General features: G+C 36.6%; 2 protein-coding genes and 1 long non-coding RNA gene across 5 annotated transcripts in view; 1 reads left to right on the top strand and 2 right to left on the bottom strand.

Annotated features, from left to right (window-relative positions):
* The first annotated feature begins 14,162 nt into the window (after positions 1 to 14,162).
* LOC125670397 (uncharacterized) lies at positions 14,163 to 26,146 on the top strand. The gene is made up of 3 exons (XR_007368192.2): positions 14,163 to 14,274; positions 15,247 to 15,319; positions 24,594 to 26,146. It is a non-coding gene; the product is annotated as an uncharacterized LOC125670397 (long non-coding RNA).
* A 29,160-nt stretch (positions 26,147 to 55,306) lies between these two features.
* On the bottom strand, positions 55,307 to 70,483 carry LOC125670937 (uncharacterized). The gene is made up of 7 exons (XM_048906385.2): positions 68,907 to 70,483; positions 67,475 to 67,580; positions 58,254 to 58,429; positions 57,635 to 57,686; positions 57,496 to 57,526; positions 56,623 to 56,869; positions 55,307 to 56,025 (listed from the first exon to the last, which is right to left on the bottom strand). Exons 1-7 carry the CDS (start codon positions 68,956 to 68,958, stop codon positions 56,012 to 56,014), a joined length of 678 nt encoding a protein of 225 aa, XP_048762342.2. The 5' UTR covers positions 68,959 to 70,483; the 3' UTR covers positions 55,307 to 56,011.
* Positions 70,484 to 71,099: 616 nt separating this feature from the next.
* Positions 71,100 to 72,089, bottom strand: part of LOC125669512 (uncharacterized) — a 1,802-nt gene continuing 812 nt past the window's right edge. For all 3 annotated transcript variants that reach the window (XM_048904058.2, XM_048904059.2, XM_056161919.1), the window contains exon 2: positions 71,100 to 72,089. This exon is cut by the window's right edge and continues 319 nt beyond it. In XM_048904058.2, the coding sequence (XP_048760015.1) occupies positions 71,658 to 72,089 (432 nt within the window). In that variant the 3' untranslated portion in view covers positions 71,100 to 71,657.

Genomic DNA, 72,089 nt, shown 5'->3' with positions numbered 1-72,089 from the left:
AACAGCAATGTAGGCCGTTTCGGAAACTGTCATGACGTCACATTGACCTTATTCAAAGCTATATAGGAAAACGATCGGCTGTGTGAAAGGTGAAGATAACGAAGTGATCAATCTCATAACTCCAATAAGCAATACAAAATAGATAGTTGGGCAAACACGGACCCCTGGACACACCAAAATGTATATTTCTGAGCCGTAGTAGAATAGAAATAATTTTTTTGTTTTCGCGTATGTTACAGGATAACCTTCTTGGTCTTGAAATGTTGTAATGAAATATAAAAGCCGAGGTCATCCTGCAACATACACGAAAACGCGATCATTGTTTCTTTTTAAAATAAATTAGGCCCCTACAAAGCTAAATTTTAAAAATAAATATCTAACATTTCTTTCACAGTCGGTTGATCGAAGAAGGTCGCATGTGACGTCATTGTTCAACATGACTACCTACTTAATTAACGAGACTTTGAAATCGGGGCTTAGATTTAAATCTGCATTGTGGCTAATTATCGCAATATTTCGACGAACAAACTATTGGAATTACACTGTAATTACTATAAGAAAGACAAAATGCACATAATTTCGTATACATTGCAAACATGCGATGTGTCCTTTAAGCTTCTTTCAATATTATTCCATCTACCAGTCTCTACGAGAAGTTGATGGTTACAAGTTCGGAAATTAGTAAACGCGATCCTTAAATTTCTAGACAAATTCAACTGAAATCGAGACCAAAATTTACATTTGGGTGAACCATTGATAATACTTTACCATGCTTGTAAAAACTAGTTTTAACGGTTCTCTAATAAAATACTTTAGCCAGTTAAGACTAAAAAATGTTTGATTTGACCACATATAAGATAATCCAGGAGAATTAAGTATATTTTCTCTATATTTTATCGATGCGTGTATAACTGTTCTATAGAACATCTGTACAAAATAAGAATACATGCATATACGTATTACATTTATTCTCATGGACTATTAAAGCTTTTGCCCAGTACATAACCATTCCTATTTTAACATTAACTGACAATCGGTACGTACCTGCCACTTTCTTCGTAGATAATACCATTTGGAGTACTTGCAATTGATTTAAGGTTCAAGGAAAATTTCAGAAATTTTAGTTGTACCTTTTTAATAATATCCAAATTCTCAAATTTCACGAGAATAAAGTAAGATTGGTTTGATGACTTTGTCAAACAAGTGTAACTGATAATTGATTCGTTAATTAAAATAACGAGTTTTATGTAATACACCACAAAGAGTTTTCAATGCTTTTTGTGTTAAATGTTTCTTTCCACTTCTTGACAGAAATATACCCAAATAACAAAGCCCTTTCACAATTTCAATGGCGATATCATTGTACAAAACTTTTCATTTTGTCCTAGCACCATTTGGAAAAATATAGTTCCTTTGTTTTGGCTATGTTTCCATAAATTGCAATATTTAACAAAAGACATCAACACGTTTTGCACTTGTGTACTCATCTTCACAAGTCAAGGGTTATTAAATCAGCCAATGATATTCCTTGTTTCAGATACAAGCTTGGTTAAGAACATAAGACCGGTCGACAAGGGATGCTTACTCCTCCTAGGCACCTGTTCTCACCTCTGGAATGTCCAGGGTTCCGTGTTTGTTCAACTCTTTATTTTATACACCTTGTGGGATTTATGAGATTGATCACTGTTCGTTATCTTCGCCTTTCACGGACCAATCATATCCGTCTCGAACCCATGTTTTGAATGATGTTAGTGCGAGGTAAAGAATCATTAACCCTTGACTTGTGACGATGTTGTGTACTAAGACATTTAAAACCATCTATTTGATTTCTTATTAATCTTCCTGATCAGTAATATACAATGAAAATAGAAAAGGTGTCAATTTCTCTCTCTATACCCGCTCGTTTCTTTCATTCCATAATTTGTCAAACAAACGAACAAAAATAAATAAATAAAAATATTAAAAAAAAATCCGTCATTTTCTTTTGACTACTAGTTAGATAATTTTAATGAACACTCTTACCTCGGTTTAAATTAAGAGGTTAACGGAACGATAAATGTCAGTTAAATTTAGTACAAGGTGAAGATAACGAACAGTGATCAATCTCATAACTCCTATAAAGGTGAAGATAACGAACAGTGATCAATCTCATAACTCCTATAAAGGTGAAGATAACGAACAGTGATCAATCTCATAACTCCTATAAAGGTGAAGATAACGAACAGTGATCAATCTCATAACTCCTATAAAGGTGAAGATAACGAACAGTGATCAATCTCATAACTCCTATAAAGGTGAAGATAACGAACAGTGATCAATCTCATAACTCCTATAAAGGTGAAGATAACGAACAGTGATCAATCTCATAACTCCTATAAAGGTGAAGATAACGAACAGTGATCAATCTCATAACTCCTATAAAGGTGAAGATAACGAACAGTGATCAATCTCATAACTCCTATAAAGGTGAAGATAACGAACAGTGATCAATCTCATAACTCCTATAAAGGTGAAGATAACGAACAGTGATCAATCCCATAACTCCTATAAAGGTGAAGACAACGAACAGTGATCAATCTCATAACTCCTATAAAGGTGAAGATAACGAACAGTGATCAATCCCATAACTCCTACAAACAAAACAAAATAGATAGTTGGGCAAACACGGACCCCCGGACACACCCGAGGTGGGATCAGGTGCCTAGGAGGAGTAAGCATCCCCTGTTGACCGGTCACACCATATCCTGATCGGGTAAACGGAGTTATCCGCAATCAAAATCAGTGTGCCAAGAACGGCTTAACAATCGGTATGAAACACGTCAGACAGCATTTGACCCAATGATAGGTTGTATTGACGAACTAGATCGTTATAGCGACCATAGAATTTGCGAAATGCTGACTTCAATCGAGACTGTTGAAACCGCTGTACCATCAACTTGTTTGTCAGTAGCTTACCTCGATTTAAAAACTGACTATACGCAGAACAAGCTCTTGCATATCGAATCAGTTGAGATATATAAACACCATATGCAGGTGATAATGGAATATTGCTACATAAATATGGGAAGTTGACGATGGAGAAGCTGAAATCATCCCGTTTGTCATACAGTTGAGTTGTCAGTTTGTCGTTAATGTCTACTTTCAATAAAGTATTTAAGTACTAAGCAGAATTGGACGACTCTGTGGTGTCCTTTATTTCGAGCTCACAAGGATATATCAAATCGACATATGAATGAAAGTTATTATTGTTAATAGACAAAACGTCATCGATATATCAAAATGTCGAATTGAAGGCCACAGCGAGAAATTTTTTCTTCTCATATAGAAGTTTTTGAATAAATTCTGCTTCATATGAATATAGAAACAGGTCAGCTAACAAAGGAGCACAATTCGTGCCCATGGGAATTCCAACAAACTGTTGGAAGACCTGATCACCAAAGACCACGAAGATATTGTCAATGAGGAACTCTAGCATATTTTTTATTTCAACTTCAGAGTACTTGTGCGTGGAATCAGAGTGGTGTTTAACAAAGTAAGTTTTCGAATGACTGATCACTAGATATGAATATTTCTGTTTTCCATTTTTGTTGAAGAAGCAATTGTCTATGATATCAAAAAGTCTAGTCTTTAATTTATCGTGAGGAATGGTCGTGTATAGTGTTGAAAAGTCATAGGTTTTAATGTTATTGATTTGGGAAAAATTCTGCGATTTCAAGTTTACTAAAAGTTCTTTAGAATTTTTTTAGAATCCACATTTGATTAACACCACTTCTGGCATATGTAGTCGCACAGTAAGTTTGAAGTTTCTCCTTCACAGCTGTTAATATTTTCGTGAGGAGCAAAGATAGGGGCTTGGTAGAGCACTTACTGGATCCAGCAATGTATCTTTGTAAGGGGTTTTATGTAGTTTAGGAATCCAGTATAGGTACGGTAACTCATATTCATTCGACCTATTTTACTTGCCGGTGATTTTAACAGCGCGTTAACTCCATGTTAACAGCTAGTTAAACTAACGTCAGTGCAATTGAATCTTGATGCATGCATCAACATGGAAGACAAGGATATAATTCACAAGATTTACTTTTCTAATGTTTTTTCCATTGTTATCTTTACCATTTGAAATGGTAGCCATTTCCTCATGAATGTGAACAATCTGCGTATGGATCTTGATGAATAGAAAAGCTTTTAACGGCTGGGAAAATATTCCAACGGAAATAAAAGTAAAATATAGAATTTATATATAAAAAATAAAATTTCATTTCTAAAAATATATGTAGGTATGAAAAGCAACACTTCACGTCAGCATACTTTTCATAAAGCGCTAACGCGCTTCGTGAAGTATGCTGGCGTAAAAATCTATTTATGAAATTTAATATTTAAGTCAATGTCCTCAAAATAAGTCTCTTATGTAGCTACTAAGCATCATCTGCCAATTGTATATTGTTATAAGTACGCCGGATATTTATTTCTGTTAACAAGATTACATCACGGTTAAAAATTTAATTAATTTTTTTTTTTTTTACCAAAGTTGAACCGAACGACTGACAAAAAGTTATTAGAGTTTGGGAGTGATGTGAATTTCAAATTAATGGGGGTGTGGGGCGCCCTTGCGATCTCCGAACGCCTTAATTGCATTGAGATCAAATTTCTGAAATTAAGGAAACGACAATGACGTTCCAATACGTAATTTCTTGATCTGGCGGTCACCTCATGACGTAGTTTTTCTGGACACCCCACGTCATCAGGAAGCTATCCGTCAGTTGTGACAGCTAATGAGAAACGTCTTTCACCGGGTTCCGATTCTTTGACCATAATGAAATTATCGTCTGACAAAGTATGATATTCACAAGATTCTTAAATATAGATTGCTCTTTACATGCATGTTGTTGGACATGTGATCTTTAAACTTGAGTAGTGATTACAAAGTAAGGAACAAGGAAATAAAATATACGATTTCTTTGAATTATCTTAATGCAAAAGACCTTCACCGCCCAATGATTTGATACACGGTACATTATTCTTCATTACTTCCTGATAGAGTCATTAGTGTATGCACTTACATATATTCTTGGCGACGATAAATAATTCTAGGAATCAATACTTAGTTACATACAAAATCTCTATATCTTGAAAGTGTAATAACATTGCATGCGCCTCTATGAAGCAGACAAATAAATCATGTAGGGTATAGGGTTTGTAAGAGCACACTGATATGCCCCAGTGATGCAGTCGATATCATTAATAGTTATCAAATGCTAGGAAGTTTGGGGAGCATGAGCCAGTTACACGACACGATACTATTAGTTACACAGTTAGTTAGTGACCTGATACGGAAAAATACATGGTGTGAAAAGAAAACCCGTATCGGGCGAGGCGAAGCCGAGCCCGATACGGGTTTTCTTTTCACACCATGTATTTTTCCGTATCAGGTCACTAACTGACTGTGTAACGAATTTATCACGTCGAAGACCTCTAACTGTATATGTGGGAGTCTATATCATACAACTTAGTCAAATGTCTTTCCTTTTGAAACGGCTGCAAGTCGAACCCGACGATAAATAAAATTACTCGCCCAATACGGATTTTACTCGCATGATACGGTTTTTTTCACGGCGTCATGTGACCAAGATCTGACCAATCAGATTTCAACAATTTTGTCTGAGGCGTGATAATATATGAAGCGGTGTAAAATCAGCAAAATGCCAAATTTGTGGAATAACCATTGATAGTCTTGAAAAAGGTTCAATTCCAAATTACTTCCAATATTTGAAAATTTGTTTAATTACACATGTTTCAACTAAACCTTTCCTACCACCCTACACTGACAGCATTATGGTGTATAGCGTACAGAATTAGAAATTGAATATTGGTTACAGGTTTATGGGAAATACTATATAAATTAATCTTAGATTATTAAGAAAGCGGCCGTTTTGACTACCGGCCGAGAGCATGTTATGAATGAAAGGTGAAGATAACGAACAGTGATCAATCTCATAACTCCTACAAGCAATACAAAATAGATGGTTGGGCAAACACGAATCCCCGGACACACCAGAGGTGGGACCAGGTATCTAGGAGGCGTAAGCATCCCCTGTCGACCGGTCACACCCGCCGTGAGCCCTATATTCTGGTCAGGTAAACGGAGTTATCCGTAGTCAAAATCAGTGTGCCAAGAACGGTCTAACAATCGGTATGAAACACGTCAGACAGCATTTGACCCAATGATAGGTTGTATTGGCAAACCAGATCGTTATAACGACCATAGAATTTGCGAAATGCTGACTTTAATCGAGACTGTTGAAACCCCTGTACCATCAACTTGTTTCTCAGTAGAATATTACTAAATAGTTGCTTGGAATTTTCGAGTTATACGTAATAAATAAATGTTCTGAGAAAAAATTCCTAATAATATTACTATTAGATTATGTGTCAATAATCTCGTTAATCAAATTGTGATGTATGTATGTACTACACGAAAAGTTCAATTATTCTCGGCATCACGTGACTAATTACTATTCTGCACAAAAAGATCAGGGTTTCTCGCAATGCGAATATCGAATACATCTCTTTGATTAAATATTTGTTGCGAATCCGCAATTATATTAACATTTTAAATTATTTCCTTCATTTCTAGTTATTCTGGTTTATTATCAGTTTCATTTTATTTGTTATATAGAGAATTTTGATTATTCCGTTTTTGTCTTAGTATGACTTGTCATTAGGTTTTAGTCCGTGTCCGTTTTTATCCGATTGTTTACATTTTAACATTATTAAGATAGGAAGTAAATATAGCAGAAGACAGCTGGACCGACTTGAACGAGTAGAATAGGTAGAGAAGTGAAATAGATTATCTAGCAGGGAGTTTATAGTAAAGTAGAATACAAGTTGAATAGTAAATTAAGAATAGAAACAGGTTTGTGTTTGGATCTTGTCTGTTTATATCAATAGATCTAGCATTTATTCATAGTTCATTAATAGTTGAAGATTATTATTCTGTATCCAATGTGGCGATTTTAGATTTGTCTGATTTAGATATATATTGATCTATATTATTTAATTACCTACTCATTTACATATTTCATAATCATTGAATGTGTTATATTTGTTTTATAATGTATCTGTAGACGTGTATCGCAGTATTGTGTTTTAATGTTTATTAAATGTGTGAACTGTGAATTTGTGATCCGTGTGTGAATTCAAGGAACAAAGCAGCCTTCGCCACAATATTTACGGAAATAGATTTTATAAACAATGTACAGCAGACTCCTGATACTTCATCCCAAACACGGGTGTGACGCAAGTCGTATTTTCGGACCCAATAGAACCTGGATTTATTCTTTAAAAAGGAAATATACCTTTTGATTAATGTTCAAGGACAGTGCTGCTTACGTCAAAGTCATCAGAAAAGGTTTGGGCTACAATCATGAATTAGATGGAGGGGGTTGCGTTAGCTCAGTGGTAGAACGTCGTAACCGGGAGGCCATGCGAGTTCGAGCCCCGCTCGTGTCATGGTGGCGTCAAACCTAAGACGTTAAAATAGGTAGTGAGTGCTCCTTCGCCAAACGATCGGCATTTAGAAGTGAGAATCACGGGTCTTTTGGGTATGACTTTAAAAACGGAGGTAGCATGTTGCGGTAGGCATTGGCACGATATAAAAACCTCACTGCTACGGTCCTTTGTGCTACTTCACCTATCGCGGATGACGTCTCAATATGAATGAAAAATTCTCGATGAGACGTAAAATAATCAATCAATGATGGACGGGGTAGTTTATCAAATTGGCGTCTTCCATAGAACTTTAACATAGTTTGAAGTCGAACTGAAACCTCTCTCTCTCTCTCTCTCTCTCTCTCTCTCTCTCTCTCTCTCTTGCACGTGCGTGTGTGTTACTCAATCATGCTTTTTTAAATACATTCACAGAATCCAGACTTGCAACAACGAATTTGTAGGTATGCTGCGATGTAAATCGACTCGGGGTTTCAGTACAATTTATTTAGAAATGACGAGTTATAATTCTGAACAATGAGATGTTATAAAAAAAGTCCATGTTAGTTCACGTTCACCCTTACATGATGAAATCAAAATTAGACGATGAGTTGTTGGATCTCTCAGGCTTACATGTAGCTCATTCCTATTATTTACTTGAACGAGTACTGCAGTACGCCCTACTGTAACACTGATTGTAAAGAGGCTTGGTTGAATCTGATGCTACACAGGTTTCGAGACACGGGCTTATCTGTGAAGAGGGTTCATTTAAAGGTACTCTGGATGTTTTGAATAACCACGGCTGCAACGTACGAAAACATTTCGGATAAACAATAGATTATTTTGATACCCGTCTGCTGTGTTAGAGGATGAAGACGACCAATACCATAATGAAACAGCTAACATTGATAACTAGCAAATAAAGTTTGTGTCTATGGTTAATTTTACAAAGATATATACTATCATACACGCAAAGAAATTTGTAACTGTGTGTAAATAACTCTGCAAACTAGAACGCGAGAATAGCACAATCAAGTTTTAACAAATCAAAATCTGAAAATAGCGATCACTCACGTCTAGATACTAGTATCAACTCTCTGACATGCCAGGTGATGCAAAACACGCGAACGCCCACCCCCCTCATTGCTTTGGAGTTGGTATACATTGTTGCATGCACATACAATACTAAAATCAACCATCTCACTTGCTATAGCTGCATATTCAAGACCCACAGTTAACGACCCTGATAAGTTATAAAACAATTAAAGCTTGCCATCTTTAGGAACAACCTTATACAGTAAACTAATGTAAATATATCATACAATGTATGCTTATTTTATTTTCTTCTTCAAATGACTACATAATCAAACTTTTATAAAATGGTAATCTCATATAAAAACACCTGCTAGAAACTACTGTATAATACTTTTTCTAGTATGACCTTGAAGTAGACATGACATTAGTACTAAAAATAGAAAGCAGTGAAAAGCAGATGCTCAATGTGTTCAATAAAATTATATTTATTTTTCAAACAGCAAGAAACAAAATATTCTAAATAGCTGAGAATAGCCCAAATTATCTTGAGAAAAATTCTAAGGTTTCCGTGCGTACCAAAGACCATTTCTGTTATCTATTGAATTATAGAAACGTTTTATGGTATGAAAGGCGAAGATAACGAACAGTGATCAATCTCATAACTCCTATAAGCAATATAAAATAGAGAGTTGGGCAAACATGGACCCCTGGATATACCAGAGGTGGGATCAGGTGCCTAGGAGGAATAAGCATTCACTGTTCGTTATCTTCACCTTTCATCTATGAATAAGATTAAAGTGTCGGTTTCATTATATTGCAATTTTCTTCTTTTCGTTTTCTCTTTGAAAAATCCTATAAAAATTGTTAAGTCGTACGTAAATTAGATCACCAGCAAATTATCCCCCTTGCGTTGAACAGAATTTGAAACATTTTCACATCATGCATTTCCTACCAATCACAAAGGAGAGGAAGTGCATTGTCCGTAGACTATAATATACTCCAACTATATAATGTTCCTGAATAGTTGGCCTAAACTATTGGCCTAATGTCCATATTGGGTTAAAGGTACATACGTACTAATAATCTTTTTTTTTTTGCTTCCAAATTACCCAGCTGGTTAGTGTATTTATAACTTATGCAACGCAGGTCGAAAGTTAATTTTTGATTAATTTAACTTCAGGAAATCGTCGGTTGACATTATCAGCCTGGTTCAGGCCTACCCATAATGGTTCACACAATAGGTCTGGCGCCCACCATTTAATGAAAATGCAGTATGGAACAATTCAAGATAGCCACCATTGTAAATTTTCCATGTTTTTGCAATTTTCGATTCATTTGCATTTGGTCTACAATGAATACAGTGACTTTTAAATGACAGCTTATCTATGGATCAATTTAGTCACTAACTTGACAACACGAAGAACATGTGATCTTGCGCAACTTGTCTTCGACTTCGTACAATTTATGTGTCGTATTTTTGTGCTAATCAATTCATAGATGATCATTTACGGTTTTCAATCTTTCATTGCACTTTTAGTCCTGTGTACTGCAGATGGAATGCACCCTTGCAAATCTTTGTAGCAAAATGTCAGTTTAAAGTCTCAATTATTCTGTGTTACATCGTGTAGCTCACACAGAAATATAAATCTGACTAAAATCATTCAGAATGCAGAAAATTTATTACCGATGAAAGAAAGAATGAGCAAGCTCACATACCCCACGCTTCAACATTGCTTGACAATGCCCCACATAATGAATGGTAATGCTATGCATTACTGCTAGAACAGGTCAGATGGGCTCGAAATTTTAAGATTAAAAAAGTGGAATAACTCCCAGAAAAATAATTGAATCAAAATTTCCCGGGAATTTGCACAATTTGTCCTTAATAACTGCATCGTTTCACGAAAATCTGTTGGGTGGTCTCAGAGCAGTTGCGCTGACAAGAACAGGGCAGACGGTCTCGAAATTCTAAATTCAAAAGGGGCATATCTCCCACAAAAATGATTTAATCAGAATTTCCTGGGTGTATGTATATCTACAGTGTGTCCATATTAACAACAAAGTTTCACGAAATTCTGTTGAGCGGTCTCAGAGGAGTTGCGCTGACAAGAAAGGAACTGACGGACCGGTCAAAAACATAGCCTCCGCAACTCGTTGTGTGGGGTATAATTAAATGCCCTTAAGAGCACAGGGTTTTAACACAATCTGAGCAAACTGGTATATATAGTATAATATTGAGAAGGGAGCTAACAAACCTGCCATAAATTCTCGATTGCTCGCTTCAAACTCTCAAAACTTTGGTATTAATCGTGATAAAGCGTAAAAAGTTTTCCCAATGGAAAGCCAGAATATTGTTCTATTTTGTAACACATAAATCGTCTACTTGACTTCACAGAAACTTTGAAAAAATAAGTCCAACTTCTGAGAATTAGGTCGCCCTCGTTAACCTTACACTATTTTCTCCATGCAATTTTTCTTCATTACGTTGAATTTTATGCATCCGTCATCAGTTGCAGACCAACTTAGAATTACCGTTTAAAATATAACCACTTGTGGTCACCATCACAATATTTGTTTCGGCAGATCAGATTCGTTTTCACCAGCTATTAGCCTCCGAGTTCAAACGAGTTAACTATATTGAATCTTTAAATTTCTGGTGAAGATCTGCAGCAAAAGTAGTAATATTGTCCAATCGTTTTGCACCTTTTGAACTTGAGACATTCTGTGCTGAACAACTGTAGTAGGGTGAATTAATATCAATAATTTATTTTATTTTTAGTGTAAATAAAATATGTAAGTTGCAAAACATAAACTTTTATTGGATTCTATAATGGTCTTCCATATTTCTCTATTTAGATATGTAGTAATGTAATTATGACCTTAATGGCTTTCCTTATGATTAAACCATGCATGCAGTTGTTGTTCATGGTCTATTTAATTCATTTTGGTTGGCTAAGCTTAGTGTCAAAGGTTATATGTCATGGGTTTGGTGAGTTCTGTTGGATTTTTAGATAGTCAGTTGTATTCACTAGCAGAGTGTTGAAGGGTGGTTTTCTTTGCATATCTTTTGAATTACATACAGATGCAAGTGGACAAGGTTTAGGAGCAGTGCTTTACCAGGATCATGACGGTTTAAAAAAAGTTATTGCATTTGCAAGCAGAGGATTGTCGAAATCAGAACAGAATTACCCAGCCCATAAACTTGAGTTTTTGGCGTTGAAGTGGGCTGTAGTGGACAAATTTCATGATTATTTATATGGGAATTCTTTTACAGTTTTAACAGACAACAATCCACTAACCTATGTGTTGACATCTGCCACTCTGGACGCAACAGGACATAGATGGCTTGCAGCATTAGGGACTTACAATTTTGACATCAGGTACAGGCCTGGAGCAAACAATCAGGATGCCGATTCCTTGTCTCGGATTCCATTATCTAAAGAATCTGTTAAGTCGATATGCAAGAAACTGGACATTGCTAGCATCGAAAGTTTTGGCAGTCCAAATACAACTGACATAGTGCAGATAGATCTAAACATGGATGTGTGCATGGATGTGGACTGGAAAACACTACAGTTCCAAGATAGTAATATTAGACCCTGGATGGAAAGAGTCCTCACGGGAGATAAACCAAAGAAGGGTCAGATTCCACGCAGTCCTTTATTTAAAATGTTCGATCGTCTGAGTATAGAAGATGGAATATTGTACAGAGAAGTTACTCTTCAAGATCAGATCAAGAAACGATACAGAGGATCTGGAAATAGGAACAGAGACAAAAACTATTACAGGAAAGACAAAGAGGATGATAAATCACAAGAACAGGTTAACGACCAGTATCCAGACATTGTTTGTAGGAGATGTGGCCGTGAAGGACACATAGAGCGAGGTTGTCGTGCAAACAGGGATGTTCACGGTAAACCTTTGACTTTAAACTACAACAAGTCTATGAAAAGAGGTCATCCATAGACTTCAACAGAAAACAAGACCTCATATCATCAGTAAAAAAAATTGAATACTTTACCACCTGGATTATGTGGAGATCCAACTGAATCAAGTATCTTAATAAATGGGATTGAAGCTAAAGCACTCATTGACACAGGTTCCACAGTTTCTACGATTAGTAAACAATTTTATGAAGATCATTTCAAAGAAATTCCTGTTCAAGATTTAGGATCTTTGCTAAAAATCGAATGCGCTGATGGACAACATTTACCCTACGAAGGCTTTATTACACTTGATTTACAAGTGTTAGAAATGAAACCAATAACATCAATTCTACTCGTCATACCAGATAGTCCTTACAACCAGAAAGTACCGATATTATTAGGGACAAATATTTTGAATACCTTAATGAAATTGTTTCAGGAGAAACATGGAGACAAATATTTGGAGAAATCAAAGTTGACAACACCATGGTATTTATCTTTTCGAGCTATTTTACTTAGAGAAAAGCCATTAAGGTCATAATTACATTACTACATATCTAAATAGAGAAATATGGAAGACCATTATAGAATCCAATAAAAGTTTATGTTTTGCAACTTACATATTTTATTTACACTAAAAATAAAATAAATTATTGATATTAATTCACCCTACTACACAACCACAATATAAACAAGAACATGTATATCTTACTCTTAAACCAAATCAATGAAAATTATTATTGAGGAATCTGCTAACAGAGTGTTTAAAATGTTACTGTCATATCAGAGTCCATGCAGTAACCATAGTAATTGCAGGTTGTTGGTTTTTTTGGCAACCCTTTGTTTGTTATCTCTTAGTATAGCATTTAATTTTGTAAATCCTCATTTCTTTAGGGAGATGAATCAATAAAATAAAAGTACCTTGAAATTTATTCAAAAAATTCAACTAGAATATAGAGAAGCATTCAGAATATAGAGAAACATTCAGAATATAGAGAAACATTCAGAATATATAAAGAAGTATTCAGAATATAGAGAAACATTCAGAATGTAGAGAAGCATTCAGAATATAGAGAAACATTCAGAATATAGAGAAACATTCAGAATAGAGAGAAACATTCAGAATATTGAGAAACATTCAGAATATAGAGAAACATTCAGAATATATAAAGAAACATTCAGAATATAGAGAAACATTCAGAATATTGAGAAACGTTCAGAATATAGAGAAACATTCAGAATATTGAGAAACATTCAGAATATAGAGAAACATTCAGAATACAGCGAAGCATTGAGCAAGACGTCATGTGTGTGCTCCCAATATATGGAAAAGGTCTCATACATGAAATTATACCAATGATAGAAAAATATTGCCTCGTTTTAGTTGAGGAACCATTGAATGTAATTAGTCATCAACAACTACTCACACTTGGAAGTTCTGCAACATGCTGTATAGAAAACCTATCAGAAATAGAGCTTGAAAAGTTAAGATGTGGACACTAGAGTACACACGCATTCACACCCTTCAGCAATTGAACAAAATCTATGCTTCATCTACTTTTGATTCTAAAATGTGCATTGTTGCTATTGATGAGGCTGACTGCGTACTTGATTGAAGTGAAGATTACAGACCAATGTTTAGAGAGTTAAACAGCTACGTGTCATCTTACCACTTGTAAAATGTTAGCACCCTGTGCAACATTGACATTAAACGGCCAAAAAGAACTGCGGAGCATTGTGGGTAAACCGGAACCAGGCTACCAACCTTATTGTATGATATATGCATTTCACGCGCCTTCTTCACAAGTAGTCGGGAAAGAAAGCAATGGTAAGTTTTTAAATCGAATTCATCGACTGTATACAGTGTAGATAGAAATAAGAACCTGTCATACTAAATTTTTTCTGCTAGATCATGTGTTAAACACTAAAACGATTACATAGATCTAAGAATTGCTACGAAAATAGCACGTGGTATGCTAATAAGACAGTCTCGTGGTCAGCATTCAGCTAACTTTGGAAAGGATGATGACGTCCCGTCGAGAATTTTTCACTCATATTGAGACGTCACCAGCTGTAGATGAAGTACCACAAATTTAGACCTATGGTTAGCGCTAAGGGCCGTTGCAGTAAGGGTTCTTTAATGTGACAACACCTGCCGCGACACTGGACCTCCGTTTTTAAGGTCATATTCGAAAGACCGATGATTCTCACTTCTAAATGCCGAGCGTTTGGTGAAGGAGCCATTACTACCCATGTTTACGTCTATATAATTTCTGTTATTAAATATGATTTCATTGATTAAAAACTAAATACACGTGTATACGCTACATAAACTTAAATTTACTATTGATAAATTAAAAACTATGTTTTATTGATTTTCGAGAAACTGGTGTGTCAAGGGTATCTTTTAGTGATAAAATGGTGTTACAATTACCTGAATGTGTAGTAATTGTGGCTTTCTTTTACATATATCTATTCCACATACCTAGTCCATTGTTTGAAATTTAGAAATGGAGATAAGTGTAATCTTTATTCCATACCAAATCAGATGTAACCATATGAAAAAAATTCACTATACAACAACAAACCTTTAACGATCTGTTGAGGTTAATTTTAGTTGACAAGGCAATTGTCACACGAGTTAAATATTATTTCTATCAAATCAAATGAATTTATCTTCTCTATATTGGCGGATGGAATTAGAAATTAATCATTAATGATAACAATCACGTTATATGGACGATATCAGTATGAAATTTACCCACGATAATAAAGTATGCCTTTGTATCCTTATTTTCAGGTCCCGCCCACGCCATGATCAACGGACATCATCACTGATGATATTTTGATGACGTGTGCGACGTACAAGTAATGTATGCATTATCTTATAGCATTCCCATGTAGAATGTCAACAAAATCAATTAAAGGACAATCGTATAAATGATATCTATAAGCAAGGGAAACTAATGGTACAAAAACTTCAAATGCCATTCGAATGGCCTTTGGTATGTGCTGACACATACTGGCACGTCGAATATCACCATCTAGATGCGGTCATTAATGAAGCGAGCGGAAGTCCCAGAGAGCCGTAATTGTAGTGTTGGGTGTATTTTAACAAAACTCATCTTCCAAATATGATTATCTTTTACTTTCAAAAAGAACATTGAATATATAAATTTTAGAAAATTATTTGTTGTTCATGCACTTGCATAGTCCTCCGCCATATAAAAAATACTCCCATCCAAATACATGTAATATATGCAGTGCAATACATTTGTAGATCTTAGGAAGGGGGTGAAATTATAAGGTAATGATAATAAAAGTTATAAAAAGAGATTATGATAAACACTTTGAAATTCATAAAAAGTCATCCAGATATTTTGAATACACTTAGTATGGGGATTTTGTTTTACCACCAACAATTACAAAAACACATTAAAAACCTAAAACCATCCTTAATTGAATTGTGACTTTCTGTCACAATCACGAAAACGGCACAATTCTTGATTTGGAATAGTTTTAATCATAATCAATCGTCGTTTAGGGCTGATTATCGTGAATCTCCTTGTGTGATTGCATCCGATAGGAACTTGCAGCACAATTCTGATGAATCGATAGGACGAAAGAGATGTTCCATACAGCAGTCACGACCCTGAGAATGTGGCGTAATATCGCGGAAGGATGTGGAAAGCCGAGCTCTAGAATCGCCATCAGCAGCCATCGGACCAGGAATTGTCATATCAGATTATGATGTCAAGGAAGAACGAGAAACATTTACATCGGTGATAATCATAAAGACAATGAAAAATGGACCAGTTACCAGTTCTCGGTCGGCCGTAGAAAAATGAGCCCGTTTAACTCGGTGCACGCAATATTTCTGCGTTATGACCATTTTCCTAACGGTCGTAAAATGTTTGAACTCTGTGATCTGTAAACACCACCGATAAAGTAATGTTTTAATGAAGGTTCTGTTCATAGTTTGATGTATGTTATTCGAACATGGAATTGTAGGGCTGAATCTGATCGCCATCATGCTATCAGTGTGAAATTTGCATTAAGTTAGTAAAAACAGAGAAATTTCGGTGACTCAGAGATCAACAAAGTGTAACACTTGGGTTTGAGATAAGAAACATCTTTTGTTTTTGATTTTTAGTCACAATCCCGGTTGTTTGGTGGGATGAAGATTTTTCAATAAGTTAAGCAACGACATTTCTGAATTGAAATGTGTTAACTGCTGAAGAACATCTGCTAAATTTTTATATGGAATCTTATCTACATTTTAAACACGTTGACGGGCATATTTGTGTCTATAGACTCTTAAACAATTTGTCATTAATATTTTTACATTTGTATGTTTGTATATCTATAATGCATATAATTTAATTAAATTGTAAAATTTAATTATAGTTACATTTATAACAAGCAGATTTTGACTATTCATTCTAACTTGTATGTTATTATATCATTTTAGTGATAAGTGGAAACATTCACTCAAGTAATGCCATCGTTTCGGTGTTTTATCTTTGGATTCATTCCTTGATAGTATTACAAATACCTTGGCACCATATATCCTAGAAAATATTTTGTAGCGTTTTCTACTATTCATACTTATCAAATACAAATTATCTTGATTTATAATCTTAATTTCAAAGTTTGTTTGAATTTAAGCTGGAATGTCATGGTTTAAAGGGCTACATTAAATAAATTTCAGTTTTTAGCTCACCTGCGCTGAAAGCTCAAGCGAGCTTTTCTGATTACGCCTTGTTTGTCTAAATGTAAACTTGTCACATTTTCGACTTCTTCTCCAAAACCACTGGGTTAATTTCAACCAAACTTGACATAAAGCATCCTTGGGTAAGAGGGATTTCAGTTTGTTCAAATGAAGGGCAACGCCCTTCTCTGGGGGGAGATAATCACAAAAATACGCTGAGAATTTTTTTTAAAATCTTCCCCAGAACCAGCTTGCCAATTTCAACCCAAGTTTACACAAAGCATCCCTAGGTGAAAGGGATTCAAAATAATCACAATAATAGGATGGGTCATTTAAAAAACATTCTTCTCAACAACTACTGGGCTTGAAAAGTTGAAATCTATATAAAAAGCTTCCTGACATAGTGCAGATTCAAGTTTGTTCAAATAATTGTCTCCTGGGGTAGGGTGGGGCCACCATAGCGAATCAAAGTTTCAAATGTGAATATAAAGGGAAAATATTTAAGAATCTTCTCAAAAACCACTGGGCGAGAAAAGTTGAAATATGGACGAAAGCTTCCTGACATATGGCAGATTCAAGTTTGTTCAAATCATGGCCCTGGGGGTAGGGTTGGGCCACAATAGGGGATCAAAGTTTTACATGCGAATACATGTATATAAAGGGAATTTTAAAAAAAAAAAAATCTTCTGAAGAACCGCTGATTCATTTACATCCTCGGGGATCAATTGGGAGTTGAACATCTGAGTCACTCATTGATTTATTGCTATTGATTTCCGTCAAGCCATGAACATTTTTAACTTCTTGATAACTAAACTCCAATTCTTTTCAAATTTGGTATGAAGCATCTCTGGGACAAGGGGGACATGTATTGTAAATTTCAAAATTCCAACAGAAGTCATAGAGCAGGAAAACATTTACCAAAATCGTATTTCATGGATCCTTGGGGTAGAGGTTCTGACAAACTTGGCAAATATTGTCTATGTTTAAAACATTTAAATAAAATCTTTAATGTTATTGATGTTAAATTGAAACTAAATGAATATTTAGAAGGAGCGTAGTCCTTTACCAAAGTTGTACATCGTAAATACCATCTTTTCATGAAGTAAAGGGCGAGGGGTTCCGATTGGGCACTAGGTGTGAATGACAAAGATGACGTCAGAGTAGGTGTGGCACGCTAAAGAACCCTCACTGCTCAATGGCCGTAAGCGCCGAGCATAGGCCTAAATTTGAAGTCTTTCATCGGTCTTGGTGACCTCCCTATGAGTGAAAAATTCTCGAAAGGGACGTTAAACAAGATACAATAATTATCAAAACAGTGGATGGGCACTTTTGGGGAGCAAATGTGTTTTAAGAACACATCTTGTTTTATACTGCTGCTGAATATTCGAATTTAGCTTTGATATGCAGAACAGGAAAATTACCTATTAGCCCTGTGGGCCTCTTGTTCTACAAAAACCTGGGCCAAGGTTTACCAAAGGTCGTAAATTTTGTCGTAGAAACGCAGATGTAGGCTTTACGACTGATTTTACATGTGCGGAAGCTGTATTCTACAAAAGGGCGTAAGTGCGCTCGATTTTTGATTTATTGTATATTGTTTAACGTCCCTCTCGAGAATTTTTCACTCATATGGAGACGTCATTATTGCCGGTGAAGGGCTGCAAAATCTAGACCAACATTGTATGCTCAGTGCTTATGGCCTTTGAGCAGGAAGGGATCTTTATCGTGTCACACATTCTGTAACACGGGGACTCGGTTTTAGCGGTCTCATTCGAAGGACCGCCCCCATATAGTCGCCTGTTACGACAAACAATGGGTACTAAGGATCTATTCTAACCCGGATCCCCACGGGACTCGATAACGTAGTATTAATCGTAGGTTTTGACGTATCTTTAGTACGACTGGAATTTGTTCATATGTTTTTGACAAACGAGAAAAATGGCAGCAGATAAATGACTTGATTACACTTGCTTTTATACACAAACTGTAGGTACCCAAATCTAATGATACACAAACTGTAGGTAACCAAATCTAATTATACACAAACTGTAGGTACCCAAATCTAATTATACACAAACTGTAGGTAACCAAATCTAATGATACACAAACTGTACATAGGTACCCAAATCTAATGATACACAAACTGTACATAGGTACCAAATCTAATTATACACAAACTGTACATAGGTACCAAATCTAATTATACACAAACTGTAGGTACAAATCTAATGATACACAAACTGTAGGTAACCAAATCTAATGATACACAAACTGTAGGTACCCAAATCTAATGATACACAAACTGTACATAGGTACCCAAATCTAATGATACACAAACTGTACATAGGTACAAATCTAATGATACACAAACTGTAGGTACCAAATCTAATGATACACAAACTGTACATAGGTACCCAAATCTAATGATACACAAACTGTAGGTACCAAATCTAATGATACACAAACTGTAGGTACCAAATCTAATTATACACAAACTGTAGGTAACCAAATCTAATGATACACAAACTGTAGGTACCAAATCTAATGATACACAAACTGTAGGTAACCAAATCTAATGATACACAAACTGTAGGTAACCAAATCTAATGATACACAAACTGTAGGTACCCAAATCTAATGATACACAAACTGTACATAGGTACCCAAATCTAATGATACACAAACTGTAGGTAACCAAATCTAATGATACACAAACTGTAGGTACCCAAATCTAATGATACACAAACTGTACATAGGTACCCAAATCTAATGATACACAAACTGTAGGTAACCAAATCTAATGATACACAAACTGTAGGTACCAAATCTAATGATACACAAACTGTAGGTACCAAATCTAATTATACACAAACTGTAGGTTCCCAAATCTAATTATACACACCAAATCTAATTATACACAAACTGTAGGTTCCCAAATCTAATTATACACAAACTGCAGGTTCCCAAATCTAATTATACACAAACTGTAGGTACCCAAATCTAATTATACACAAACTGTAGGTTCCCAAATCTAATTATACACAAACTGTAGGTACCCAAATCTAATGATACACAAACTGTAGGTACCAAATCTAATGATACACAAACTGTAGGTAACCAAATCTAATGATACACAAACTGTAGGTACCAAATCTAATTATACACAAACTGTAGGTAACCAAATCTAATGATACACAAACTATAGGTACCCAAATCTAATGATACACAAACTGTACATAGGTACCCAAATCTAATGATACACAAACTGTAGGTAACCAAATCTAATGATACACAAACTGTAGGTTCCCAAATCTAATGATACACAAACTGTAGGTACCAAATCTAATTATACACAAACTGTAGGTAACCAAATCTAATGATACACAAACTGTAGGTAACCAAATCTAATTATACACAAACTGTAGGTTCCCAAATCTAATTATACACAAACTGCAGGTTCCCAAATCTAATTATACACAAACTGTAGGTACCCAAATCTAATGATACACAAACTGTAGGTTCCCAAATCTAATGATACACACCAAATCTAATTATACACAAACTGTAGGTTCCCAAATCTAATTATACACAAACAGTAGGTTCCCAAATCTAATTATACACAAACTGTAGGTACCCAAATCTAACGATACACAAACTGTAGGTAACCAAATCTAATTGGGAAATGCATTGTTTTCATTTGGGGGGATATATCAATATTATATTAAGATCATCAAAATGTGTTACTCGTTGAGGGACACTGCCATTTTACATGTATGTCGGAATAAGTAGTATTTCTATGCTTTGTGATGTATGGAAAACTCTATGAAATGTATTGTTTTACCCAACTACATATTTATATTATAGATATAGATTACAGAATTTTCTACACAAACCATGTTCCCAGAAGTCCAATTCCATTTTATGATTGGGGGTGACCGGTACATGTGCATTAGACTTTCAGAGTTTTCATTTTCATCCTGGGACCAATTAAGGGCCCATAAAATAAGTTTTTTTCTATAAGAGGTCCATGATCCCGAACGGTCACGTGAGTGTGATGCAACCCTGTGAACACAAAGTCTACCCGTGCTGGCTTCAGATCAACAGAGTGACAATTCAACCATACATTAATAAAACAAAATAAACTTCTGCAATTGGTTTGAAAATTCATATGGCTTAGAAGACTACCCCTCGGTGCACCATGACATTAGTATTAATAAAGTAAGGGTCAGGATCTCCAACATTTTTAAGGATGTTAGCTTCTGAGCTGTTGAGCACAACTGCGCAGGATGCTACAACTAAGCATTTACTGGTTCAATACTGATCCCATTGGTGCAAACATATTACACATCTATTACTGGACCCCATCCAGTTAAAAAATTGTGTGAATTTAAATTTTGAAAGGGTTTTGCGGAGGAAGGATTGATAAACAAAAAGTTCTAAATCTGCGTGATATTACAGTTTCTGTTTCATTCAACATATCTTCTATTTTTATACTCCTATACGTGTATTTCAGTTTTATGATACAAGTAGTTAAGACTTGGAACTAGTTCAAATGTTGTTATGTATTAATTTGGTTGATATATTTTTCCAAACAAAACACCGATTCTTAAAAAAGTTTAATTTACTCGAAATATTCTATAAAAATTCAGTATTTTCACCAATAATTTAATAATGTGTTCTCTAACCCCACTTTTTAAAGTTCCATTTTAGATTTTAAGAGAAGACCTTGAAAATCATGTGAAATTTTAGAAATTGACATTACTCCTAAAATGTTTAAAGTGTTCTTTAATTTTTCCAAAATTGGTAGGCCAAAAATAGCATATTGTAGGTTAAGTTCTTTGATATCATGGAAGTTTTTCGTATATCAAGTGCAAAAAGGTCATTATTTATTTCCATTACTAGTATTAAACTTTTTAAAAATGTATTGATAGAAGACCTGATAATGTATCTATTTATGTAATGATTGATTTGTGTTGCTTATGTGGTGTTGACACTAAAAGACAAATCAAGTTTAATTGAATAAATTTTAAGTGCAAAAAGGTCATGTTTAGAATAACAAGCGTTGTGACCCCAGTTTTTCTTTTTAATTTCCTAATTCTCCTTCAATGTAGAAATCAAAAATACACTTCCCAACAAATTGACATTACTCCAAATCTCAGGTGCAAACGTCTTTAATATAAAAATGTGGAGCTGATGATGACCCCGGGGGTACTTGTCCAACCTATCTTATAGCGAGTTTTTTTTTCGCGTGTAAACTTTAGCGATTTTCAAGAGCATTGGTATACAACTAACTTTTATATTTTGGCAGACATAGAGTTTCAAAACATAATTCTGGATAAGCAGTGTAGTGTTAGTGTCTTATTTATAACACGTTCTACTGTCGTCAGATACAACCGACGTAAAACAAAAAAAATCCCTGTTGTTTATTTACCTCCCAAGCTGAAGAGTGTTACATGTACCCTTGACTTAAAAAACCCCACAAAACTGCTATACAGAATTAATCTTTCTTGCAAAAATATGTAGTATGACTGCAGACATATTTGGGTGCAAATTTAGCTTATTAAATAAACCGACCGCCAAAATATGTCAAAATTATCACCCGATGAAGAAAAAAATCACTAAATGGAATCACTTAATGCATCTTGACATAACTGCGAGAATATATATCGTTTAGGGTTGGGGATCTCAACTATTTTCAAGATATTTGACCAATAATGAATCGGGGTGGGGGAGGATGACCCCTGGGTAGTTGCCAATAGTAATACGCGAGGTATTTTCACATGGTAGGATATCTCAGCCGTTTTCAAGATATTATGACAGAGTATAAAATACAACTAGATGCTGTCATAAGACAGTAATACTTGTACCTAGATGTTTGTCTCTATCGTGTACTCTCCGTACCAAGCGCGACTGTCTTATGATATAGCGTCTAGTTGATTTCATTAAATTATAAGGGTGTTGGTGCATTTGCTATACGTCATAATCAAGATAGTTTTGGTTGAAATAACGTGGAAACTACCGGCAGGGTACGGTCAATCTACCTGCAAAGTCTTAATATTTTATTTTTAGAAAAATTCAAGATATTTTCCAATCCAATACCTCAGTAGTTCAAGGTATGCTCTTTATTTGCTGGTAGCCAATCTCAGTCATTATCGGACAAAAATATAGAAAGCTGAAGTTTTATTTTTACTATTGAATAATTTGATTACGCACACGCACTCCTACATGAACCAGAAATTAAAGCTGCTGTAGAGGGTGAAATGATGCTTTCAAGAAGGATTTAAAACCGATGTTCCATGTAGTATTAGCCTGTTAAATGGTGCAAACTTAACTGCTATACTAGTAGTTATTTACCCACTGATAATCCCGGCACTTACTGACCCAGTGTATCCTGCAGTTTTTTTCCCTATAAAACAAAGAAATAGGAAGAAACAATTTTTCTTGCAATTTAATTTGTTTGCACCTTCCTTGAGGGTATTGGTAGATTTAGATATTTTAAACCTCCGTTCAAATACTTCGTCAAGTGTCGCAGGACTACGATCTGTGTCTCTGGTGTGTTCACAACTTCACGAGCTTCTGTCTGTTGTGTATGAAATAATTTTTCATTAATAACATAAACAAGTGCCCGTGGTGCGTTTAACTGGTTTGACGATGTGTCTGATTACATTAATAGTAACATAAAAGTATTTCTAAAATTGAATACAGATTGAATTCTTTAAAATATAATTCTTATATTTTCAACTTCGTAAGTACGCGTGCATGTACTTTATTTCAATGGGGATTTCTCTTTAGAATATCTTTCACAAGGCCGGCAGCTGAATGTTGTTTTTATTTTAAATCTATTTCTTTTAAATGCTCTGATAACTTGATCCATTTATTCTGATATTTAGCGGAGAAAATTCCTGAAAAACAGTAAGAAATAATCGTTATTTTGTTTTGCACAATTTATTTTTGTTTGCAGATCTATGGGTTTACTGCGGTAGATAAAATACAAGTCAATAAAATATTACTGCGGGTTTAAGTTATATTAAAGTAATGTGCATGAGAGTATTAAAGAAAATCGTTTCATCAGTGTGAAAGATTAATACCCTGCTTGGGTTTTTTCACACCTGTTTGTTAAGATATGTTTTGTTTTTTGTGAATATACGTAACACAGAAGTATATAAAATGATAGGAAAAATTGAATTTTTATTCAAAGTAATGCTATCATCAAAATAAAGATGTTCGCAAATTCTTGTTGATACATTAACAAAATAAGGGTGATGGTTGATTTCTTTAGAAAGGACAACTAGTTTTACTTAATTTTGTTTTCGCATTTTGTGAAATATAGTAGGAGTTTCTACACTAAATGATTGTGTTGTCGTTGTTATGATAAAGGGTTTTCTTTGAAATGATCTACATTGCGAGCGAGTCTAGAGCAATATCAATATTTCTTGTAGGCACCATTCCCAGCCATTTAGGAAGTAGACGTAGCGATAACTATGAAAAATGACCATATCTGGAGAAGACAATCGAATAAAGAATGCGAGTGATTGAAAACTCTCAGAAATGGCCAAGAATCACGTTGGTGTACAATGCGTCAATGCAAAAGAACCAGGTGTTCATTATAATAGACTAATATACTTTTTCGAATTTTTATTTAAAGAATAAATGTCTTGGGGTTTTTTTTGGGGGGGGGGGGTATAAGAATATTGGAAGCCTAGGGGGGATTTGCGTCGGTCCTCCCTGAAGTAGATAAACTAGATATGCATAAATTCCCTATACTTCTGTGTCAACACTTGTATACCACAGAAAATGAAACAGCAAAGGTCAACTCAACTGGTGCCAATATATTACTAAAGTCCATAATTGCGACTGTTCTATATATACATGTTTAATAAATAAAATCCAATTTGAAGGTGACATGATTTTTGTTTAATTTCAAAATTATTGAATTCATGTTTCTTTTCTTCATTTTGCTGATAGTGAAAATTCCATCTGTTTGCATTGCACGGTTCGCGTAGGTGTAAGGAGTCGATGCGTTAACGTTGATTTTACTTCAGATGTAAATTAAAACGAAGCAATACTGCTATTATAGTTTTGACAGAGATTTCCTATTTCGATCTTATATGCATTGATAGTCGAGAAAAAACTGGGGATAGTGAGGTAATAAAGAGAGTCTCGCCATGCCCTACACGTTAATGGTGAGCTGACGCATTTTATAATAGAGAGAGAGGTCTGTCACACGCTTGTCAAATCTACATCCGATAAGAGTTTAATTGATGCTATAAATTATATCTCGCTAATGATCCAGTTTTAATGCGAAAGCTTCGAATCACGACTCTTGTAGTTTCTGATATTGGTAGATATAAAATATACCACATTTTCGTACTCTCACTATGCTTCCAGGCTCAAACGTTAATGCCTTTTTACGACCTGTGGTGCATTTTTTTTCTTTCAGAGAACTACATTGCTCCATTTGAATTATTTAGAATAATCAATATAAACTTCAATTATGTTTTGAAAACCTTTGTATAGGTCAGATGGAAGGGCTGGTTTGCACTTCTCTCACTTGCAAAGCATGGGGTACTACAGTGATTTTCTGTCTTAAAATTCGAAGAGGATTATTTTCATGAAAGAATTAATATACTGAAAAATTATATACATACATACACACACGCATACATATAACCGCCGCGGTGGTCAAGGGGTTAGAGCGTTTATCTCGCATGCGGAAGGTTCGAATCCTGGCCGCGACAGACCTGAGTCGTTAAAACAGGTAGTGACAGTTCCATCGCCAAACGCTTGGCAATAGGTGTGAATGTCACGGATCCTCAGAGATGACCTTAAACACGGATGTCCCGTGTCACAGCAGGTGACACTAAAGAACCCTCACTGCTCAATGGCCGTAAGCGCCGAGCAAAGGCCTAAATTTGAAGCCCTTCACCGGTCTTGGTGACGTCTCCATATGAGTGAAAAATTCTCGAGTGAGACGTTAAACAAGATACAATCACACACACACACACACACACACACATACACACACACAGAGATGTACTACGGATATTTTATTTATCTATCGAATCTTTTGTTCAATTTATTTAAAATAATGCTGATATACTTATAATGTGTTTATGAATTTTTTTTGAAATGATACGTATGAATGATTGATGATTTGGAAATTTAGTGGTCAGTATACGCCTACATAATTATACAGAATCATTTCCGAGATCTACTCCATGGTAGAAGTTAGATAAAGCATTGGCAACCATGTGACAAGTGATTAATTGACCGGGGGACTGTATAGCTAGCTACAAACATTACCAAAGCGGTAGGGATTCGAGGTACGACTAGCCTTAAAATTTGTCTCAGCTTCTCATTCAGCACTGAAATCTGAAGAAGATTCCAGTACATATGCCGAATTTGGAGAGAACAATTTTTTATACATTGACCAGTGTCATCGTCTTGATGAAAAGACTGCACTTATCACAGGCTCGGTAGTTCAGTTGAAAGAGGATCTGCTCCGCTCGGCCTGGTCAGGCCCAAGACCTGGAAATAGGTCGTGACGCTTCCCTTGCCTGATTGTCTGATATCAATGACACTTCACCTAAAACAATGGATTAATACCATAGTAAGAGTGGCAAGTGTGAAACTTAACATTGTTATTGATATCAATTAATACCACGCAATGATAAACCCGTTTCAACACATGCATATCCATAGCCGCTTTGTTTTATTTGTATGTGTACCGTTCGTTCTGTCTAGTCGTAGAGATGTCCTGGCCGCTTTGTTTTATTTGTATATGTACCGTTCGTTCTGTCTAGTCGTAGAGATGTCCATGGCCGCTTTGTTTTATTTGTATATGTACCGTTCGTTCTGTCTAGTCGTAGAGATGTCCATGGCCGCTTTGTTTGATTTGTATATGTACCGTTCGTTCTGTCTAGTCGTAGAGATGTCCATGGCCGCTTTGTTTGATTTGTATATGTACCGTTCGTTCTGTCTAGTCGTAGAGATGTCCATGGCCGCTTTGTTTTATTTGTATATGTACCGTTCGTTCTGTCTAGTCGTAGTGATGGGTCGTACCACGCATTCCCCTCTCACACTTATTTAATCAAAGGTGCCTGAGTACGTAAGCGTGCTAAATATTCCGAAGATTCCTATCTACAAGAGTTTGTTTCAATTATCACGGCAATTAGTTGTTTCGATAAAGGCTGAACAGGCAAATACAACTTTTTTGCCAAATTCATACTGTGTATGCCAAATTAAACGGTGCATTATCATGATACGTAGAAATCCAAGACTTTCATTGATTAAATTACAGAGACGTTAGTAAAATAATTATTTTGTACTTTCGTCATACAGAAAATCATTTTCGCCGAGATCACGAACTTTTCACTTGCAGCGTATGTTAATTCAATTTATAAGCTCTACTATATTTAATGTTTATGGGTACATTTAATACAGGATATGAAGCAACTAACTCTGGATGAGAGGCACACCATACCTACATCTATACTTTCATATATTTCAAAGTTACCACACACGATATGTAGAAAAGCTTAAAGTTTACTATTCTGTCTATTCTGATAGTAATCTATTCCATACCGTCAAACTTTAAAGAATATTGATTGTGCATACATTTTATGAGATATAACCTACATACAGCTTGATTTCAAAGTGATAATGAAACAAGATTAAACGTGGTATAGAATTTATCTGGAATACAAATCGGTAGATGCAAGTTGCTAGGTTTTTTTTTAACTACATACATCTGATTATCGAATGAGTAGCATGAGGCACGTGACATGATGGCCTGTTCTCAATAAATTGAAGAAAAAACTTAGCTCACAGAGATAGTGATATCCTGTTTATGATCTTTAATTTTCACTTGGGTTACGTAACGAAACAAATCAAGTAATTTCCTCCAGTTTATTTCCAGAATTGACATGAACATGTCCGCCGTCATAACTTGACCTTCCCCTGAGAGGCCAAGCTTCCGGTTTCTAACATCTGGTTGCGTGAAATCTGTACACGGCAACAAACCGTTGTTATTTATACAACGTTGGAACACTATCCATTCTTGATTTATACATTGAAATAAAAAAAAGTTCCGATGTTGAGTTGAATCTCAAATGTTTATCCCCAATCAACATATCTAATTGGTACTTAAGTTATGTCATAAGTAAAAAATATTAACTCAATATATCTCTATGTCTCTCAACTGATTCGTTACGCGAGAGCATGTTCTGCGTATAATAAATTTTTAATCGAGACAAGCTATTGACAAATAAGTTGATGTTGCATGGGTTACAACAGTCTCATTTAAAGTCAGCATTTCGCAAATAATTCTATGATCGTTACAATGATTTTACTATCACTGGGTCGAATGCTGTCTTTTGTGTTTCAAACCAATTGTTAGGCCGTTTTTTACATACTGATTTTGACTACAGATGACTCCGCTTACCTAATCAAGATACGTAGGGCTCACGACTAGACAGGGGATGCTTACTCCACCTAGGCACCTGATCACACTTCTGGTATATCCAGCGGTCCGTGTTTGCCCTTTTCTTAAATTTGTATTCTTTATAGGATTTATGGTCCTGTGGGGATCCGGGTTAGAATAGGTCCTCAGTACCCCTTGCTTGACGTAAGACTAAATGGGACGGTCCTTCGGATGAGATGTCACAGCAGATGTGGCACGATAAAGATCCCTCCCTGCTCAAAGGCCGTAAGCGCGGAGCATAGGGCTATATTTAACGGTGACCGCCCAGTATTCCGACGGTCCGATAGTCCGACGGTCCGGTAGTCCGACGGTCCGATAGTCCCACACTCCGATAGTCCGACGGTACGGTAGTCCGACGGTCCGATAGTCCGAAACTCCGATAATTTGTGGCCACATATAAGAGATCGCTATGTAATAGGCAGCAGAAAACAGGATTAAGTGCCGTGTGCCAGAGCGATTTTTTACGTCACAAGAGCAAAACATCGCACAGTGGGAAAACTTTGAACGGGTTCGACCTACATTGGGTACCTGTAAAGTGCGAAACGAAACGAAATCTACCGAAACGTAACCCACCGAAACGAGACGAAACAGATTGTATAACCGAACTCTATTAATTATAATAATTAAAAGTGGTGTATAACTGAACTCTATTAATTATAATAATTAAAAATGGTGTCTTAAGCCCCTGTTAAAGTTACCACATATAAATAAAATTCGCCTCCCCATTGTGGTAAGCTTTCGGCTTGACAGATACAAAGTTTTAAAAGTTGGAAGAGGGTGAGTAAGCACAAAGTTCATATCCGAAGTTGATTGAATACCCTGTGCAATTAGTTTCGGATCCATAAATTTCAGAACAGAGGGTTACAGTTCGGCATAAATACACGTTTCAGTATTTTTTGCTCTAAAGACAAATCTATGTATACATGTGGATATTGTGTATTTGTATGTAGTATATCAAACGGTGGATTCTGAGTATGTCTTCCCGTTCTCTTTGTAATTTCTGCTTCCCTTGTTCATAAGCCTTTTGAGTTTACAAAATGCTGACCTCCTCCTGATATTATTGCATAAAAAATTCTGTTTTCCGTCCCGTTTTCAATTCCCCGTCCTAGCAACAAAACAAATGTATAAAGTTATATTTAGACTCACTAAATATCAATAATAATTTTTAATAACACATGTATATATATTTTACCGAATTGCATTCATATAATTTGGTATACTATCTAACTTTTTCCATTATTGAAAGTACTCGCACCTCAGCAGTTAGAGATAAAATAAAAGGTTAAGAGCTCTTCCTGCTTTCAAATTTCTCAGACACCAGTTTCTTAAAACAATGTATCTATACCCAAAGGCGGATCCAACGCCAGCGACCCCACCCCTTGTTTAGTGTGTTTCGCCAGACCTCTCCGTTCTGAAATTTATTGATCTGAAACTAATTGCACATGTTATTTAATCAACTTCGGATATGTACATTTTGCTTACTCACCACCTCCCCCCTTTCTAGCTTTTAAAACTGTGCATCAGTCAAGCTGAAAGCCTACATCAAAGGAGAAGCGAATTTTATTTATATGTGGTAATTTTCACAGGGACCTAAGATACCATTTCTAATCAAAGAGTTCGGTTATACAATCTGTTTCGTTTCATTTCGGTGGGTTTTCGTTTCGGTAGATTTCGTTTCGTTGCGCACTTTACAGGTACCCACCTACATCTACATGTATATATTTCGGCATCGTCGGAAGCCCACGGTTGATTACGCTTCGTTCCTTTTTCCATCACCAGTGTGTTCATTCATTCCTACTCGCTGTGTGTGTGTCTGTATGTTTGTCTGTCTGTATGTATGCTGAATTTAAGGAACATTTTCATCGTGTCCTTATAGAGAGCTATGTAGATATACATATATATACACATATCTATAGGCTTGTAGGGAGGGCTGACAGCGGATACTCGTCAGGGACGTAGCAACAGAGAAGGGGGAGGCTGATTCCTTCCCCACTTTTTAAAAAATTTCCCTTTCTTCTTTTTTACATGTTAAAACTCTTTTTGGTTCGCCTGCCCCCCCCCCCCCCCCCCCCACCACCACCAATCCTTTCTGGCTGGCCCCCAGCTTTCCCCTTTCAAAAACGATGCCACGCGCCTGCTCGTGTCCCCTTAACACTTTCAAAAGTACGGAGTGGGGACAAGAGTATGTATGTGCCCCCTCCTTACACTTCTGGGACCCCAAACGAGATCCTCATCTTAATATCAAATGTTGTTTGATAACATCCTCCCCTTAATTCTAGTGCAAGAAATTTCTGTTCAAAAATTGTTATTTGCTATAAAGAAAGGTATACCATAAAATTGGTATAAAATTCGGATATAAAGATTTGCGTTGAAAAAGTTAGATAGGCTCTGATTGGCGCATAATTGCATAATTGTCGTCCCATACAAAAATTGATTTCCTTATTGATTGTGTTATGCCCCGTTATACAGAAATTTTTCATTTAATAAACTTTTGCCCGTAAATGGGGAGAGGGGGGACTTGAGGCCTACTTCAAACTTTTAAGACTGAGCAAGGTGTAGGGATTCCTACCATTTTTAGCTTGTTATTTCAGGGGTTGGGGTGATTATGTAGGTTACCGTCGCCATCTTCATGACGTTTATGTGGAAAATTTTGGAATTGAATCCCATTTTAGCATGTGCCCCAATCTAAGTTTTGTGCTCTACTACCAACACTTTACGGTATTTGACTACGGCATTGGCGTTGCCTTATAGCTAATAACAAATTCGTCCGAACAAATTGCTAATTCGTCCGCACAAATAGCTAATTCGTCCGAACGAATAATATATTTATATATGGCCTTTCTACGCCGCCGTAAGTTCACACTTGAATGATTTTGGTCAGAAATTGATTGTCTGATTTATAATCAGGCCGTGTCGATTTTGGCGGTTTCTGGTAATTTCCTTAAAATAATGCCTGACATGAATAAATTTTAACTCTATTAATTAACATTTTTGGTGATGGTTAACATGTCGGACTATCGGAATATTGAACCGTCGGACTATCGGACCGTCGGACTACCGGCCCGTCGGACTATCGGACCGTCGGAATACTGGGCTTGAACCATATTTTGCAGCCCTTCACCGGCAATGACGTCTCCATATGAGTGAAGAATTCTCGAGAGAGACGATAAACAATATTCAATTAATCAACTGCATAGGATTTATGAGATTGATCACTGTAAGTTATCTTACATTTTCATGGGTATCATTTGCAAGGTTCGGGAATACCTTACGATCATTTACATTGTTTTTACGCAACCCTCCTGCAAGGCGCCATATCATATTGTGTAAGGCTTGGAAAATTTGGTCAATCGCATCGAAAGTCGAACTTGATCAATATTGGTGATTAGCTATTCTTCGAAGGTAACACGACGACGTTTTATCAATTAACAATAACTTTCATTCATATGTCGATTCGATATGTCCCTTCGAGCTCGAAATAAAAGACACCGCAGAGTCGTCCACTGCTTCATATTTAGATATTTTATTGAGATATTTTATTGAAAGTAGATATTAACAGTAAACTAACAACTCAACTTTATAACAAACGGGATAATTTAAGTTTCAACCTCCCATATTTATGTAGCAATATTCCATTATCATCTGCTTATGGAGTTTACATCTCTCAACTGATTCGATACGCAAGAGCTTGTTCTGCGTATGGTCAGGTTTAAAATCGAGGCAAGCTACTGACAAACAAGTTGATGGCATAGGGGTTTCAACAGTCTCGTTTAAAGTCAGCATTTCGCAAATTCTATGGTCGTTATAACGATCTAGTTTGCCAATACAACCAATCATGGGGTCAACTGTTGTCTGACGTGTTTCATACGGATTGTTAGATCGTTCTTGGTACACTGATTTTGACTACTGATAACTCCGTTTACCTTATCAAGATATAGGGCTCATGGCGGATGTGACCGGTCGACAGGGGATGCTTACTCCTCCTAGGCACCTGATCCCACATCTGGTGTGTCCAGGGGTCTGTGTTTGCCCAACTCTCTATTTTGTATTCCTTATGGGATTTATGAGATTGATCACTGTTCGTTATCTTCACTTTTCATCTATGCCTCAAGCATAACGAAAACGTGGTACAAACTGACAGACAGTGATGGTAATGAATACAAACTATCTGACAGACAGTAATGGTAGAGAATACAAACTATCTGACAGACAGTAATGATAGAGAATACAAACTATCTGACAGACAGTAATGGTAGAGAATACAAACTATCTGACAGACAGTAATGGTAGAGAATACAAACTATCTGACAGACAGTAATGGTAGAGAATACAAACACTCTCTCCAGTTTTACATCTACGTAAATGACTAGTAGTACTAATTCTCATTTTTAACATAAAAAGTAGTTTGTATACTGTTTTACGCCCCACTGAAAAAAGTATGGCGCTTACAGCTGTAGCAGTGAGGTAGCAGTGAGGGTTCTCTAGAATCGTGCCTACAGTGACTGTCACTTGTGAGATTGATCACTGTTCGTTATCTTCACCTTTATATAGGAGTGATGAGATTGATCACTGTTCGTTATCTTCACCTTTATAGGAGTGATGAGATTGATCACGGTTCGTTATCTTCACCTTTATAGGAGTGATGAGATTGATCACTGTTCGTTATCTTCACTTTTATAGGAGTTATGAGATTGATCACTGTTCGTTATCTTCACCTTTATAGGAGTGATGAGATTGATCACTGTTCGTTATCTTCACCTTTATAGGAGTGATGAGATTGATCACTGTTCGTTATCTTCACTTTTATAGGAGTGATGAGATTGATCACTGTTCGTTATCTTCACCTTTATAGGAGTGATGAGATTGATCACTGTTCGTTATCTTCACCTTTATAGGAGTTATGAGATTGATCACTGTTCGTTATCTTCACTTTTATAGGAGTTATGAGATTGATCACTGTTCGTTATCTTCACCTTTATAGGAGTGATGAGATTGATCACTGTTCGTTATCTTCACCTTTATATAGGAGTTATGAGATTGATCACTGTTCGTTATCTTCACCTTTATAGGAGTTATGAGATTGATCACTGTTCGTTATCTTCACCTTTATATAGGAGTGATGAGATTGATCACTGTTCGTTATCTTCACCTTTATAGGAGTTATGAGATTGATCACTGTTCGTTATCTTCACCTTTATAGGAGTGATGAGATTGATCACTGTTCGTTATCTTCACCTTTATAGGAGTGATGAGATTGATCACTGTTCGTTATCTTCACTTTTATAGGAGTTATGAGATTGATCACTGTTCGTTATCTTCACCTTTACAGGAGTGACGAGATTGATCACTGTTCGTTATCTTCACCTTTATATAGGAGTGATGAGATTGATCACTGCTCGTTATCTTCACCTTTATAGGAGTGATGAGATTGATCACTGTTCGTTATCTTCACCTTTCACTTGTGATTCTCATTTTAAAACACATAAAGTAGACTGTTTGTTTATTGTTTACAACCTATTTCACTCAGGTAGAAACGTCACAAGCTGTACTTGAAGTGACATGAAAGGCGAAGATAACGAACAGTGATCAATCTCATAACTCCTATAAAGGCGAAGATAACGAACAGTGATCAATCTCATAACTCCTATAAAGGCGAAGATAATGAACAGTGATCAATCTCATAACTCCCACAAGCAATACAAAATAGAGAGTTGGGCAAACACGGACCCCATGATATACCAGAGGTGGGATCAGGTGCCTAGGAGGACATTTTTACCCATGTACGGCACTTAGAGCTGTAGCAGGGTTTTCGATCGTGCTAACGCTTACCGTGACATGGCCGTTTCAAGGTCATCCGAAAAAAAAACCCCGTTACTTTTATTTTTAATGTAATGCAATGCCGGGCGCTGGAACAATCCTACATTAGATGCAATGCTGAGATGGAGAATAACATCCGGGTCTTCCGGTTGCCGAGCGTCTTATAGGCTACTGCGATCGGTCATAAAGTAATCAAAAATCGAGGTCCCGTGTCAGGACAGATAGTGGCACGATATAGAACTCTCATTGCTACGGTCCTGAGTAACATAAATAGGTCTAAGGAGGACTTCTTCTACACATGAGGGAAAGTTTTTTTGGAAAGAACGTAAAACAAACTAATGAATTCAAAGATCAATAGAAAATTGGATTTCTTTTCTCAAAAGAAGCGTAAAGGAAATTCTAGAGCTGTTGAGCATCATCTCTTTTACAAATTATTCAGAAATGTTGATGTCAATAAAAAAGGGGTTTTTTTTCACTGGATTGTAGGTAACAATAATGTTATAAGCACGTGTCCGTCAGATAAGAAATCGGCTGAAATTTGTATGTCTTATGTTCGAGGTTCATAGAACGCCACAAAAGTCTCTTAATTAAGAATAATCGTATTTACAAATTTCTTGAGGGAATTTGCAAAAGAATAGACAACCCATCATTTCTCTTCTTGTATGCTGTTTAAAAACGCACCATTCGAGAATTTTAGCTCGCTGGGACGAATGTCTTGAAAGCTTATGTCATGATCCCAGAGGCGACACTTCTTTTGCTAGCAAGACTTTTGACCTTGGTGACATTGGACTTGGACCTAGATTTTTAAAAACTTTAACCCTGGTTATATATTTCCAACTAAGGGAGATGGCTTTGATATTTCATATATAGATTCATTATGACCAGACCTCTCATTTGGTACCAAAACGTTTGACCTAGTGACTTTGAAATTTGACCTCTGTTTGAAAACTTCAACCTTGGCAATATCTTTGGAACCAAGAGGGATGGGGCTTTGATATTTCACATATCGATTCGCAGTGACCAGGTCTTTTAATTGGTAACAAGACTTTTGACCTAGTGCCCTTGTATATTGACCCACATTTGGTTGGTTGTATACTGTTTAACGTCCCTCGGGAGAATCTTTCACTCATATGAAGACGTCACCATTGCCAGTGAAGGGCTGCAAAATTTAAGCCTATCTCGGCGTTTACGGCCTTTGAACAGGGATAGATCTTTATCGTGCCACACCTGTTGTGATACGTGGCCTGGATTTTTGCGGTCTCATCCGAAGGGCCGCCCCATTTAGTGGCCTGTTATAACAAGGAAGGGGTAGTGAGGACCTATTCTCACCCGGACCCCCACGGCAGTTGACCTACTTTTCAAAAGCTTTGACTTTGGCTATATTTATTGAACCTAGCATAGGCGTAGCTTGGGTTCGAATATTACCGAGGCAGGGGGTCTGGAGGGCGCAGCCCCCCAGAAGCTATCGACATTTTAACAACGTAAAAGGTGGGGTTTTTTTTACCGAGGCAGCTGCCTCGGTTGCCTCACTGGAAGCTACGCCACTGCCTAGGGGGATATAGTGAGTAGAGTCACGCTTCCCGGCGAGCTATGTTGTCTCCTGGAAACAATTGTTCATAAACACAATAAAATAATATTCAGGAATGCAATAAAGAGAAAGGTCATTTCGAACAAGTAGACCTGGCTTAACGACCTACCCCTAACCCCATGGCGTTATCCACGAGGTAATATAGATAAATTGTTTTACGTCCCTTCGAGAATGTTTCACTCGTATTGAGAACAGCTGTAAGTAAAGTACCACAAAATTAGACCTATGCTTAGCGCTTAGGATGGTAGTTCTGAGGGTTCTTAAACGTACGAAAGCCTGCCGCGACACTGAACCTCCGCTTTTAAGGTCATGTCCGAAAGACCCATGACTCTCTTTTCAACGCCGAGCGTTTGTCGAAAGAGCAATCATTGTCTGCGTTTACGTCACAGGCACTCAACGTTTTTTGTTTTTTTTAAAATATATATATTAAAAAAAATTCTGTAAACAAACTATTCACATGCCGCCATCTTGGTATTCTTTTTCACCAGCTGTGTCACTTGCACACACATACATATGCCTGTGGTTTACGTCGTAGGTTCGGCGCGATGGCGGGACTCGAACTCACGACCTCCCGGTCACGAAGCAAACGCTATGCCACTGGGTCACCGCATCCGGTTCGAGGTTTGTGTTGTAATTTAGCCCACAAGGACCGTGAGAGAGCATTTCTGATTCGAAATTAATATACATGTCTTTGCATTCCTTGTGACCCCAGAATAGCTATATTTCAAGTCACGAAACTAACCACGATTAAAACAAATTCAATTGTTCCTAAGCATGAGCTGGTATATGGATTCCGAGATTATCTCCACGGTTGTAGTATAAACAATCCTCAGACTCAGCACAGATGTAATTGTTTCTTTTGTATCATTGGTACTATATTCAGTCTCTATCGTAGAAAACCCAGGGTCCGTCTTAATTATTTAACCCCTCGTTGAACGAATTTCGTATGATCTGCCCATAGCCAACGAGAGTCGATGCTCATATTGCATTCAGTGATACAGCAAAGACAATTATGACTGCGTCCTTGAAAACATGCTTTTTTGGATCTACAGTAGATTGCGATCAGTAGGTTAAGGTTATTACTTTGTGAAGTACTTTCGAAATCAGATAAAATAAACACCCTGGCAACCCCCCCCCCCCCCCTTTGTATTCAAGAATTACAATGGGTTTTTGTAGATTTAATACAATTCGGACAGTGATTGGAATTGAGATTTCCATCATGCTTCCGAGTGCCTGTTAGAAATTGAATTTTTCGAGATTGTGAAAGTCACAGTGCTTTCGTGAGATTGTCACTAATATTTTGAGCAAATAGAATTTCTAGGCCTGTGGCTTGAATTAGGTTTCATAGAATGTAGGTCGACTGTTTATTAATTCGTCATTCTGGGCATAATACATTTATTCGGTGAAGGATTTTTAAAATACCCATTCAATTTCTGCATCTTCAAATTAAGTACCGATATATAGTCAGTCCACGACCAAACTCAGGTAAGCAGTGTGGTCCATAGGCCTCATCTGCTCTAATTGACGGTCACAGAATGTTGCAATATGAGAAACAGAAGATTATATACAAATATTGAGTGATATTCCAGGTATTTCAAACTGTTTTCTAATCATTCTTGAGAAATGAAAATGAACAAATTTTGATACAATACTGTGCATCTACCGGAGATTAACCAAACTCGTTAGAAAGTGTATTCATTGACAGATAATGAAAAACATTTTGATCTCGCCGAATGCAATAAATCTTATAGATAAATTTCTATTAATAACATACAACAGTCTCTGTATATCTCTAAATGATTGTTACGTTTGTAATTTAATGCATGCAGAGAGAAAAAAATGATTGGAAGTAGATATAGATATTACTTTCTCATATTCTTGTACTATTAGTACACAGGAAAATCCTCTGGCTCTGTGACAACTGATATAAGGTGCAAAAATGTGAAACTTAGTACAGTTTCATTGCTATAAATAGAATTTACAATGTGTTTACTGCTGCGTTTTATCTCATGTTTTTCATTGACTTGTCTTTCATTCAACAAACTCTTTTGAATTAAACATGCAGTGAAACGAATCGTGCAATAGGTAATATTTTTTTCCAAAGATTACCCGCCTACATGCCGCCAAGTGTACGGCATTGTTCATTTCACACTTAGTTGAGGGTCATGGATGTAAAAATATCTGAGGCTCACGGAATGTCTTTGTTTGGTTATACTTTATGTATCTTTTTTCTTTCTTTTTCTAAATCTCTTGTGAGAAGTATGTTGTGCTCACTCTCAGAACACATATCGTTAATCTATATTGTACATGTAAATCATAATGCGCTTATGTATAGGGCCTATTTGTTGTCAAATCCTACGTGTTATAAGTAATGAAATAGGTTTAATTGAAAACAATATTGTCCACTATAAGGAACGTGAACTAGATTACAGCCTAAATGGGTCATTATCTTTGGGATATTGGTGTGGTCCAGGAAGATTAAAAGAATAAAGCCTGACCCAGTGTTTTATGTGCTATCCAGTTAAGCCATGAGATTATACTTGGATGTAACCGATGTGTCAAATCACCGGAGAATGATTGGCCTGCTATCCCTTAAGTTTATAAAGTACACAACCCATTTCCAACTGTATTATCAGCCTCCAGTTATACCATTGTTTAATCTGCATGTATTATAAATTCTAGCAGCAAAATGAAATAGAATCATTACCAAACTATGGTGGCTTGTTTGTGCTGGTGTCGTCTTACCAAGTAATGACAGCGTAGGAAGAGAATAACCCCTTCGGTCGGAAGATGAATTCAAACAATATATCAAGACCGAGGGGATTATTCCATTTCTGTTCTACTTGTAGCATGTGCAAAGTACAGTTCTTCTTTTGGACATGTGCAACCATTGCAAATGACACCGATGTATAAAAAACGCAATAATGATTTTTTAATATCTTGCACCGGTGGACCGTGGTTTGATATTTGTTACTTTGAGTCGAAAAGACGACAAAACGACAATTTGCGTCTTTCGCTCCTAAATGACGAGATGACAAAATTCAGACAAAGTAATATTCCCGACCTTTTTGTCTTCTTTTCGCTGGTGTGAATCAACGATCGTATACTGGTCATTGGTTCAGTCTTTTTTACTTTGTACATAAATGTTCACACTTCCAGATAGATTTGTTTTACTGAACCAGACACATAACATCTCAGAGGTTTCCAAACTATACACCTGTATTTGCATATAGTAAAAGATTTGTATGTTTTGTTCTATGTACACTGTAAGAACTTAATCAATAAGAAGTATGAATTGAAAAATAAATGTGGGGAAACCATATGAAATATTTGTATAGGGCATATACGTAAATAATAACATGAATATATCAGCAAGAGCCAAATTAATAAAATTAATCAAATTACAGGATAAATACAACAAATTATTTCTTGAATATCATATTTGAACTATCACTAGCGTATGGTGTTTATGTCTCTCAAATAGCCGATATATGAAAACGTGTTCGGCATGTGGTCAATTTCTAAATCGAGGCAGGCGACTGACAAATAAGTTGATGTTACACGGGTTTCAACAATCTCGTTTAAAGTCAGCATTTCGCAAACAATTCTACGATCGTTATAATGATCTAATTAGCAAATATAACCTGCCATTGGGTCAAATGCTGGCATACGTGTTTCACACCAATTGTTAGGCCGTTCTTTACATATTGATTTTTATTGCCGATTACTCCGTGATAAGGCTCACGGCGGGTGTAACCGGTTATCAGGGATGCTTACTACCCCCAGGGGCCCCATTTCTAGTGTTTCTAGGGTTCCGTGTTTGTCCTACTGTACATGTTGCATTCTTTATAGGATTTATGAGATTGATCCACTGTTCGTTATCTTCAACTGCCGAAAATGAGCAATTTAACTTATACAAATAAATTCATTTGCATATATCCAAGAAATTAATTGAACATATTTACATTTATTAATGGTTTGTCAATAATAACCTTAGCTAGATAAACATTTATATATCCTCACGAGGGAGCTCATTCTTTATCAATAATATAGCCTTAGGTAGGTCAATATTTATATCTCCTCTTGTAGGAGCTTATTCTTTGTCAATAATAACCTTAGGTAGGTCAATATTTGTATTTCCTCACGTAGGAGCTTATTCTTTGTCAATAATAACCTTAGGTACACTGTAGGTCAATATTTATATATCCCCACGTAGGAGCTTATTCTTTGTCAATAATAACCTTAGGTAGGTCAATATTATATATCCTCACGAAGGAGCTCATTCTTTGTCAGTAATAACCTTAGGTAGGTCAATATTTAAAAATCCTCACGTAGGAGCTTATTCTTTGTCAATAATAACCTTAGGTAGGTCAACATTTATATATCCTCATGCAGGAGCTCTTTCTTTGTCAATAATAACCTTAGGTAGGTTAATATCTATATATCCTCACGTAGGAGCTCATTCTTTATCAATAATAACCTTAGGTAGGTCAATATCTATATATCCTCACGTAGGAGCTTATTCTTTGTCAATGATAACCTTAGGTAGGTCAATATTTATATATCCTCACGTAGGAACTTATTCTTTGTCAATGATAACCTTAGGTAGGTCAATATTTATATATCCTCACGTAGGAACTTATTCTTTGTCAATAATAACCTTGGGTAGGTCAATATTTATATATCCTCACGTAGGAGCTTATTTTTTGTCAATTATAACCTTAGGTAGGTCAATATTTATATATCCCCACGTAGGAGCTTATTCTTGGTCAATAATAACCTTAGGTAGGTCAATATTATATATTCTCACGAGGAGGCTCATTCTTTATCAATAATATAGCCTTAGGTAGGTCAATATTATATATCCTCACATAGGAGCTCATTCTTTGTCAATTATAACCTTAGGTAGGTCAACATTTATATATCCTCACGTAGGAGCTTATTCTTTGTCAATAATAACCTTAGGTAGGTCAATATTATATATCCTCGCATAGGAGCTCAGTCTGTCGTCACAACGACTCTTACTTTGTATAAAAAGTTATTCAGAGGATTAGAATGTATATCTTTTTTATTTTACAAAATATGAATATAACAAATGAATGCATTGGTTGCCTGTATATTATAGGGTTTTGCCAATTTTACAAATTACCCCCTATGTACCCCTTTACACGTGTAATACAAACAACCTAGACTTACTGACTGCTTTCTTCAATCAGGACAAAGACTGGAATTCGGATTTACTTTGTAGTGCCGACACAAGAAAGTGAACTGTGTGTATTTTTAGGTAAAAAGTAGAATAAAGTACGTAAATCCAGTTTTCTCATCTGGAGTAGGAGAAATCTGGATTTAAAAAAGGCTGAAATCACGAAATCATTTATCACAAGGCCTCTTTATTCAACTTTATGTTGTGTGAGAATCTCTTCGACTGATTTAAATAATCATTTAAAAAATTAAACATATAATAGTAGGGCAGAGGTACGTGAATGTAATTTTCCCGCTTATTCTGGCTTTCTGAACATGCGACGGTGCATTTTTAACGTAGCAGGGGTTTGACCTTCATCAATTATTTATTTTCAAAATAGTAAATTACTTTGGAGTCACAGTTACAATTAACTATCAGTGTATATACGTACTTCGTGCTATTTTAAGTATTTCGATTCATTGGAGAGCTTGCTATATACATGTTTATAGCTGGCTCTTCATCATATCCCCATGTGACGAGTATCGGAGGGTATGTTTTTGACCCGTCAGTCCTGGGTTTTTCTTCTTCAGCCCAATCCTCTGAAACCGATTTTACAGAATTTTATGAAACTTAGTAATTAATAAGGGCATAGTGTGGAGATATGAATATTTGCAGGAAATGCCTGATTCGATTTTTTTCTTAAAGTTATGCCCCTTTGAATTTGACCATTACACAAAAGGTCAAAGGTCATCAAAAATGGTACACGACACACTGTCTTATCATGGTATACCTACATACCAAATATCAAAGACCTATATCAAAAGACAAACAAGAGGCCCACAGACCTTATCAGTCACCTGAGTACTACTGAAAAGTATCACTACTCCCAAGGGCTATGAAATCTAAAAACAAATTCCTGTTCTGAAAATCTAGGCTGAATTCTAATGTTCAGCAACAGTATATAACAATATGTGTTCTTAAAACTTCAATGCCCTCAAAAGTGCATACAATGATGAAAGATTTTACATAATATAATATGTGTACTAACATAAGATATTACTAACCTGGACCCATCCTAGAGTCAAAACCCTGGGTTGTGAAATTATCACTTTTTGTACATCCTTTTCTGCTTTTCCTAAGTATGCATTTAGATTTTACACAGTATCAGCAAACTTAAATAAGTCCTTCAAATTTTGACACCACCCTAAAACCAAACCCTTACCCCCAGGATCATGCAATTTACAATTTTGATAAAAGACTACCTACTCCTTCTAAATATCCATTTAGTTTCAAATTAGTACCAATAGCACTGAAGAAGATATTAATTAAATGTTTTACACATAAACACTATATACTAAGTTTGGCCCCGCCCTGGGGTCAAAACACCTACCCCAGTGATCATGCAATTTACAATTTTGGTAGAGGCCTTCCTGCTCTACATCACTATGCATTTAGTTTTTCTTACACATGTGCAGTTCTAGAGAAGAAATGGAAGTTTGCATCGTTAAAAACAAGCCGTGAATCGAGCCCCCCCCCCCCCCCCCCCCCCCCCCCCCGAAATCCAAGATGGCGAGTGTCGTCCCTTTACTTTTTTTACTGTACACATGATACACCTTTTTTAAAACCTCGAAGAAAGCGGATTTTGGCGGTGGATTTTATTTATATAATTTATTATTCGGGAACAAATAATACAATACTTCAATAACTGACAACCGAGCCCCTGTGATTCTACGCAGTATCTGTGCTGAAGCAAGTCTGAGAGATCTGGACGCCTTGTCTTTGACGACCAGTAGAGGCCACAGGTGCTTGAGGACAGGACCCCCCCCCCCCCCCACCCCCCCGATCCTTTTCGACTTTTTTTTCATAAATCATCTTTTTATAACATATTTGTAATCTAACCTATACCATCGATCCGAAAAATTACCTAAAATAAACGTTTTATAAAAATTCGTAACCCACTCTATATATAAAAACAACGTTGTTTTTATATATAGAGTGGGTTACGAATTTTTATAAAACGTTTATTTTAGGTAATTTTTCGGATCGATGGTATAGGTTAGATTACAAATATGTTATAAAAAGATGATTTATGAAAAAAAAGTCGAAAAGGCCCGGGGGGGGGGGGGGGGGGGGGGGGGTCCTGTCCTCAAGCACCTGTGGTAGAGGCGACATGCGTTTTCCAGAAGCACTGATAAAAACAGACTTCGCTCCCTTCTCCGCCGCTAATGTTCAAGTTGCTTTCTTGTCTCATCAGAGTTCCAAATATTGTCGGGTTTATCGGAAATACTGAGTTGGGTAGCTCACTGACTGAGAATTCCTCCACAGCTCGTTTTAACGATAACCGATTTTCACGGCCTTGTGGTCGAAGTTGTTCTTTTTAGAAAACAATGTAATTTCGTAATTTTCTGAAAATTTATACCATCACATGACATACACTTATAAATTTATTTAAAAGAATTAATATGTACGATTTTTAAAATGACAATCAGTAAAATTTTATCAATGAAAGGTAAACAAACAAAAGGAAGGCACTCCTTCCCTATATTTTGGTAGACTTACGATCCATGATCTTAAAAGAGTGCAACACAAAACAGATAGTGCCATAAAAATACGTTTAATGTTTATTTTCATTAGTCGAAATACATTTACAATCATTCAACATTTTATTTTCAAATGAAACACATGATGCTTTCAGTTTGTCTACAGCTGCTTAGCTTCTGCTTATTATAAATTATACTGTCGATGGAACATCTCTGCTGAGGCCCCACCCGCCTGTTGAGAACTACGAGGGATCCCTTGGGTTTTAACTGTTAGGGCTCTCAGATTTCGCATGTGTATTCCTTACGACAAGACCTTTCTTCGGTTACTAAAGTTTGCTATCTTGTGACCTTGACGTTTGATCTACTCTAACCCGGATTCCCAGTTTGAGTCGGTTCGCAAATCGAATGTACCAATTAGCGCAATATACATTTTTAACAATAAGTTATATTATTCATCATAACATATGACTTAAATATAACGAACGCATTCGCTTCGTTACCGGGAGGTCGTGAGTTCGAGCAGGCGATGGCACGTTAAAGAACCTTCACTGCTACGGCCCTGAGCGCTAAACATGGGTCTAAATTTGTGGTACTTCATCTACAGCTAGTGACGTCTCAGTATGAGTGAAAATTTCTCGACAGGACGTAAAACAAACAATCAAATAATCACTTTATACAATTCATGTACATAAAACAATCGGTATGAAACATGTCAAACAGTACCTGTATATTACCTAATGATACGGCAGTTCTTTGATTTTTACTATGGATTACTTCGTTTACTCAAAGGAGATATATAGGGCTCATGGCGGGTATGACCAGTCAACAGAGGACGCTTACTACTCCTATGCACCTAATCCCACCTCTGGTGTGTTTGACCTACTCTTAATTTTGTACTCTTTATAGGTGTTGAGTTAATTGCAACGTAGGGACACAGAAATATGTGTTGATGTACCTTTTTCTACGGACTTAGTAGATATTTGGTGATGTGTTGGGGAAATAAAAAGATTCAAAATTTATATACTGGTTTGTATCTAGTCATTTGAAGACGTACTGTAAAAACATTAACAATTCTTTAAATTCAACCTGGACTTGGATGTTTCTCAGTGGGACATGGCAGAAATTGGCCTCTTAAGTCCTGAACTTGAGCATGCAAGAAAACATTTTCAACCCAGGCGTTGTAGTTGTTCATATTCTACTTTTTGAGGATCCGGGTTAGAATAGGTTCTCAAGAAGTACTTGCTCCTTGCTTGTCGTAATAGGCGACTAAATGGGATGGTCCGTCGGATGAGACAGCAAATACCGAGGCCTCGTGTCGCAGCAGGTGTGGCACGATAAAGATCACTCCCTGCTCAAAGACAGTAAGTGCCGAGTATAGGATTAAATTTTGCAGCCCAGTGACGTCACCATATATATGAGTGAAAAATTGTCGAGAGGGACGTTACACAGTGCAAGACCAAACCAACGAACAGTGATCAATATTATGATTCCCATAAAGAATACCAGAGGTGGGATCATGTGCCTATGAGGAGTAAGTATCCCTTATTGGCCGGTCACATCCGCTGTGAGCCCTCTATCTGATTAGGTAAACAGTAATCCGTAGTCAAAATCAGTATGTAAAAAACAGCCTAATAATATTGGCATGAAACACGCGCGCGTCAGACAGCATTCGACCCAATGACAGGTTGTAATTTAGATCGTTATAACGACCATAGAATTTGCGAAATGCTTACTTTTAAACTTACTTGAAACCCCTGAACAATAACTTATTTGTCAGTAGCCTAACTTGATTTAAAAACTGACGATACGCTGAACATGTGTTGAAAGACATAAACACGATATGCAGGTGATAATGGTTGGTATATTGCTACATTAATTTTCAGTTCTTCCGCAGATCTTATAAGTTTGGCATCTCGATCGGAACGTATCAAATGGTTAAAAAACGACATCTCCTATTTGATATCAATATGGAGCCCTCGGGATACAAGATACGTAAATAGGATTGCCTATTGTTAACTGTTAGTAGCTCCTTCCCATGTTTAAATGGTTACAATTTTCCAAGATCCAGGCGTCAATACCATTAGAAGTAAAAGGGGGTAATGGGAGTAATAATCTTTCTGATGAAACACGAACTATTTTTTTCAGTCTTTGTAAGTATGAACGTGAGAAGAAAAAATCTCTTGCTGTGGCCTTCAATTCAACATTTAGATATATCGACGACGTTTTGTCTATTAACAATAATAACATTCATTCATATGTCGATTCGATATATCCCCGTGAGCTCGAAATAAAAGACACCACAGAGTCGTCCACTTCTGTTTCATACTTGATCATTTTATTGGAAGTGGACTTTATTGGCAAACTGACAACTCAGCTGTATGACAAACGGGACGATTTCAGCTTCTCCATCATCAACTTCCCTTATTTATGTAGCAATATTCCACTATCAACTGCATATGGTGTTTATATCTCTCAACTGATTCGATACGCAAGAGCTTGTTCTGCGTATGGTCAGTTTTTAAATCGAGGCAAGCTACTGACAAACAAGTTAATGGTACAGGGGTTTCAACAGTCTCTATTGAAGTCAGCATTTCGTAAATTCTATGGTCCTTATAACGATCTAGTTCGTCAATACAACCTATCAATGGGTCAAATGCTGTCTGACGTGTTTCATACTGATTGTTAGGCCGTTCTAACTCCGTTTACCTGATCAGCATATGGGGCTCACGGCGGGTGTGACCGGTTGACAGGGGATGCTTACTCCTCCTAGGCACCTGATTCCACCTCTGTTGTGTCCAGGGGTCACTGTTCGTTATCTTCACCTTTCATTCATAGACGAATTCCTCTTCTCTTTGCTCTTTGAGACTTGTTTCTGTTGGTGTTAAGTGGGCATGGTGTTGTTGTAGAGAAGAGGCTTGCTTTGTTAGAGGAGTTGGATTTGTTAGAAACAGTACATTATCCTACACTAAGTATGATTGCAGTATTTGCGGGGCCATACTGAGCGAGAGTTGAATTAGTATTCAATCCATTTCTTCAGCCCCTCTGTTGTCCAAACAGATTCTCAATGCCATCTGAATTTAGGTATCCAGGATTTAAGCAGTTTTGTCCAGTCAAGAACAACTTGCAGAAGGATACAACACCCACAATGGAAGAGTTTATGTCTGTTCTTGTCTCTGAGGTCATACGATGCTTTGATGGCACGTGCATAATGGACTTTTCCACAGCATTTCCCCAAGATAAGAAGAATTTAGTAATATTGTCCAGTGTTTCAAACTGTTTTCTTGTAGAGATGAAATGGGTTGGTTTATGGTACAGAATATATCAACTAATTTTGAAGCAGTTTCAAAAAGTTCACTGCTGGATGCCAGGTTTTCTGGATTTTGGACGGTTGATTAGTAGGCCTTCATCAGTTAGAGCATATCCTTATTCAGGACTTGACTTTCAAGCTCATTCCTCATTTTACTTGAGGGGGTTAAATTTATGTGCTCCTCAGAAAGTTTGCTGTGCCATTCTGGAAATTGAACTTGAAGCATTCTTACCAGTGTTCCCAAACTATGCACCTCTCATTCAGAAGTACATGTAGGTATCTACCAGGGCCTGTTCTGTTTTCCAGTTTGTTTGATTCAATATTGATGCGAATCTTTTTGAAGACATGCATAATATCTTGAATGAAGCACGCATTGTGCTAATGGAAGAAAAGTTCCTGAAAAACCCATGATGGGATTTCTTAGAAACAACAAGGTTGCAATTGTGCGGTTTGTGAAAGCACCGTCAGTCATGATGCAATCCACAGTAACATCCAAATCATCCAACAGGTCGACACATTTGCAGAAAGTGCCTAATTGGTGGGCAGTCGCAGGGTTGGATCCAAAATATACAACTGGCCACCTTTAAAACCTAGAAGTGAAAAAAATGATAGGTTCCTTGTATAATCCATACAGGGTACATGTGATGTTAATTTTATACCTAGTCAATAACACTCAGCCAATATTGAAAATTATACAGATTATGAAATTATGTGGTCTTAGATATTTGCTATTAGTTATTTCGCATTATACAAAAAGATCATGTCATGGACAAATGAGGTAAGTATGTTAAATAATATAAGATTATTGTATCAATATTTGTACCTGAATCCAGTTAATCCATGAAAAACAAACTGAACGGTATGTGTTGTCAAGTTGATTTTCTTTTTTCCAGAACACATGACCTCGTTGTTGTTGGTCTTGTCCATATCAATGAAACAGACCAATTTCTAAGTATCACCTGATTTAGTAATGATCAAATCATCTTGGATCGTCATTTCATCTATGATGATGCCCCCATGTCTACCAAAGTCTTAGTTTGTGTTTTCTTCTCTCTTCTTTCTGGCATAAATGGAATCACTGCATGTTTTACATATACTATTTTCGGCTAACCAGTCAACAACTTGTTTACAGGTTTTTGACCTCATAATGCTGATTTTGTTAGCACTAAGGGAATTTGATAGGGTTTCCTCCTTAAAGCTGGGTGTAAAATAACTTGCATCTTTAGGCACACCTTTACACAATGAAACTGTTGCAATTAGGTGTATGAGTCCATTGATGCTTGCCTGAGTAATCTGGACGAGCAATCCAGCAGACAGCTTCACATTCAGGTGACAGGGAACAGTTTCTTTGGTTCCGATACATGTGGGTAGGGGGTATACATCAAAGTCAGATTATGACAGACTAATGAAAAATCATATTTCCCTTTTACGTCAATACTTGTATTTCCTATTGGTGTAGTTAATAAATTATGACCCTAAATTACATGTAATTTATACATACTGGTGCTGGTGCACAAAACATGCTCTGAGCAGGTGCCCTTTTTTTGCTTTGATTTTCTCTCATTTGGGCTAATCCGCACCACCCCCACACCATCACAGTACCAAGCGTGGGGATTTAGACACTGTGCACAATCAAGAACCCTGTCTGTCCTTCTTAAAAATCTACCTTTTATATGGGACCATCTACCTTCCCTCTCAGCTACAGACCCTTTGCTGGACCATGCATGTTTTCACCGGAATTTCTTCAGCAACTGCCCCCGTGTCTTAGTTTCGTATTTGCACCCTTCTATATGCTAGGAATCATGGTGAGACCTACATGTTGTATATCAACATTTTTATTAAGCACTCAGCTACATTTGACATGTATCCTAAAATCATTGTATACATTTTTACACATGAAAGGTCAAGATAGCGAACAGTGATCAATCCCATAACTCCTACAAGCAATACAAAATAGATAGTTGGGCAAACACGGACCCCTGGACACACCAGAGGTGGGATCAAGTGCTTTGGAGGAGTAAGCACCCTCTGTAATATCACTTCAAATATGGGGTATTTCCATTATTTTTTTTTAAGTTGACCGGGCCTATAGTGCGAAACTGTCCCCTGCTACCTCAGATATCATGCACTTCGCAACCAACTGTACAATATTGCTGCACACCATTGATTACAGCATTGATAGGACATTGGAAAGTAAATACTGGTGCTGTTTGCGTCAGGACACACATGTTTGGCAAAGTAACATTGATTTCACTTTTACTTCTTTGGAAACGAGGGCCAATATTTGGAAAAGTAAGCTTTCTTTCTCCTTCTTGAAAGATCTGTTGGGTTTGTACTTTAAAAAGTCTCATTATCAATTTGCTTAGGACATCCGTGTTTGGTGTGCTAATTGCAGCATTTTGTATAAAGAAGTTCTCGCTGGCACGGTGAACATCATGAAGACTTCTACACTTCCCATCATTTTTTGTTTCAAAGTTTATTGCCAACCTGCAATATGCTTCAAATATATTACATATGTAGTTTACATGCTTTATTGTGATGATCGGTGTTCTGAGGGGAGAGGGGGGTTAAACTATTTCTAGTTTGTCAGCAATAAAATAAAAGCATTCATGTATTTTGTATGGTATTGTGTAATTGTAAACAGTGGATTGGAATTAGATTACTAATGATGTGACTTTCTTGCAGAGAAATTATAAAAGAGCTTATTGTTCAAAAAGTTATTGGCATAACGGCAAATACAGGGATGGCCAGCCTGCAACTTGGGCCCCAATCTACAACTCTCCTCCAATGGGCCGAAATTATGGATGGCATATTTTCTCTCGACAAACTAGCAGAACTTTTCAACAATGACGACAAATTCGCAGAGGCAAAGAAAAGAATATACCAAATACAGTGCCTTATAATCGATGAGACTGGCATGCTATCAGCCAAAGTTTTCAATATGGTGGAGTTTGCCGTCATGTCAAAATGACGAACAATGTGTTTGGAGGAATACAAGTATGTAAAAAAAACAAATAAAAAAAAGCAGTACTTTATAAAAAGAAATTTAAAATATTTGATGATCAGATATTAATTAGGTTATTTGATTAGTGAATAGAGAAATTTGAATTTAACATTTAAGTTGAAATACTTGATGTGTTTGCCTCCTAACTGTAACAGTGCTGTTCTTACTTGTTTTTCTGTCTCTCTGGTTCAAAGATCAAGTTAAACTTTTAGCTCACCTGACCTGAAAGCTCAAATGAGTTTTTCTGATCACCTGCTGTCCGTCGTCGGTCTGTCTGTAAACTTTTCACATTTTCGATTTCTTCTCCAGAACCTTTGGGCCAGTTTCAACTCAACTTGGCACAAATCATCCTTGGGTGAAGGTAACTCAAATACACTGACAAATTCTAAAAATTCGCTGTTCATGACTCGGCAAAGCTTTGACTTAGACTGCGAACCTTGTTCCCCCGATGGAATTTCTCAATCCCACACTCGTATTAACGAAGGATTGAATTATTATTTGTGTTGTATACAGGTAAATTGACTCCCAGAACGCACAATTACTTTACACAAACTACTGTTTCCTTTGACCTATAAGATGTTGTTTTAGTTGACAGGTGTTTTGATTATGACGTTGAAATGTCCCGCACTGTTGACATTCAGGAATGTAGAGGCAAGAAGTCCCACTCCGTGGCCGAGTGGTTAGAGCATCGCGCTCAAAATCACACAGCCTCTCACCTCTGTCGGCGCAGGTTCGAATCCCGCTCGCGCCGGTAAGTGAGAAAGTTTCCCAGTTTACTTTCGGAAGGTCGGTGGTCTCTTCCCAGGTACATTGTATCTGAGTTCTCTCTTCCACCAATAAAAACTGGGCGCCACCACATAACTGAAAATTTGTTGAGTGTGGCGGAAAACATCAATCAATCAATCAATCCTGTGGTCATTTAACATTCGGAATACCACAGAATCATCGTTAGACACGTTAGACATCGTTATTTTCCGAGTAGTATTCAGTCTAGTTTTTGACTGCCATTCCGTGAGGATCCGAGTTAGAATAGGTCGCTTATTGTAAGAGGCGACTAAATGGGGCGGTCCTTCGGATTAGACCGCAAAAACCGAGGCCCCATATCACAGCAGGTGTACCATGATAAAGACCTTTCCCTGCTCAATGGGCATGAGCTCCGAGCATAGGTCTAAATTTTGCAGCCCTTCCCCGGCAATGATGAAGTCTCCATATGAGTACAAAATTCTCGAGAGGGACGTTAATCAATACACAATCAATCAAATATCCAAGTGGCTGTCAAATGTAAGAAAAAGAACAATGATAGCAGTAGGTAAGTTAAAATCTATCTGGAATTGCTCTCATTTTCCCTAAACACTATATATGGAAACAAGTATAGTCACTCATTCAAACTCACAATGCAGAAATCACTGGTATTTGGATATTTAGATCTTTGTCTCGTCTAGTACTGCTGTATTAAAACAAAGTTCTTACAAGTCATTGATTCCCGTGTGGATCCGGGTTAGAATAGGTTCTCGGTACCCCTTGCTTGTCGTAAGAAGCGACTAAATGGGGCAGTTGTGGCACGATAAAGATCCCTCCCTGCTTAATGGTCATAAGCGCCGAGTATAGGTCTAAATTTTGCAGCCTTCCCCGGCAATGATGAAGTCTCCATACGAGTGAAAGATTCACGAGAGGGACATTAAAAATAATTATATAATCGTTTATTAACCAGGTAACGGTTAGATATCATATGTGTAATGCGTTTTGATACTGCATAATCATTTCAATTGCCAATTACATGCATATTTTAATGAAATAGTACATGCATTTTCCATTTTGTCGCGAGCACTATTCTACCGCGGTTGGGCGGTGTTAATTTTCAATAGACCCATTGACGTAAAAAAAAAAAATCCAACAACACATTGTTACGTCAATGGGTAAATGGAGATATTACATCTGAACGTCTTGTACACTATGCATGACTGTGTTTCTCCAAAAAGAAGAACCTAATAGATATCAACGTAGTGGAATAAAAATAATTATCTCTTTGTCGGAACTGAAGAATAATCCCTCTGTTTCAAGATTACTGGAAAATCGAGCTCAGTTTTTATTTCCAACAAAATCTCGAGACAGTGGAGGTTATTCTTCGACAAATTCCTCCTACGCGGTCATGATTTCTTAGTAAATGTCGTACATTTCATTTAGGGTTGTCAAGACATTTCTACAGCGGAAATGATTTCAGCGAACCCCCAAATGCCGTACTCCAATCACCATAGAGTCCTCTATACGTATGAGATATGTTAATCTCCTAAAACTCACGAAGAACACAAATTTAAATCGCATTACCACAGAAACCGTTATGACATGTGAGAGAATAATTCAATTGATCGACCGGTGCTTTCTTCATCTGATGCCTCGTTTGAGATAAACTTTTATTACTGAGTCAGTCCGCAAAAACGCCATCATGAAAACCGAATTAGAGGGGGATGGATGATATTTCTCTCGGTCCTACAGACTAGTTAGTGTTACCAGATTATGCACAGGATCATCCATCATTGTCCGATTGGCTGCGGAAACCAGCCATTACGGCATGGGTCTTTATTATTTCTCATAAGCAGCCATCGACCCTTATGTCAGTTATATCCACAGTTCAATTATAAATCACAGATTGATTTATGTTCATATGTACACATGCAGAGTCATATTTGTTGTTGTATGACGTAAATAACAATTGAATACAGTGATTTCTATACCAAATTTATAGACCTTTCAGCCATATATTTTGATTATCACCATTTTAGTTTGTGCCACCGTGTTAAGCCCGATATCGCTTTCAAACTCTATTGTGCATCTATTGTTTTTACATATACAGTATTGAATAGTAGTCAGATATTTAAACAATAAAATGCTTTCTTTGTTGTTTCAACAAAGACATTTTATTGTTTATATTTATAATTTTTATGTATGATTTAAACTATAAACTAGAATTAAGATCTAAAATTATTTAAATAGCATAGGGATGACCATTAAATAGAACAACCAATGCGATGACACTCCATATTTGGTAATGATTTTTGCAGGCAGGTGGTACTAGAAAACCGGATCGAACTAGTTTTGCAACAGACATGTATTTTTTGCATGATGAAAGCAATGTCAATTTCAAAAGAAACATAAGAGAAAAGATTCAATGAATGTGAATATAGAAATAAGAAACAAAATCAATTTAAACTTAAACAAGTTGCGGACATGTTTTATGCTTGTTTTTTCTTTTCAAACTTCTCGTTCGAGTCTGTAAGATGTGTCAGAGGGGACAGCTGGTGATGTGACGTCTTAATGTAGTCAAGTGCCAATGTAACAAGGTTGGCCTCGACTTAAAATCATTCGCCTTGCCCAACGAAGGCTTTCCACATAACCAAATGTAATTTAGTTATCTTGTAAATGATGTGGACAAATAAAAGAAGGGCTAGAAAAATATTCAACTATCGATCTAATAGTCATAAAGATGGTAATTCTACGTACACATCTGAAAGGTTTTTATATCGATTGTTTGTTTTTTTATTCTACGCAAAAACTTAAAGCGGATTTTTTCCCGCTCACCTGGTCAAAGGTGTGTCGTCTGGAACTATATATGCAACCGCCACATTTGTTACACATCTTTTTCTAGAGGGTGACTCCTTCATATAAATTGCTACTTTTGAAGGAAATTTAAATTCTAATTTGACCGCCCACCTATCCTTTTGATTTACTAAGAAAATATATCAATCTCTTCTTCGGAGTGGCTGTATATTAAGCCATCATAACTGGTAATGTCATTGTGGTCTGAAAAGGCGTCGTCACATTTCCAAAGCGATCCATATTCCAGCATGACTGGGAAGGGAATTCTACAGCTTCTAGTAACCATTACCTGGTATACACATGAGTTTTTTTTCCAGGGAACTACGAATTGAACTATCTTGGATCTGATAAATACCAGTGTACACTTAAATCTCGTTTAATCCCCTCGCAATAGGGTTGCGGAGGGATATGGTAACACTCGTTTATTCGTTTGACTGCCATTTGTAAGCCGCATCTTTTATCCATATTCTAATCAAACTTTCGTGAATGGTACCTTGCATATAAACCTCAGTTCCTACTGGTGTTCACAGGAGGTGAAAGGTTCAGATCGTTTAGTGAGGAATTCAGAAATTTCTTGTGGGCAAAATTTAAGAACATTTTTCATCCAAATTTTGTTGGCCTTAATTGAAAGAATGGCACTTAGTATACAGTCCTTACTTCTTGATTTTCATGGTCGCAAATAAAAGGTCAAAATGACGGGGAGGGGAATATTTCTATTCAATTTTTTTCAATCCTTAAAGTATCTTTGCAAGAATGGTACTTCTCTTTTCATGTCTGACGTATTTCATTCCAATTGGTAGGCCGTTCTTTACCGACTGATTTTGACTATGGATTACTCCCTTTACTTGATCAAGGCATTAGGCTCACGGCGAGTGTGACCGCTCAGCAGGACATGCTTACTCCTCCTAGGCACTTAATCCCACCTCGGGTGTTTCTAGGGGTCCGTATTTGCCCTACTCTAATTTTCTTTATTCCATGTAGGATTATAAGACTGATCATCATTGTTCGTTATCTTCACATTTTCATGTAGTTATTTCATGTGTTTAAGATCAAGATCATTGAAAGAGTAATTTCTGATTTGTTTGTTTTCAAGAGTAAAGTGTCATTTCTTCTTCAATTTCAATCAAATTTTCAGGAATGGAACCATACATAGATATCTAGGTCCATGTTAGTTTTCGAGAAGATTTGTAAAGGTCAATATGACTGGAAGAGATTGTAAACTAAATTTGGTTGTGCTTTGTATTGGATATATCAAATGCCCTTACAATGACTGTTATCTCACTCCAAGAACTGGTTTCCTAATATGTATATATATATATATATATATATATATATATATATATATAAAAGGTTTTTACAAGGTCAATGGAATCGAAACTTCCAATATTCCCTGTGCGATTGTGTCAATAACCCTTGCAGAAATATTATTCAATAGCACTTGCAGAAATATTGTTCAACAACACTTGCAGAAATATTGTTCAATAGTACTTGCATGGACATTGCTTCAATAGCACTTTCAGGAATATTATCTGACAATATGCCATGCTGCGAGGGGAGTCCCGCTTCGAGAAACAATATTTTGCTTGTATTACGTATATCCATATGGCTCCATGGAACATTTAAGGAAAAGTAAAACAATTCATTCGAATATTTATTCCAATGCATTGTGTAATTCTTAATTGAAAGCATTTGTAAATATTAACATTCTTCGTATAGTAAATACTAGTAGCTTCTGATACGGCTAATGCAGGGTTTTATGCCTGTGTGAATGTGTCTGCTTAGAGCATTTTGCGTATAACCCACCCACCCCCTTTTGGCTTTGGCCAACTTTTTTTTTTGTATGTGACATCGACATCCTGTTTTAATTTCTATTGAAGAACCAATAATGTTGACGTTATTTTTCTTCTCAAAACTGTAATTAACATGAACAGAGGCTGCATAAGTGTTATTGCAAATTACAAAAACAAGAATGTTAAAGGTTGTACAATAGGCGTAACAGAGCGTTGACCCGTTCCTCGTTTGTAGATTAGTGACAGAATTAAAAAGAAAAAAATACGAACGATGTAAAACACAACAGCTACCCACTGGTAGCTATATAGATCGCCATTCCTAATTTCCGCAAGTCAACAAAACGAGCAAAATACAGCTCCTCGTTTTTCTCGCGTTCCCCATGTTCACAATAAAATTGTTTGCATAAATAGTGAAATTGAACAAACAGAAATACAGTCCCTGGTCGGCATTGTGGCAATATTAGGCATGTAATGATGTCTTCTGATACAAGTCACTGACCCAGCTAACATAGGATCGTCTCCTCCAGCCACCGGTCCCTGTGCCAGGATCTTATCAGAAATGAGTGGCTGAAAAAAGTAATTTAGTGCTATAGATAAACAAACGACAGTTTGATGGCGCGTCAGTATTGACAACTGATGTTTGTATGTCAGTGTACCCCGTGCCATCGATTGTGTGCATCTTGGAAAATTTATAACACTGATTCTTATGAGATTACTATGGACAGTGATTAACACACATGTGCAGTGATCTGGCGATAGATTACGTCCTTGTCGATAATGAATCATTTAATGTTGACCTGGTTAATGGTTGCACTTTAATAACTAGCTGCTGAACTGCAGCTTTCTCCAGGAAAAAAAATTGGGACAGACATCTCTGGTCTATCCCCTTTTTTTTCTAAAGAGCTATAATTCTGCAGCTATTTTATAGCCAAAGGCTTTCGAAAGCTTGAAAGTAGTTTTACATTACAGTAAAATGTTATCAAAACATTCCGAAGTTTTAATGGATTTTTTTAAACCCAACTTTTCAAATGTTTTGAGCCATAACTAATGGTTTGAATTTTTTTTTAAAAGCTATAAATGTTGTTTCGAAGAAGATGACTGGGTCTGAAAAATAACATTTTCATACAATGTTTAGACAGGATTATGGAATTGGCAATAACTCACATTTCTCATCTTGTAGTGGGATTTCGACCATTTCACCCGACATTATCAGTCCTATGTGGCTGTGCTGACTAGTCCGATTAGCTGGCCTACCGGGACTCTCCTCTGGCAAATTCATGACACTCTCGTAATTACGCACAGAATGTGGTTCCTTGTCGTCCTTGATCTCCATGACAACCGGGGATTTTTGTACCGTAGCGTACTCATCTTCCCCAATATCCTCGGCACCAAAATGGAAATCGCCGGTCGTCTGCAGGAAAAAGGAAAAGCGATACAAAAAATTCATAAAACAGGGTGCGTAATTCATTTAATGGGGAGAGTAGAATAAGGGTTAGAAGCGAAATAGAAAATCCATTAAAAAGTCAATTTACTTGATGGGCAAAATAATGGAACATCTTGTAGATAATGTGAAAATTCTTCCAAAATATATGTCAGGAACATAAATGTAAAATAAAAATAAAAAGTTAACAAGAGGCGATATTTTCTCCCTTTTTCAAATTTTGCAAATATTTTATAAGACCCATTTCACATTTGGTGGCATATGCAAGTTGATAAACGTATATTGTCACATATTCTAAGCGAATAATAGTATGTAAATTTCAAATTCTGACTCGCACCTTTTCCCCGTGATTTGTTTGTTATTTTTAATTTCTAAAATTGTGTTGGTAGAAAAAGGCTGTTGATTTCTCTTCAGTTCTTACTATCCTATATATACACACACACACACACACGAGACAATGAGTTCGAAGTTAATCCGTGATCAATTACAAACTGTTGATCTGAAAATTGCAATTTTACACAAACACGCTATTTCATCAAGGTATTAATGTTGAGTTGTGTTTCATTTCATTTTTTCTTTCTTGAATTTAAACATACCGTGTAAGTTTCAAGATGTATCGGTAAATCTCTGAAATAAAAAGAATGCATGGATATTACAATATCCAAATTTCCACCGACTTTACGATTCTAACATAGTTAGCCAAAATCTGACATGAATTTCATAGATTATCCGTACCCGTTTTGTTGTCGTGGTGACGGTGATGGTGACGGTGGTGGTTCGTAGCCGGCTACAGGAAAGAGGAAACTAAAGTTTGATAAAGTCAAGGGAAGAAAGACAACTCTAACCAAAAGAAGAATCGAGACATTTGTGCCTCAGACACCGGTCAAGATCTATTGTGGTCATTTAAGACCTTGACCTTTACTTGTATATGAAATTTAACTTTAAATGAACTTTTCTGTCATGAAATGTCTGGATTTTTTTTTAATAATTAAAAAGTTCAAAAGTTGCTGATACAAAAACCCGACAAGCTGTACAATACCACACCCCGTCTTCGATCTCTGGGGCATAAAAATCATGAAAATGTCTGCTGCAAAACGTGAGATTTGGCTATACTTTACCCCTCTAAATATTAGGAAGCCTGAGCCTGAGTTTAACGTGAGATTAGGCTATACTTTACCCCTCTAAATATTAGGAAGCCTGAGCCTGAGTTTAACGTGAGATTTGGCTATACTTTACCCCTCTAAATATTAGGAAGCCTGGGCCTGAGTTTAACGTGAGATTTGGCTATACTTTACCCCTCTAAATATTAGGAAGCCTGAGCCTGAGTTTAACGTGAGATTTGGCTATACTTTACCCCTCCAGGTATTAGGAAGCCTGGGCCTGAGTTTCTGCTGGGCCTGGACTTGTAGCTGGATTTCCTGTTCTTTGGACAGCGTCCCTTTGTTGCTATGAGCGCGTCTTTTCAAAACCGTTATTCTGGGCGACTTCTGGATTCCCCGCTTTTTGTAATATTGTTGTAAGAAATCAGCCCTGTAAATTACAGTGATATTTAATGGTTAGAATTTTGTCTGGTTCTCCTCTTCACTTGTAGTTCTGTCCCTCAATGTCTCATGAAAGGAAAAAATTCAATATGGATGGAAGGCAGATCAAATACCAGAAGACAATTTTCTCAGATTCATTTCAAACATGATGACGTAAAAAATAAAAACCCCATCATAATCGTCAGGAACAAAAGCTAACATGTATGTGTAAATAATGCTGTGATCCTGGAAATTTATTTTTTACTCGGGCAGCAAAAATTTGTAATTTTAGTGTAAAATTAAAATCCTTGTTGGACTTGAGAGTCCGATCTACAGATTGCCATTATAAAATCCTTTAAATTCAGTTTTGCTTTTTGAAATTTGTGATGATGTGTTATTCATCTGTTGTGTAATATTTGTACTAGATTGATTGATTGACATAGGAAGTGATAAAATGAAAATAGAAAACAAAAGAGAGGAGAAAACGAAGGGGTTGAGAGAGAAAAATAAAATGACCGAGCGGAGAAAGAAAGAGAAAGGCAAGAGAGCACGGATCTGAAATTGCACCTGTCAGAATTGAATTTGATGCTGCTGAAAATATCAGGTTAGTTCCATTATTTAGAGAAAAATATGTTGATAAATACTTTTCTCAGTTTGAAAAGGTTGCACTTTGTTACAAAGTGTATTGATTGGCAAAGCGGACGATGTTTACTCGGCGCTAGCAGACTTCTACTGGTGGGTCAGTTTTATTACAGGGTGTTGAGCTGGGCATCATTGATGTTCCCTTACATAGAATTTATCTGAAATCAGATTCAATTACTGGACCAGTTGTTGTATGTGCTCGACCTACCCTTCTTGTTCAAGGCGTTTCCTTGTTGCTAGGCAACGATTTAGCTGGTTGTTAGTTATACCAGATCCCACAGTTTGTGAGAACATCACCTCCAAGACGATGACTTATATCCAGCTTGTGCTGTTACAAGACGATGACTTAGATCCAGCTTGTGCTGTTACAAGACGATGACTTATATCCAGCTTGTGCTGTTACAAGATCGATGACTTATATCCAGCTTGTGCTGTTACAAGACGATGACTTAGATCCAGCTTGTGCTGTTACAAGACGATGACTTAGATCCAGCTTGTGCTGTTACAAGACGATGACTTAGATCCAGCTTGTGCTGTTACAAGACGATGACTTAGATCCAGCTTGTGCTGTTACAAGACGATGACTTATATCCAGCTTGTGCTGTTACAAGATCGATGACTTATATCCAGCTTGTGCTGTTACAAGACGATGACTTAGATCCAGCTTGTGCTGTTACAAGACGATGACTTAGATCCAGCTTGTGCTGTTACAAGACGATGACTTAGATCCAGCTTGTGCTGTTACAAGATCGATGACTAGAAGAAGAAAAATTGAGGCTGACCATGTTCAGCTCCTTACCGCTGCCGGTTCATCTCATGAAATTGACCTCAGTGACACTTTCCTGTTTGACCTTGATGGCAGTTCACATGAAAACAGACAGCCAAGTGACAGTGAGTCTCCACTGAAAACACAGTTAGACCAGGGCAAAGACAGAGAGCAGTTACTGTCCAAACAAAATAAGGACCCTGATATTGTCCAACTGAGCAAGAGGGCACTTCCACCTGAAGAGTCCGTCAAAGTTGGAGAGTGCTTCTACACCAAAGACGGGATCTTTATGCGAAAATGGCGACCACATGATGCACCACTATGGCAGGCCATTAATGTGTCCAGGGATTTTCCACACCATTTTGGGAATGGGGCCTGGGCCTTTAGAATTGGGAATTTTAACGGCATTTTGTCCAAACTGGAAATTTTAGAAATTCACAGTTTTACAACATATTTCTTAAAATAGGTTGTTTTTTTTTTTTCAATAAAAAGATTAACATTTTCTCTTCATTCATGGAAGTTTTTCTTATCTTAACATTCTGTTTTTCATTGCAATCAGGGTTAAATGACACTTAAAACTGTTTTTCAATGGTGCATGGAGTGACGGAACACCAGCTTTCAAATTTCCAAGTGACCCTAGCTTCTAGTTCTCAGATGAATCTTCAAAAATGTCAGGAGGAGAAAATAGACAGCATCTTTCCCATTTTACTTGCATCATGGCTAATAATATTGTGTATTTATACTTTTGAATACTAGATAAAAAAAAAATTCAATAGAAAAAAAATCAATGGAAATATTAAAGTAAGGAAATTAAATAAAAGTTGAATTAAATTTAGATTTAATCATGGAGTTTCAATACATATTGTATTGCTCTGACATTTAATTGACATAAACAGCCCAACCATATATAAATTACTTTTGAAATCATGATCCAGTTCATCATGAAACGCTCTGTGATACTATCTATGCCAATACACTAATTGTTCAAACAGTAGAAAGCACCAAGTTTAGGAAGATATATATATTTTCATATCCAATAAAATCATTTTGTAAAGTAAATATATCTCTAGATGTACATATGTTAATATTGATAATAAAAGTAAGCTAAATTCGAACTAATGCTGCTTTATACAATGCAGCATATAATATCACCATTTCTGGTGATTAGACTCTCCAAACGAAGTGTGCTGCTTCAAAGATTTATTTTCACATAAAGTACACTGAAAATATACATTCTAAATATATATGATATTTATATAATAACTCTCAGATAGGTTAAGGAAGTTGTTACAATAAGTGAAGCAACAATATAGCACGTATTAATCAAAGAGAAAAATGGAGGAAATTCGGATTTATCGAACAGTTGCCGATATTTCTAGAGTGTTTTATATAATGAACTATGATGGTAGTGCTGCTGAATTATTTTTATGGAGAAAATTTGAAGACAATAGAGTCATGTAACATGTATTTTTCAAAGAAAATGAACAGTCTAGTTAATTACCACACTTCGAACAACCGACGGACGAAATTTCTGGTAGACCTTCCGATCTTTTGGTGGTATCGGGCCTCTGGTCCACAATTTGTGTCAAACCAATAAATATATTTTTTCATTTGATAGTTCACTCAAGATTTCTTTGAATCATTCCACTTTCCCGATGACAATATTGCAAAACAAGACAATTTTTTATTTGACTTGAATTGGGAAATTTTGTAGACAAATTGGGAAAAAATACTACTATTTTGCATTGGGAATGGAGCCGAATTTCGGTCCCCACAACAGGGTGGAAAATCCCTGGACTGTCAATAAGACTTGTAACAGAATTTTGAGTCATTTTATCGGCCTAAGTTGAGAAAAGACGTTTCTGAATTTTGCAAGTCTTTTCATGTTTGCCAGATGGTAGGTAAACTCCATATGTCCCTCTCCAACCCATTCCTCCTTTTGAAGAATCTTTTAGTCGAGTGTCGATATATATTTTTTGGTACACTGTTTTCCCTACAATAGCTCAAACACTTCATTTTTATTTCGGATTTCAAACATTTCGGTTGAGCATCACTGAAGAGACATAATTTGTCGAAATGCGCATCTGGTGCATCAACATTGGTACCGTATAAGTTTTACATTGTGTAGGACCTTTGCCTAAAACTGGATCAGGGAACCAGTATTTACTTGCATGCTATTTAAATGTGTACGCCAATTTTGATTGATTTTATTAATTATTAATGGAAACAATGCAGAAAACGAAATCTCTGCTATAGATAAAAAACAATGTAGTTGATGTCAAAATTAGACCTTATTATGGTTGCATACTTCTGCCCCCGACATGCAGGATAATTTAGTCAACATGCAAGCTAATTATAATTATGTGAATTATAATTATGTTGACATGCGACATGTAGGTGTCATATTTCAACATTGAAAAAAATGTCCCAAATATACAAAAGATTTTCTGTACAGTCCGTATTTCGATCAAGAGGTGGGTTCATATTTCAACATTGAAAAATTACCCCAAATATATAAAATATTTTTCTGCAATCCATATCGGTCAGGTAGAAAGGGGTCATATTTCAACATTGAAAATTGACCCTAAATGTATTAAACGTTTTCTTTTACAGTCCATATCTCGGTTATATCTGGGGTCATATTTCAATATCAAACAAGATGCCCATAGGCCACATCGCTCACCTGAGTCACCTTGGCTCATATTTAAAGACTTTTCCTATATATTTGCATGTAAAACTTTGATCCCTATTGTGGCCTCAACGTACTTCCGGGGCCATGATTTTTTTTCAAAATTGGATCTGGACTATGTCAGGAATCTTTCATGTAAATGTAAACTTTTCTGGCCCAGTGATTTTTCAGAAGAAGATTTTTAATGATTTTCCCAAGTCACTATATATTTGTATGTAAAACTTTGATCCCCTATTGTCGCCTCATCTTACTCCCGGGGGCCATTATTTTAATAAACTTGAATCTGCACTATGTCAGGAAGCGTTCGTTTAAATTTCCACTTTCCTAGCCCAGTAGTTTTTTTTAAAAGAAGATTTTTAAAGATTTTCCCTGTATATTTGTATGCAAAACTTTGATTCCCCCTTGTGGCCCCATCCTACCTCCGGGGGCCATGATTTTAACAAACTCAAATATGCACTTTATCAGGAAGCTTTCATGTAAATATCAGCTTTTCTGGCTCAGTGGTTCTTGAGAAGTAGATTTTTAAAGATTTTCCCTATATATTTGTATGTAAAACTTTGATCCCCTATTGTGGCCCCATCATACCCCCGGGGCCATAATTTAAACAAACATGAATCTGCACTATGTCAGGAAGCTTTCATGTAAATATCAGCTTTTCTGGCTCCGCGGTTCTTGAGAAGATTTTTTAATGACCCCACCCTATTTTTGCATTTTTGTGATTATCTCACCTTTGAAAAAGGCATGGCCCTTCATATGAACAAACTTGAAAGCCCTTCACTAAAGGATGCTTTTGGCCAATTTGGATTGAAATTGGCCCAGTGGTTCTGGGTTGAAAATGTAAAAAGTTTACAGACAGGCGGACAGATGACGGACAACAGGCGATCAGAAAAGCTCACTTGAGCTTTCAGCTCAGGTGAGCTAAATATGACCTCAAATGTACAAAATGTTTCTTTATATTTAACTGATCGAAATATAACGTTAATCCCTTTTCAACGACGTTTTTGATCATTTTTAAACGTTAATGTTAAGAAATGATCCCTGGGATCGTTTTTCAACGGGGTGACTATTTAATGTTACACCTCTACCATGCACTCAGTTTAAAAATCATATAACCACCCCTTGAATGAGTTACTCCATATATGAGAGAGAGAGGGGGGAGAGGGAGAGAGAGAAAGAGAGAGAGAGAGAGAGAGAGAGAGAGAGAGAGAGAGAGAGATGATTGACAGTTGTAGAGATTTATTTTTAAAGTTTCTATATAAAGTCGAGAAAAATTGATATACAGACGCGATGGTACGATGAAGATTGAAGATGCTACCATAGTTTTATTGCCATCGTGTCACCGTGGCGATGGTACGATGGAGTGTACAATAACATAATTCCACAAATCAGAACATTTACAACCCATCCTTATATTTAATGATTTATCAAATGATTGAATAAATCGGATACTTTACCTTGGTGGAATTTTGTGATATGAAAAGGTGAATATCAATGAATTATGTACATTAAGAAAATTATAACCAACAGGCAATCCCGATTAAGCCAATTTAATACTACTGTGTTTTAATTACGTTAAAGGGTATTGGACTATAAAAAGCATGACAATGTACAGTTAAAATATTTCTTTACAATAATGTATAGGAATTTACCAGCAAGTTTTACAGTGGGGCTATAAATTATAGGAATATAATGTTTTTCCCAACACTAAATCACGTCTCTAATATACATGTAGTTTACCGAAGAACTGTCATATAGAATTATATTTATGCAAAATTTCTACTCTATAATGCGCAAATTCCCAGGGTTTATTTTTAAGGGGGGGGGGGGGGGCTTTGCCCATAACCCACTATTGGCCTAAAGGCTCCCGGTCTTTCAAAACTTTTCTACCCTCCCCGTCCCCAACATAAAACCCTTCATTAGTTGATGTAATATCTCTAAAATCACTCGGCTGACCTAAGTGGTGACCAGTGCCTTAAATCTCAAGGCGTTCGGCCTAGTACTCACATGCAACTGTTAAAAAATATAGCAAATATTAAATTTGAAGTTACACATAACACAGTCCGATGGAAATGATTCTAAAATTATTATTCTAAAATAATGATATTCTGTGATCAGATAAAGATATTCCTAGTTTACTTCTTTAGTAACAATTTCATGAGCTCGAGCAAATTATAAACTAATTCAATTTGAAAATTCATCATGGAATGATAATTGATGTGTGGAAGACAAATGTTTAAATTGTTATTAAAGATGGATTAGCTTCGTCATAAAAAAAAAATCATAGATGCATGAATATTCTATATTTCATAAACTCTTAGAACAGAACCTTTCTTTTTCTTATTGTTTGGAGATTAAAGACCCCTTCGAGGATTTCATGTCACCTGCTTAAGTTTTCAATATCCCATCAGATGCATTTATAAAACCTGCGACTTTTCCTAGAACATGGCTACTGTCGCTGCCTGGGATCGAAGCCGGGCCTCCCGCACACGAAACAAGCGTTCTATAGGCGGTTATTATAAACTTAGCAATAAATAGAACTCATTTCAAATCTTTTGTTGCTATCAGTAAATGATAAAGAGGCTATTAAGCAAGAAATGACAATAATAATTATCAATATCAGATATTTGAATTATTGAAATCAAGAATTTCTTCAGGGAAAATTAACTTTTAATTCACTGATTTTGATATCAAGAATTTCTTGGGCATTTTTATACACAAAAAAGTGTGAAATAATTCTTTATGTTAGTTCAAATTACAGATCTGATTGAAATCTTGCCATCAATCATAAAAACATAAATCAACTATCAACACATGTATCATGAAATCCATTACTCATATCAAAGTAAAGATTCTTGATAGTATTTGTTGAAGTCAATAAATCAGTACTGATATCATGAATTTGAATTCTTGATATAAGGAACTTGAATTACATCGGTATTCAATTACACCATACCGTTCGTATATATAAACCTCCACAAGAAGCCCAAGGGCCACAACTCTCAAAATGAATTTGATGATTATAAACAAACAATCCCCATTAGTCAAATCTGCAAAGCGGGGCATCCCCTCGCAAGGTAAGCAATCGGTAAATAATCTTTGGACTCCAAAATGAATAGGACTTAGGTTCTTCCTCTCTTGATAACTAAGATACATTAATCGAGCAACAAATATGACCTGTAACTTGGTCTGCAAGCTTTTTCTTATAAGACTTATACTAAGGGTCCCGTAGTGACTTTGACCTTTGAACCCCAGATCAATAGGGCTCTTCCTCTCAAAGCCACCTTTGAAATATCAAATTAATCGATTAATTGATTGTATATTGTTTAACTTCCCTCTCGAGAATATTTCACTCGTATAGAGACGTCACCATTGCTGGTGAAGGGCTGTAAAATTTAGGCCTATGCTTAGCGCTTATGGCCTTTGAGCAGGTAGGGATCTTTATCGTGCCACACCTGCTGTGACGGGTACCTGTAAAGTGCGAAACGAAACGAAATCTACCGAAACGAAACAAAATCTGCCGAAACGAAACAAAACCCTCAGAAACGAAACGAAACCCACCGAAACGAAACGAAACCTACCGAAACGAAACAGATTGTATAATCGAACTCTTTTAATTATGATAATTAAAAATGGTATCTTAGGCCCCTGTTAAAGTTTACACATATAAATAAAATTCGCCTCTCCTTTGATGTAGGCTTTCGGCTTGACTGATACAAAGTTTTAAAAGTTGGAAGGGGGGGGGGTGTAAGCACAAAGTACATAAATACCATGTGCAATTAGCTTCGGATCCATAAATTTCAGAACGAAAGGTTACAGTCTCACAGGTCAGAGGTCTGGGGAAACACACTAAACGAGGGATGGGGTCGTCGACGTTGGATCCGCCTTTGGGCATAAATACATGTTTCAGTATTGTTTGCTCTAAAGATAAATCTATGTATACATGAGGATATTGTGTATTTGTATGTAGTATATCAAACGATGGATTCTGAATATATCCTCCTGTTCTCTTTGTGATTTCTGCTTAAAAATCCCTTGTTCATAAGCCTTTTCAGTTTACAAAATGCCGACCTCCTCCTAATATTATTGCATTAAAAAAATTCCATTTTCCGTCCCGTTTTCAATTCCCCGTCTTAGCAACACCCCAAATGTATAGAGTTTTTCCATTATTGAAAGTACTCGCACCTCAGCGGTTAGAGATAAAATAAGAGGTTAAGAGCTCTTCCTGCTTTCAATTTTCTCAGACACCAGCTTCTTCAAACAATGTATCTATGCCCAAAGACGGATCCAACGTCGGCGACCCCACCCCTCGTATAGTGTGTTTCCCCAGATCTCTGAGACTGTAACCCTCGGTTCTGAAATTTATGGATCCGAAACTAATTGTACATGGCATTTAATCAACTACGGATATGTACTTTGTGCTTACTCCCCCATTTCCAGCTTTTAAAACTTTGTAACAGTCAAGCCGAAAGCCTACATCAATGGGGAGGCGAATTTTATTTATATGTGGTAACTTTCGCAGGGGTCTAAGATACCATTTTTAATTATTTTAATTAAAAGAGTTCGGTTATACATTCTGTTTCGTTTCGTTTCGGTATGTTTCGTTTCGTTTCGGTAGATTTCGTTTCATTTCGGTAGATTTCGTTTCGTTTCGTTTCGCACTTTACAGGTACACTGTTGTGACACGGGGTCTCGGTTTTTGCGGTCTCATCCGAAGGACAGGCCCATTTAGTAGCCTCTTAAAACACGCAAGGGGTACTGAGGACCTATTCTAACCCGGATCCCCACGGGAGACAAAATCAACCGAGCACAAAAATTGTGGTCTGTAGAGTTTCTACACGCTCATTGTGACACACACACAAGCGCACACACACTGTCCCGTTACTATATTCCCTTTAGCGATAACTTGCGAGGGGATCAAAATACGACAACTTTTAAAATGACATCATATAAGTACTAACCACATAGTGATGAAGATGGCGACGATTATGACGATGATAAAAAGTGTCACTGCGCATGCGGAAGATACCACAAGTCCTGTAATACTGTATGAATCCCCATGGCACTCTGAAAAGGGAGCATGTTTTGCTATATGATTATTTTATATGAAAACACTGTGACTTGTCATTTGCATTCCCCATAATCTGCTTATCAAATAACACTGCTTTAGAACAAGTATCTCAGATGAAGGATAGGGCAGAATACAAGAGCCTCGGAGCACTTGTAAGTGTCTATAGTAGCACTCACTCTCCTTAGTAAAGAAGTTTGTCAACTGCTGTGTCATTTGTAGGCGGTTGTAACTGGTCCGTGTGTGTAAAAAGCCAAACGCTGATAATAACAAAGGTCAAGTACAACAGCAAAGGACTATGTCGCACATTGATGTTCTTCTAACTTCGGAAAGAGGACGTAATACGAATGTTGCTGGCTCAGATTATTTCACTGTATTTTATGTATTTGTACTGTTTGTTTGTCAGCATTGAAATGCTAGTGGTTATACAGATTTATGGGTGAATCCTTTCCTTTTATTTAATCCATAGGAAAAAGAAGAGGTCTATTGAAACAGTTTATGGGACATTCAATTAAACTATGCTATAAGCAAATGAATTTTTCCCTTAGCTGTGCGTGTATGATTAATTTGCATTTCATAAGCGTTTTATTAGAAAACACGACCCCTCAAGCTTGTCTATGGTCATGAGAAAATATTTTTTTTATATGTTTCTTTTTTCACTGTGTAACACGATTCACCCAAGTTTGTGTAGAATTTAAACACGTAGGTTTAAATAATGAATATCACGTGATATTCCATCAAATTTGTATAAAAAGCATTTCCTTATCTCTGCAGGTAATTTTGTTTCAGTGTACAAAACCCTATGTCAACATTCGTGGTCTGTTTAATCATAGGCTACGACAATGATACCTCCCTAAATGACCATTAGAAGTATAAAACATCAATCTACCAACCCACACGTACACCGAGGACAGGATGACCTGTCCAACGGTTTTGAAATATGTTATCAATATGCTATCACAATTACAATATACATAAACAAAAACATGTTTACTTTTTTATGTTTGATCGATTAACTGTGTAACAGCAGATCTTAATATTGTATACAGAACTCGTGCATAAATCAATAGGAATTGTTTTGTTCTCTTGTTTTGTTTTTTGGTCATCTTATAATCTTAACTCTCACAAGTTTCACCTTTGTGAAGTAGTACACAAATATGTATATAAGTGTTTCTCTAAACATATTCTTTGAAGACTTCTGAAGGTTTTGAATACCTTACTTCCACGTGAACAAAACACACTACCAGGGCGTGGCACTGAGGCAATTTGTCAGTTACTATTTAAATATATTCAAATTTCAAAAGACAAAGTCATATCGCACGTACCTTTGACGAAGGAACTAAGAATCACGAAGATTGAGACTAGGTGACCGTCCATACCTATAAGTACAGTTATTGATGTCTATACCCCAAATACCCGTGTAACAGATGGGCCCCGTCCACCGTCAATTACACATCCTGTATCCTTGTAAACTGAAACTAAAACCGATACATGAGACCACAATGAAAATCGGCCCTCAACGCGTGTTATGAAGGAAATATCGTCAAAGTTATGCATGAATGCATTACTTCCACAATTATATCATTAATGTTATTTAGGTATAAGACAATCTAATGCCACCGACAAGTCATTCAAATTCAAGGACTCTAGACAGCGAGGATCGCTAAATGTGAAGACCGAAATCAGATAAGAAGCGTTTCATTTGTTGCCGTAGCATGGTTGTATGTATAAAACACGAAACAACAACGGACTGAGATCAAGTGACCTTCAATATAAACATAGGAGGAAGCTTGTGCTTTTAATTTAATTTTGTTACGTAACAGAGACTAAGAGCACTCTTCATCCCACACAGTGGAATCCATGAAGTCTTGACATCTAATTATACTACAATTACTATTACTAATTACAAAGAAGACGTCCTATGTTCTCTTGGTGAACTACACATCTATCATTAAAAGTCTCCGTGTCAACCAGTCAACCCATCCTCTTTTACTGCCTTTTAAATCTAATCAAACTTACAAAGAATGAAAAATCAAGCCTAACCTTAGCAAAATTAAATTTCAACCAGCGAGTTTAAAACTATGCTTTTGTGCGTGAGAAAAATTGCAATCTCTCTTTGGTTGGGGAAAAAAAAAAACACGCAAGAAAGGTTATTTTAAGCAACCCCGTTTTCAATAAAAAGTTCGCAATCGCACTCCTATAGTACAAAAAAGCTTTAATTTTGCGAAATGTATTCCCTGAATAAGTTAATAAGCAAAAAATAGCTAAGAGTGAATTATAGCTCTTGTTCACGTACTTAACAGATATTTAATACTCAAGGGTTTTGTCTGGATCAATGTACTCAGAGAAGTAAATGATGTGTACATTAAATTCTAAAAGCGATGCGGACACTTTGATATGTTTTATTTTGTCGAAAAAGAGATCAACTAAAAAATCACAACATTTCAAGTACATTGGGATTGAGTATGGAGGGGGTGGTGGGGCCTCTTGTGTTAGAAAGTGCAATGGATGGAGATTCTTGAATCAATTTCGACACCTAGCCTAATTGACCTGCCATTTCAACTTTCTACATTGCCATTGGGTTGTATAAGTCTGACAGGGTTATTTCCCCTGCAGTCACTCCGCGTTGGGTCTAAAGGGGGTTACGGAGGTCGCAACCCTCCCGCTTTTGATTAAACAATTTTGAACAAAGGTCATAACATATTCCCCCTGCGCAGGGGTTGTTCCCCCTCCCTGAAAATCTTTTGGACCGACACTGTCACTGGCTGCTACATTTACCGTCAGTCTCGAAAAGGTTAGATTTATTTCGTCCACTTTCTTGTATGTTTTCAATAACGCACCTATCGAAACACAGGCTGGGGAGGCTGTGTGTGTCACATGAAAAGTTACAACACTGTTTACAAAATATATCGTCATGTTAATGAATTTTTAAGTGTTGAATTATGATTAGATTTGATGCCAGATTTACCATTTTCAAACATGACTTACAATGTATTTTCAGTCCTGCCTGTTTGTGATAGCGAGTAATAAATACATTAATTTTAGATGAATCCAAAAAAAAAAAAAAAAAAAAAAAAAAAAAAAAAAATAATGAAATTAAAAAAAGAAAAGAAAAGTAAAAGCTGTACCTAAAGCAAAATGTATATATCACTTGTTGTTATGTGTAGGTCATTTATTTCCTCACGTTTTAGACCTATGATGGAATAGAAATTTATTTCAACAGTTTGAAAGGAAGAAGTTTTAATTATCAAGATACACGTAACTTTACACTCTTAACCACATTCCCACAGCTTGGATGTCGGAAATGATAGTGCACAAGAGGCATCGTCCTTAACACAAGAGGTACTACCTCCCCTCCATTCTGGAGCTCCGTCGTCAGCCATTTCCATGTTCCCTCGTGCATGTGAACAATTTGCGTACGTATGAATCTTGATAAATATAGTACGCCTATTTTAACGACAGAGAATATTCCAACAGAAATGAAAGTAAAATGTACGTATATAAAAAATTAAATTTCATTTCTGAAAAGACATGAGGGTATGAACTGCAACGCTTCACGTCAGCCTACTTTTCATGGAGAGCTAACACGCTATATATGTTGGCGTAAAGCGTCACAGTTCATACCCTCATGGAATTTATTTCTTAAATATACATGTATCTGTATATGTGTATAGTGTGCAAGAAATATACGCAATCTAGTTATTCACAGCATTCTCTACGTATATACTTCAAATACAAAAAATCAAACTTGAAAATTAGCACACCAAAAATTGGCATAACATTTCGCAAACTTTATACGTATTATAGTGTTACACGCTTTTACTACAGAGTCATGCCGTTGTCATGGTTAAATATCTTCCTTAATTCACATTTTTTTGTTTCCGTATTATACAAGAATGATCTTAATTCCTTTTGTATGGCTGTGTGTCGACTTCACGATTGTAAGCTTATCTCTGGGTCGTAGAAGTGTCTCTCTCCTTCCTGGTGTTAAATACAATGATTAAAAAAATGAATGTAAAGACATTCATAAACAATGTAGAATTGGACATTTATTCTGTCTACATTGCTATTGTGTATCAGACGGTCGTCTGCATGAAGTCTTTAACGAAAATGTTAGTATTGAGATCTACAGGATCTATTTTGGCCGTGTTGATCTCCTCCTCTCCCGTGTCCCCTTGGGTCACGTGTACCTCCACTCCCCCCGTTATTTCCTCGTGACCCCCCATCTCTCCCTCTTCCGTAAGATCCGACACTTCCTCACTCTTTTCTTCTAGACTCTCAATCGTTGGGTCGTGCATTTGTTGGTATGGGTTCTTTTTGGAGATAAGAAGGGAGAGTCTGGGAGGTTGATGGGTAATGGCTCTCACGGTCATTTTCCCTCCACTGTCAGACTTGGGGTTCACGAAAGATGCTTTACCATCCACTGTTGTGTTGCTAGCCATAGGTTGTTCTAAAATATTAAAATTGGACGCGGCGCAGGGACTAACATACTTCTCATTGCTCTTGGT

The sequence above is a fragment of the Ostrea edulis genome, chromosome 4 (assembly GCF_947568905.1).
Source record: "Ostrea edulis chromosome 4, xbOstEdul1.1, whole genome shotgun sequence".
Classification (NCBI taxonomy): domain Eukaryota; kingdom Metazoa; phylum Mollusca; class Bivalvia; order Ostreida; family Ostreidae; genus Ostrea; species Ostrea edulis.
This window is presented reverse-complemented; position numbering and strand designations above follow the sequence as displayed.

Bases quoted from the DNA above. Each gene is read 5' to 3' on its own strand.
- LOC125670937 (XM_048906385.2), bottom strand. From the start codon at position 68,958: ATGGACGGTCACCTAGTCTCAATCTTCGTGATTCTTAGTTCCTTCGTC. The intron at 58,430-67,474 runs GTTAGTACTTAT...TGTAATTTACAG, and splicing joins GCCATCTTCATCACTATGTG to GGCTGATTTCTTACAACAAT. The intron at 56,870-57,495 runs GTATGTTTAAAT...TTTTTCCTGCAG, and splicing joins TACATCTTGAAACTTACACG to ACGACCGGCGATTTCCATTT.